Source organism: Heloderma suspectum, chromosome 5 (assembly GCF_057233095.1).
Source record: "Heloderma suspectum isolate Gila_16-S chromosome 5, 16-S_ref, whole genome shotgun sequence".
In the NCBI taxonomy this organism is placed as follows: domain Eukaryota; kingdom Metazoa; phylum Chordata; class Lepidosauria; order Squamata; family Helodermatidae; genus Heloderma; species Heloderma suspectum.
The window spans coordinates 184,614,950-184,681,183 of record NC_139462.1 but is presented as its reverse complement, the minus strand read 5'-3'; the positions used below and the strand labels follow the sequence as shown (position 1 = coordinate 184,681,183).

Below are 66,234 nucleotides of genomic sequence, written 5' to 3'. Positions count from 1 at the left end.
GTGCTGCTACCTGGCCTGAATTTCGCCGGCGAGGGATGGGGCGCCTCCCCCCCGGCCTGAATTTCGGCCGGGCGAGGCGGGGCGCCTCCCCCTCCTCGTCTGAACTTCGGGGGGAGAACCGAAGCACCTCCCCCCCACCGTGAAGCAAGCTTCGAGAACAGGTAAGGGACTTTCGTCCATCCCTAGTTGCGATGACAGAAGCTTTAAAAATGGCCTCCGGTAAGCAGGTGAACATTTACACCCACTCCAAGTATGTATTTACAACAGTGCACGCACACGGCAAGCTATGGAGAGAGCGAGGTTTCATAACTGCCTCCGGACACAAGGTGGCCCATGGACGTCTGATCACAGCCCTCCTTGAAGCCCTGATTCTGCCCAAGGAACTAGCAGTTGTGCATGTATATGCACATGGACGGGCCGAGGATCCCGCTCAAAAGCGGGGGAATCACCAGGCTGACATCGCAGCCAAAGAAGCTGCCGAGGATGGGATGACCTGGATATGCCTGGCCAAGGCCGCGCTAGTAACAAAGCCCCAATATACTGAGGAGGAAGAGACACAGGCCAAGATCTGCGGAGGTCAAAAGGGGCCAGACGGGTGGTGGGTCCTGCCCCATGGAATCGTGTACACCCCTTTAGTAATTTTAAGGCAGATCCTGGAAGACCTGCACAATAAAAAGGTAACAGGTAAAGGTGTCCCCAAACAGTCGTGTCCGACTCTAGGGTGCGGTGCTCATCCCCGTTTCTAAGCCGAAGAGCCAGCGCTGTCCGAAGATGCTTCCGTGGTCATGTGGCCAGCATGACTGAACACCGAGGTGCACAGAATGCTGTTACCTTTCCCGCCAAGGCTGTACCTATTTATCTACTTGCAATTTCTTGCTTTCGAACTGCTAGGTTGGCAGGAGCTGGGACTGAAGACGGGAGCTCACTACGTCACGCAGCACTTGGGTCTCGAACTGCTGACCTGCCAACCTTCCAGTCTGCAGTTCAGTGTCTTAACCACAGCTGAGTAAAAAAACAACAAAAAACCCGCACGTACGCAAATGGCGGCTACATAGCCTATCACGGCTGAGTAAAAAAAACAAAAAACCCCCGCGTGTATGCATATGGCGGTGCCCATGGGCGCCGCCATTTGTGTTCCTTATTTTGGCATGTCTAGTCTACGTAAACATTTATGTAGGCCACGGCGAAAATAAGGGGAACGCAAATAGCGTAGCGTCTATGCTATTTGCGTTCCCCTTATTTTCGCTGTAGTCTACGTAAATGTTTACGTAGACTAGACATGCCAAAATAAGGAATGTAAATGGCGGCGCCCATGGGCACCGCCATATGCATTCGCGCGGGTTTTTTTTGTTTTTTTTACTCAGCCGTGATAGGCTATGTAAACATTTACGTAGCCTATCACGGCTGACTGCAGGGATGCAAATGTTCGGCAGGTCTTCGACAGGGGCAGAGGCGGCAGCCGGTCTTTTGACCGGCTGCCGCCACTGCCATTCCAAGAAAAGTAAAAAAAAAAAAACGCCCCCGTGATAGGCTACGTAATGATTAACGTAGCCTATCACGGCTAGATTTGCAAATTCAGCCGTGATAGGCTACGTAAATCGTCACGTAGCCTATCACGGGGGCGTTTTTTTTTTCTTTTATTGCAATGGCGGCGGCGGCAGCCGGTCGAAAGATCGGCTGCCGCCCCCGCCCCTGACGAAGACCCAACGAACCGCCGGCCGGACCCACCGCCGGGAGGGACATTCGGCAAAGGTAAGTCCCGTCCCGGGGGGGGGGGTGCGGGGGCGGGGTGTGTGTGGAGAATTTCTCCCCGAAACTTGTTCAGGGGGCCGAACACGTTGGCGCTCGGCCCCCCGAAGTTTCGGGGAGAAATTCTCCGCCATCCCTATGCGTGGGGCGACAACAGTTGCCAAGACCTCAATAAACTCTACCCCCCCCTCATGTGTGGGGCGACGAGAGTTGCCAAGACCTCAATAAACTCTACCCCCCCCCTCAAAATAGAAGGTCGCATCTACTGGTCCCTAGAACAAGATAGTACCCCTCCGGGCAATCTCTCAACCTGCCTCAACACCACAACATTCCATAATAACTCTCTGCCTGTTCCCCGAGCCAACCTCTGGTGGTATTGCGGAGGCCTGGAGCTCTTTGAAACCCTTCCCTCAAATTGGTCTGGGACCTGCGGGCTGGTTCAGCTTGCGGTCCCCTTTTCCATTGCTTTCCACCCACCCCAGCAGCCTGCCCGTTCCCGCTGAAGGCGAAGTGTGACCCCTTTTGACAATCGAATATATATAGATTCAATTGGAGTGCCAAGAGGAGTCCCTGATGAGTTTAAAGGACAAAACCAGATAGCCGCGGGAGTCGAATCTACTCTGTTTTGGTGGACAACAATTAACAAAAATGTAGATTGGATTAATTACATCTATTATAATCAGCAAAGGTTTATAAACTATACCCGAGATCCTATAAACGGATTGGCCGAACAATTAGACGCCATTAGCCAAATGGCCTGGGAAAATCAGCGTGTTCTTGACATGATGTTAGCAGAAAAAGGAGGAGTATGCGTTATGTTAGGTGGGAGATGGTGCACCTTCATGCCCAATAACACCGCCCCTGACGGCATGGTAACGAAGGCATTGCAAGGTCTCACCACCCTATCTGAAGAACTAGCCAAGAATTCAGGAGTTAACAACCCCTTAACCGTCTGGCTGAAGAAATGGTTCGGTAAATGGAAACATTTCACAGCCTCTATCCTTATCTCGCTTGCAGTGGTAGTCGGAGTTTTGGTACTGTTTGGCTGTTGCATCATCCCCTGCGCTAGGGGTCTGTCCCAAAGATTAATTGAAGCTGCCTTGTCAAAACAAATGCTTTTGCTTTATGACAAAGTCGAGATGGCTGACTAACGTGTTTAATGCTCGATGAAAGGCTTTTAAGGGGGGATTGATAGAACCCAAGAGGCATCATCTTAAAGTATTGGCAGCCATCCGAGGCAGCCTCCTACAGTGGAAAGTCCCAGAGGAAGATAGTCTTATCAACTGCCTTGTTGAAACCAACAGTAACGGTCTGTTTCATATTAGGTACAGCCAGAGGAGCCGCCCCCACCCCAAGTAGCCGCCACTCCTGCAGCTGGTTAGAACCAGTTCCAGCTAGATCGCTTTCTGCCCAGCTTGCAAGGGCAAGTCAGCCGTAGAGACATGTCAACTACGCATGCTTAATGAAGTTCATGAATATTATGTGGCCCACCCCACATAGCTAATGAGGTCATTATACTGAATGTATATAAGCTGTACCAAAAACATCTAGGGTGTGGTTCTCCTTTGTGGCGTTAGCCGCGAGAATCCACCCGAACAGCGCTGTTTGTCTCCTACCAAATAAAACTGCATTGGACTGAATCTCAGAGTTCTGTGTGTCTCTAAGGGGATATTGGCATACCACTCCTAGAGGGAACGAACTTAAGCATAATTTGTGCAACATATGTGTGTGCCATGCAGCCTGCCCTGTACCTTTTAAGATAGCCTGCGGCAATCTGGCTTGGTCGTAGATGCTGCCCTGTTTCCGGTGTTGAAGTAAAATTCAGCTGTCAGTCCGGTGAGCGTCTGTACGTGCAACGTGGAGAGATGCCATCTTGCCCTGTTCCACAGGCAGCAAAATGTCTTTGGCTAGCTCTGCTGCTCTTCCTCTTCTGAGAGTAGTGGCTGTGGAAGCAGCAGGAAAAGCAGGTCTGGCTTCCTTTCTCTCTTGCCCTTTCCCTCTCATCTAACCTTGCTTTTAATATTTTGTTTTCTAAACCACCTTGAGGCCTCTTGTTAGGGCCAAAAGGCAGTATAGAAATGTCTTTATAGATAAAATGGATAAACAATCCTCCTTCTCCTTCCCGGCCTTGTAGCCCCCTTCCAACAATCCTCCTCCTTCGATGGCCTTGTAGGCCCCTTCCAACCCTACTATTCTATGATTCCTAGGGCCTGGAGAAAATACTGCTGCAGTAGTATCCTAGCAACAGGGGCCTTGAGACATGTAGGTTTTTTTCAGGGCACTTGACATCCATACTAACATCAGGTGCCCTGGGAAAACTACTAGTCCCAGGACTCCTAGTACATGGAATGCTGCTGTGGCTGCATTCCAGATGCCAGATAAGAAGGGAAAGAGAAGACAAGAGGGAGAGAGACTTCTCTCCTTCCCTGCTGCTGGTATAACAGCTACCACAGCAGAAGATAGGTAAGTGGATAGGTGAGAATGGAATGGAGGACTTCTTCTCTGGTTTGGATTAAAATCCAGCCATAGAATAACAGGGGCGGCACAGTGCTTGCCTAGTATTGAAGACAAGCATTATAAGTCACTGAGGTTTATATTCTGAACCAAAGAGTAACAGATTTAGGTGTTATTCTAGTCAAAGCTACTTTAGCTACTGAAATTAAAAGATATTCTACCTGGCTTTATCATTAAGAAATCTAAGCACATTAGCTACACAAGTGAATGGATTTAACTTCCCTCTATAGTGCATTATTAAGCCTGGTTTATTCAGCAGTTTATATTTATACCCTTTCATGTGAGGTATATTGCAGTTTGTCTCTAAAGATGAGTGCTAATGAGTGAACTGAATCTATCCACTGGCTTCCATGGAGCTGAAACATGATCTCTTAATCCATGTCCCATAGCCTATTCCAAGGTTAGCCAAGTTCCCAAATTTTGTTTTTCCTTAACAGGGATAATTCTTATACTGGCTACAATCCACAATTCATGTTACTCTAGATTAGGCCTATGAAAGTCCACAGAATATTTCAGCCTAATTTTTGTTGATAATACATTATAGTATCTATTGATTTTTTTTGTTTTTGTAGATCTGCAAAACAGCGAAGGAAAATGTTAAGATCCCTTCTTAAGATGCATGCATGCATGGCATCACTTTTGAACCATGACACATGTCTCTGTTTTATTGCAAAGATACACATTAGGCAAGACAACATGTGGAGTCTTGCCGAACATATGTTTGCAGAGTAGTAGACTTGCATATTCCATCTTAAGTGATGTCAGAACTTTATATTCTCCAGCAAAGATTATGAAGGCAAAAAATATATAGAAAAGGCAGGAAAAGAATTTAAAATAGTTGGAAATGCAACCCAAATGCAAATTTGCAAATGCAAATTTATTTAATTATAAATGTTATAATACAACATATTCAAGGACTGAAAACTAGCTTTGAAAAATAAAAATGGAAAAATACAAAAATGGTTGAAAGGCATAATAATGTCACAGCACGAAAAGACATGAATTTTTAATACACCTCAACAAAAGGTAGAGAGCCAAGTTTTTCAGTCTACAAAAAATTGAACAAATGCTGTGATTTGTTGCAAACAAATTAAGCCTGAAATCATCAGCTATCTAATTCATGATGGAATGAGCAGAGGGTAGAAAGAACAAGACAGGGTAGGGTAGAAAGAACAGGGCCCCACCTATCTGGCACCACTTTGTTCCCCACCCCGTCTGCACAGCAATGCGGCTTCGAATCAGCATGCCCTGTGATACACTCATGATGTACTGCGCACTTCCCTAACAGACTCACCGTGCACTTTTTTTTGCTATTATACTGAAATGTGCAGCTGTGCAGTCCCATGAGTGTGGGGGTGTGACACTTCAGTGGCTGTTTTGTATTTGAGGGGCTCTGCTGTGTCTTTCCGTCCCTTTTTAGGTAAAAAGTGAATGTTTTGTGCTCCTTCATTTCCACACCATCAGTTTGTCAGTTCCACAGCCCGAGACTCGCGCAATGGTTTGCACTCACAAGCGTGAATGGTGTACGCCCACCCATCACTCTGAAATGGTGGCTGGAGCGATGTTGGTCCTCCCCCAAGACCTTCCCCCCAGCCCTTGGTTACTGAGTCCAAAAGGAACCTCTGCAAAGATAAGAACCTACAAAAATGTGCGAAAGTGTGATTAAATAGACGAAAACGCCCCTCTGTGCCTCTGTAACTGTGCAGCTGCAAAGGGATGGGGGGAGTAGAGGGTCATCACAGAGTGGTGCAGGCACTACACATGCCTATAACACGCCCACTGCAAAATGTGTAGTCAGTCTGGGAAAGAGACAGATGGCCCACAAGCGCAGGGGAACCTGTAGAAAAACATTGCAGCAAAACGATTCCTTGGAACTCCGCATTTTCTAGGCAAAAACCACGGATGGCTGCAAAGTCACGGCTGCATCATCTGTCACGAGGGACCTCAACTCACAGCCACTCTGGAGTAAAAGATGGGTGTAGATGGGCCCCAGGAGTGGCAACGTCTACAGCAAAATTAACCTTTATTAGTTACAAAGTAGCCATAAATCTGGCATACAGAAAGTGACAACTACGTTTTGCTTCACAAGCTTCATCATGCTTGATCAATCCAGACAGAAAAAAGGAAATACTTCTTCACACAGCACATAGTTAAATTATGCAATTTACTGCTACAAGATGTGGTACTAAAGCTTAGATGGCTTTGGGTTGACAATTCATGAAGGATAAGTCTTTCGATGGCTACAGGTCGTGATGGCTATAGGCTGTATGGCGTCTGTATCTGATGTGTTTATGGATCTTCAGTTATGTCTTATTCAGCAAAAACTCTTGTTTCGAGTCTATTGGACACCACAATATATCTTTAATATACGTTTGTCTAACTCGGCTAATTGTTGGCGGTGTAATACAGTTAATGCTTCTTTTAATCATATGTTTTGGAAATGCTCAATAGTTGCCTCCTTTTGGGAGGAAGTTACCATAAGGTTAAACTTTGTATTGGAACATTCTTTAATATTTACTGATGTACATGTTCTCTTAAATTATTTACCTGCTTCTTGGAATTTAACACATGATCAGCATAAATGGATTTTTCACACCCTCTTGACTGCTAAAAGACTGATACTGCAATACTGGAAGGATAAATGCTCACCTCCCATAATGCAATGGATTAAAGACCTAACAATGCTAGCAATATTCCAAGGACTGGTATATAGGCACCACATGCGAATGGACTCATATCTGGATATTTGGTCTGCTTTTATTGAAATGTATTTATAATCTTTTTTTTTCTTTTTAGAGTGTTGTAGTATTTGAAACTGAGGTCTTTAAAGCATGTAGTTATACTTGTTATTTTTAAATTTTATGTTCCTGTTCTGTTTTATTGAAATTTACAATACAATTTGATGTAAACAAATGATGGTTATAGGCTCACCAGGCCCACACCTTCAGCATCCAGCAGGGTGGGGCAAATGCTGGGGCCCATGGGACCTGAAGGGGCCACCCTGGCTAATGTGTGGTCACATGGGCATTTTAGGAAGGGCCCATTTGTAAAGACCCCATGCTGTTGCAAGCATGAAGGAAGCTTTATGTTTGCATTCCAGGAACGGCTGCAGGCCTGTGTGAAAAGATCCCCACACAGCTGTGAGGTTTAAAAGTAAAAAAAAAAAAAAAAGAGAGAGAGAGAGAGAGAGAGTTAAAAGACCACATGGCCACCTGCTACACTTAATAGCTACACTCCAGTCCCTCCACTGACCCCATTGAAAAATATTTTTGAAGTTCTTCCCCTCCCTGACCTCTTTCACAGGCACCATTTTATCTCTCCGCCTGAATTGCTGAAAAAAAAAGGGAGAAATATTTGGCACAGCTTTAGTTCTAACCCTGCTTCTCCAATTGGCTCCAACTAATCTCAACAAGAAAAAGATAGTGGGCCAGTTCGTAGTTGTGTGTGCTGGCCACCATTGTGAATATTCAAGCCATGGTGGGTGGGCGCCATGGCTTATCATGATGTGTTAACAAGCCACCTCAGAACCCTACTGCACCCCATGTGGTCTGGGTGGCTTGTTACCCATGGCAACAAGCCTCCCTGCCAGGTTCACACATCATGATAAGCCATGGTAACCACCCAGCATGGCTTGAATATTCACAATGGCAGCTGGCACACACCACAACCCGCCATGGCTTAAATAAGCTGACAGTCATGTGAACTGGGGCAGTAGGTACATAGATACAGGGTAATAACTTTCCATAAATATCCATAAGCATGACCTACAATTTAGCTTAATTTCGCCCCTCATAGTGATGTGGTTGCAGCCAGTGCCAGGTCTGTCTGGATCCCTGGGCCCCAATAAAGTATACCACCCTGCTTCTCATGCTTGGGTCCTGGTTAAATCTTTCCACCACTGGAGCTGTATGGACATTTGATCCAGTTACATGTAGAAAGAATGATTGGGGGCGGGGGGGAGAGAAGCTAAGGACAAGGAACTAAACCTGATCCCAGCTTCTTCTTGGGATGCAGGTGATATGATAATGAAGAATTATTACATTACTCAGAGAAACACTGCAATCAAGTGTTGAAGTAGTATATGGTAATATAAAGACAATGCATGCCCATTAATGTATTACAGGTGGGACATGTAACAAAATGTTTTGATGTAGCGTTCTGCTGTCCAGATTCCAGTCCCTCCATTCCCACTCCTTTTCTGTTCCCTCCTCCCACAATCAGTCAGTATTCTGTGGTCGCTGAGCATGCTCAGACCTCATTAGGCACATTAGGGTTTTTTTGTCATAAAGATTGTTTGCACTGTCACAAAATATGAATGTAACGTGTATTGTTGATAAGAATTCATTGTATTTCATAGGAGTGCTATTCATAATAATCTGTGTATGCCAACTGTAACTGATTAATAATAGAGCAATTAGCTATGTATGCTATAAGCTAGCTTTAAGCACAAAAATGTGTTCTTGGAACTGGGACAAAAAAGCTTGCCAAAAGTGGGTTGGTTAATTCTTAAAAGTAAAAAGCTCATTACCTCATGAGGTGATGGACCTTTGCAAGGCTGCTTCTGGAGTAAGCTGTAAGCTTGGCGGTATTAGGGAGAGGCCGTCCTGAGGTCTGGAGTAGAAGCTATGAGTAAATCCAAAAAGTCAAGATGCACAGATGTGTGTTTAAGATAAAAGAACTAGAACTATTGTTAGGGTTAGATGGTAGAACTAAGAGTAGTGGTATGACCAGGTCCAAAACTTAGGATGAGGTCATCAACATAGGGGTTGCAAAAAGCAACAGTTTGATCTGATTGCCGAGAGCGATCCTGGGAGAACGAGAAACATGCTAAACATGATTACCTAATCTCTGCCAACCGTGCTTGCCAGGTAGGTAACTATAAGATCTTAATGGTGACTGCTTTGTTGGTTGAAAGGAACAGAACTTTAATTTTACTAAAAAATATGCTAGCCACTCTTTCTATTGTACTTCTAATCATCCTAATAGCATTGTATGTAGTAATGCAGTTAGGGTTTTTTTTTTAATCATTTCAAAGTTTTGTTATTCTTTAATACTGTTGAGTAATACATATATATTTTGTGGTACCACTTTGTGTTATTTGGCTTGAGGAGTGTTTAAGGGACCACAACCCATTGAAACCCAGAGCACTCAGTTGGGATTCATACATCTGTTGCTGAGTGGGGTGTATCCATACAGCCACTGTTTTCTCTCTTGGGGGGTGTTTCCACGGTCAATTTGCTGCAAGCTGGCTCTGTTTCAAGGTTGTTTGGGGCACATGACATTGTGGCCATCCCACATTCACCCTGGAGCTTTTTGCGGAAAAACGGGATTTCCTGAGAATTCTTTAAGTCCAATTCTTTTCCTTATGTCGGGTTCTCCACAGTATAGTTGTTATGTGTCTCAGCCCCCACACTTACCTCAGGTATGCTAGCCCTGTCCATGGGTGTGCCTTTCACCATGACCCCAGTCAAGGGGTGTTTCCTCTCCCTGTGTTTCCCAGCACAAACCAATTAGTGTCTACTGAGAAGTAACTTCCATTGTGGTCAGTGAGGCCTATCCCCTGAATGCACACTTCGTGACTTCAGAATTTACAGAGATCCCCCTCAATCGAAATAGAACATTTTAAAGCACTAATTCCCTAAAGGCTGTAAAGCGCTATCTCCAAGCTGCAATTCTCCATTGTTTGGTTTATTGCCATTCAGAAGTAACTAATTCGCACCTTTGAACCTGCGCTGCATCAGGTTAGAAAGGGGGCTGGTTTCCCGTCCCACTGTTTCCCATCCCTGTCTTTCCCAGCACAAACATATGTGTGTCTACTCAGAAGTAACCCCCATTGTGGTCAATGAGGCTTGTTCCCGAAATGTGTACTCCAGAAGTTACTGAGATTCCCATGCATCGAAATAACGCATTTGGGAGCCTTAATGTCAAAGGCTGCATGTCTTTGATGTTTGCTTCCTTGCTTTTTGGAAGTAATTAATTTGCAACTGTTATCCTTTGCAGCACCAGGAGCTTCAGCGGAAAAGAGAAAGGGGATTAGAAAGGGGGCTGGTTGGAGCCATGGTGCTTCACGTATTCAGAGGGTTAATTCTCCTAAAGGCTGTGAAGCGCTATGTCGAAGCTGCTTTCTCAGCTGTAAGGGAGTAATTAATGTGAAGCTTCAAAGCTTCGATTGTTCGCAGTACTGGGGGCTTCAGGGGACAGAGAAGGCTGCACCCATGTTTCTTTAATGTTTGCTTGGAGTAATTAATGTGAAGCTTTGAAGCTTCAATTGTTCACAGTTTTGACAGCTGTAAGGAAGGACGGGAAGCCTCTCGAATTGGTTGATCAGCCCCTGCCAGTCTGATGACGTTCACTCCAATCCCCCTACCTCACCTGGAAGTATGTGCCTGTGAAGGGACTTAGAATGGTGCGATGCACTTGTTTGTGGAGCCCTGTGCAGACCAAAGCCGGCTCCTTGAAAAATCCAGGTAAGCCACCATTGGCTTCTCCTTCCATTGTTGTGGAGACACTGCCCTGGTCAGATGAGTCACAGAGACACCTGTTTAGAGAAGAGAAACAAGCTAGTTGGATGGAGTGGGAATGGGTCGCTTGCCTCAGTACTTTTGTACTTTTGCAGCCCCAGCCTCTTATGTGTGCATTGTGCCATTTGGGCTACATAAATAGTGGTACTCATGCCTAAAATTTGTAACTAGCGGGAATAATGTTACACTGCTATCATTAAGATGATACACACATACACATTAATGAAAATTTTTGTAAAGTAATACTGTACTACATTTCTCTCAGTCACAGGGGTTACAATGTCAGACTTGATATTTGCAAAACGAGCCTTTTTGTATAAAGTCACCTTACAGTAGAGTTCAGAAGCTTTACAGCACTAAATGCAGGAAATCAAAAAAAAAAAGTGTCCCATGACTTGTCTGAACAAAATTCTAAAATGACGTGGCCTTTTCTTAAGAAGGAACAGGAATGGAATAAATCTTATCAGAAGAAAAAAATAACAGAATCAGATTGAAACCAGAGTAACTACTGGAGCTGAAGCCAATACAAATAGCAAAGGGCAATTAAAAGAGAAACCAGTGTTTAAAAAAAAATCACATGGTTGCAATTTGACTATACTTTTTCAAACAGTAATTGCTTGACAAAAAGAGAAAATAGCAAGAAAGATGACTTTCCAAATTTATATGGTAAAAACTACATGTGAATGCAATTAATGTGCATTTCTTTGGTTATGTAAATATCAGCTAGGAAGCCAAAGCCCTGGGACTATGGAGAATGGAGTGGGAAAGTTTAACTCTTTCTCTCCCTACTGTGATCCCAACAACAACAAAAAGGCCTCTCTGGAGCTGCTATTTCAAGGAAAGCTCCCAGTGGCACAACTTCAAAGAGGCCATTTTTCTCAGGACTATGGCAGGGAGAGAAAGCATTTTAAACTGTCTTTTCCCAGTGGTCCCAGCTGCCCAGGCTTCCCCACAGCTGATTTTTATATAACAAAAATGTGCACATTAATTGTATTAATTGAAGGCTGGCCCAAGACATTTTGCTGCCTGAGGTGAAGGGCAAGATGGTGCCCCCTTCCATTCCATGGACAGAAGCTGAATAGACTGGCAGCTGAATGCTGAAGAAACAGCATCCTCCAGCATAGCTGTGTTTCAGAGTTGGTGTACCACACCCCACAGACTCACACAGACTCTGCCTTTCAAACAAACCTAAGTTTTATTTAAGCAACGCTTTCCACTGAGCTCTCTCGGGCAGTGGCTTCTCTCTCCTCAGGCCAGAAGCAGTGGGTATTGCCCTCAACCACTTCCTGTTCCTCCCAGAAAGCACAACCCACTCAGGCTGAATCCAGTACTTCTTTCATATTGTTACAACCTGAAGGCAACAGGCTACCTTAGGGGGTGCAATGAAATTTCTCGAAGAACTATTTCTGGACATTATTTCTCATTTACATTTCTAGGATATTATTTCTCATGCTAAATTGACTTTATGAGGAAACCCAGATTTAAAAATTGGTAAGAAAATGTTTTTGTGCCGGACTTGGACAGATAAGGTGATTTTTACCTTGGATCAACTAGTGGTTGCTGATGATGAGTTTTTGTCATTTTCAGCTTTGCGTGCCAAATACGACTTGCCTCCGATGGCTGAATGGCCCTACTTGCAATTACAACATTTCTTAGAATCTGGGTTTAGCCCTGCCACTTTTACAGCTTCAGAGTCTCCTTTGCTTTTGGAAATTCTTATTGAGGCTGACCGGTCATATCAACCCACAATTTATGTTAATAAATATTTATTATTGATGAATAAATATGATACACAGTCTTAACTAGGAATGGAATAGGGAACTGGATTGTCCTATTTTGCCTAATCAATGGATTGGCACATTAGCATTTGTAACTGAAACATCTATGGATCTCAGGTTACACCTTATTCAGCAAAAACTCTTGTTCCCTGTGTACTGGATACCACCATGTCTCTTTTATAAGGGTTTGTCTAAGTCAGCTAATTGCTGGAGGTGTAACACAGCTAATGCTTCTTTTAACCATATGGTTTGGCATGACCAATAGTTGCCTCTTTGGGGAAGGAGGTTATTATACAGATAAACCCTGTATTGGAGCACTCTTTAATATTTGCTGATGTACATCTCCTCTTAAATTATCTACTGCTTCCACAAACATTAACACAATGTCAGTGCAAATGGATGTTCCACACCCTTTTGACAGTGGAGGGAGCAATCCTATGGCCACTAGATACTGTCTAGAGGGCCATAGGATATGCTCTTTTCTGGGAACCAACCTCAGCGCTCCAAGGTTGGTTCCCAGAAAACCGACTTCCCCCCTCATCCACTCTGCCTCGGAAGCAGTGTGGAGAAGCCCTGTCCTCCACGTTTGTAAGAGGAGCACGGAGCAACTGAAAAGGGGCATTCTGGGGGGCGTTCTGGGGTGGGGAGACCGGAGCTGCACGTATGACACATCCAATGTGTCATACGGCAGCTTCCTCTCCTGGTCGGGTCCCCCGCCGCTAGACAGCCAAAAACGGCTATCTAGCAAAAAACAGAAAAGCAGGAGAGGCGTGGAGGGAACAATCCTCCCCGTGCCTCTCCTGCCTTGCTTTGGATAGGCCTCAGAGTTCAGAGGCCACCACCTATATAGTTAGGATTGTGCCCTAAAAGACTGATATTACAACATGGGAAGGATAAACCTTCACCTCCTATAATGCAATGGATTGGGGACCTAAAAATGCTTTCAACATTTGAAAGGGTGGTATACAGTGGTATACAGACGCCACTTGTGAATGGATACTGATATGGATATTTGGGTTCTTTTGTTGAAGTTAATGTATAATTCTTAGAAAGCCGTATTTTCATTCCTATACTGTGTATATATATACTGTGTGTGTATATATATATATATATATATATATATAGACACACACACACACACACACTCACGCATACATATAGAAATACGTTTAATTTATGCATTGAAATGGTTATATTCAAATTTATGTAGGTACATTTTTTCTTTTCCTCTTTTCTGTTTTGTTTTGTTGAAATTTTACAATAAAAAATTGAAAAATATCTTAGAACTAAGGCCACGTTCAGATATGCAGTTTTTTTCTTCTTCTTTTCTTTTCTAGCCAAAGGATGATAATTCAGGACAAATAGTCAGAATTTGGCATAAAAGAGGTGATTTAACAAAATCAGCTGGCAAGTGATAGTTAACACTTTGTAGCCCCTGGTATTTATAAAAATAAACTTGTTCACTCTTTTTACAGGACTATTTTCCCCCTTTGTTCTTGAAACAAGGTGTCAAAAGTTATTTATTACCTGGAAAACCTTTGTGATTGGTTTTGTATAATAGGTGTAAGATTTGTGTATATGGCCTGAGGTTGCAATCCTAAACACATTGAACTGAGGTCCCATCCCATTTAACTCAGCAGTAATTACTTCTGAGTAGACATGCGTGGGATTGCACTTTTAAGACTACAGTCCTCTCCATAGTTTCAGAGCCATCCTAAGTGGAGAAGAAAAGGAGAGTCAGCAGATATGGGGGCATTAGGATTGTGCTTCTAGGTAGGAGGAAGTCCCATTGAAATCAATGGCAATTACATCTCTGGATAAACATGGAGAGAATTGGGCTGCAGTTATTACAAGATGATGCTCAATCCATTTAATGTAAGTGTCCAACTTCTCCAGAGCTAATTAACAAACTATATAAAAAGTCAAAATAATGTAGCTGCATTCAGTAAGACAAGCTTTATTTAAAAAATAATGTTGAACTTTTACAAACAAGATGAGGGAAAGTGTTTTTAGAATTTGTAGGAATTAAAATTATGTATTTATCTTTAAAAGGCAGAGAAGTTTGTTTCAAGCCAGAACCTGAACCAGAACCTGGTTTTTGTTTGACATATATTCTTCTGTATTTTATAGATTGGCAGTATTCAATGCTACAAGTATGTGCCAGGACTTTACTCCATCAGTAGAGATATCAGCTGTAGCTCATCAAAATAGTAAAGATCCATCTGTTATCTGGTCACTAGGCTAGCATAGTGTCTTGTGAGCTGGGCACTTTGGAAAGAGAGATCATCAAAGCAAAAAGAGTAATCGATATCACTCTGGTCCAATTCACTGAGCTCCTATAGACATGTCTCCTTGGTCAGAATTTTCATTTTGTTCCAAGGAATAAGAGTTAAGAACACAGGAACATAAGAAGAGCCATGCTGGATCAGACCAAGGGTCCATCTAGTCCTGCATTCTGTTCCAACCAGCTGTTGATGGGAAATCCACAAGCAGGACATGAGTGCAACAGCACCCACCTGCCTATGGTCCCCAGCAACTGGTGCATAAGGCATACTGCCTGTGATACTGGAGGTGGCACATAGCCATCAGGACTAGTAGTCATTGATAGCCTTCTCCTCCAGGAATTTGTCTAACCCCTTTTTAAAGCCATCCAAATTGGTGGCCTTCACCACCAATTATTGGTGGCCTTCACCACCAATTATATAGGGGATCGACTAACAGAAAGCTTTTTATTCCTATACCAGCTTATACCTCCTTACAGAAACTCACCCCCGCCCCACCGTCCTGGCTCCTCCCAAGCACACACACTCAAGATCAAGCTTTAACCATTTTTAGAAAGAGCCCCATAGGCATGCCAGCTTCTGCTTTGATCTCAAGCTGCTAAATGCACTAAATCTACTCCTTCTAAATATATAGGAGTATGCAATTCTGAGCTCTTGGAGGAAAGGCAGGATATAAATATAATAAACAAATGAATAAATAAAATCTCTAAAGGTATTGCATCTTTAGGTCATGTCTTCCTTGTTTTAACATATGCTCCTAATTGTTTTAACAAAAAACCTTGTTTTAACAAAAGGCTCCTATAAGCCTTTTTATACAGTCTTTTTTATTCTTTCTGTTAAAATTGCAAATAAAAAATAGGGGGGAAATACAGTCAATTTAGCTTTGGATGATCTATCGTGGAGAGCCATCCCAGGGCTGTGTGTATTAAAGAAACACCTGGCAAGGTACTAGGCAGGAGGTGAGTGGGTGGATGGTGAAATTTGCCTCGCAAACATCCTGAGCAAATACAACTTGCCTTACCCACATCTTGCCTGATGTTTCTAAGTGTTTACTGAACACAGATGGGGTGAGTCAGTGGGGCAGAGCAGAGCCTACCATGACAAAGAGCAGATAAATGGCAGCGTCAGACATTTCTCTTGTTTCTTGAGCCATGGTTACCTGAGCAAACTGGGACCAGGATTTAAGCTTAGCTGTTCAAACAACAGAGTGGTGGCATAACAATGCAGTCTTTGCCCTCATATGAACTACTCTGTCCTGAATGAAATGTTTGCCTTCTGGAAACCAATGAAAGCCTGCCACTGTAAATAGGGGGTGGGGTGGGAGGAGGAGAGAACCCAGCCACTAGCAGATTACTGGACATCTGACAGCTGATTTGATGTTATCTTTGCACATTCACCTTAGGATGTTTCCAAATCTCTATGAAGAGGCGTGGTGGTATGAGCACCTCTGTCTGGTCAGGGCCAGCCCAATATATTTTGTTGCCTGAGGCAAAGGACAAAACAGTGCCTCTTCCCATTTCCATGTACAAAAGCTGACTGGGATGGTTGGTAGCTGAATCTTACTTCAATACTTGTGATGGGACAGCGTCCTCTGCCACACATGAGGGCAGCAGGCTAGCTTAGGTGGAGCAGGGCAGGGCCATGTGGCACACACAGATTGTCCTTCAGCACTTTTCGACGGCTCTCCACCCCTTAGCATTGCCTCCTGAGGCAGCTGCCTCACTTTGCCTAACGGTAGGACCAGCCCTGCCTCTGGGTCTGCAGCAGGGCCCAGCCTGATGAACTTACTTACTTACTTATTTATTTTTTATTTAAATTATTTCTTGGCCGCCTTTCAGGGCAGAAGCCCTCCTAAGGCCGCATACAGCAATAAAACACATAAAACCAGTATGATATTAAAAACAGTAAGAATACAATAAAAGCAGTAAAAATACAATAAAAACAGCAATAAACAACAACAGCAAAACCAGCAATATCCTGAGGTGTGGATGAAAAAGTACTTTTCAGAATAGTTACAGGCTAGTCCTGTGTATGTTTACTTAGAAATAGGTCTCACTGTGTTTTGTGTGTCTTACTCCCAGATAAGTACACATCAGACTGCATCCATGATCATATTTTCTGTTACCATACTTTATCTACAGCAGCAAAATAAATTACTGCTCTAGATAACAATAAAACCATAAAATCCAGCATTACATTATAGACTTTATAATTAAAACATTAGTCAGGCCCATTATTTCTAAAAACTAGATATAAAAATGACAGGAAAAAAATGTAGAGAAAAAACCTTGGAAAGTCTATTTGAAAAGAAGCCACATTCTCTAAAAGTCAGCTGTGTCAGGCACTTTGGGCACTAGATATCCACAATACTGGGCTTTGCAATTTGCATAACAGAAAGACAGAAGATTAATCTGGGATATTGGGACTGGTTGCCATCAATATGCATGTGATATCTAGGCGCTGTCTCTGTCTTTCTGTGTTTCACCAGACTGACGTGTATCCATAGATGTGCTTGGAGTCGAATAATGGGCTGGATGAAGGCGAACAAACTGAAGCTCAGTCCATTCAAGAGGTGCTCTTGCTTACTGGCTTATCAAACCAAGGAAGTAGTATTCAACCTACTCTGAATGGGGTTACTCTTTAGGACACGGGGACAGAATCTCTTTCAATTTCCATTTCCGAGAAGCTCTTGGAGGCTGCATTCCGCTGGTGGGTGGGGCCCAAATACCAGTATATTTTCGCTTAAAGCTCTGACTGCCAGGAACTAAGCTTTACGAGAGGCATTTCAACATTTTACAATGGAGAAAAAAACTACACAAAAGCAGGGAAGCCACCAAACAACCTGTGGTTGGGGGAGAGAGGGCAGGGTATGGGGCTGGTAGTGTGGCTTTCTGGGAAACCCCAAAAGGCTGAATTGGGACACCTGGAGGGCTGGATATGGCCCCTGGGTCTGAGGTTCTGCACCCCTACTTTAGGAGAAAATATGCAGCTTGGCAGTCGAACAACACATGTTGGACTGCAGCTCCCATAAACCCTAGCCAGCATAGCCACCCTAGTGGTGAGAGATGAAGGGAGTTGCTGTCTAGTGACATCTGGAGGGCCACACGTTCCCTATCCCTGTTTTAGAGCCATCACTGCTACTGGATTGCAGAGGTGGCGTCTTGTAGTGTCTTTCACCAACTTGGGTGGTGTGTCAGCTGCATCCCTTCCTCGAGAACAGTGGTCTGTTAACGAAACATCCAGGCTGGAAAACTGCAAAGCATTGCACATGAGGTTACCTGTGGAAAGCATCTGGAAGTTTCAACTGGAGCAGAGTAGAGTGGCCAGATTATGACATGGAGCTGATCACCACACTGCACCATATTAAAAGATTTTCACCAGTTACCAGTTTGCTTCTGGGCTCAAGTTCAAAGCACTGGTTTTGACTAAATGGTCTGGGTATCTAAAGGAATGCCTTCTCCCACATTTTCCTGTCTGCCAATTCAAATCTGATTTCCCCAAAGACTTTTCTTCAGGAAGCCCCCACCTGAAGTTTGGACATTAGGCAGACAAGTATGGGAAAGAGGGCCTTTAGTGCCATTACCCAATGGAATTCACTTCCTGGAATGTTATCTGGTTAGGCAAAAGGCAAAGTCCATCCTGGTTTCACTGCCTTTAGTGGCTTTTAATGGGATTGTTGACTATTTTCCTTTCATCTCTTGTTTTACTTGATATCGAGTGCTGGATCTATTGGATTTTTATCTGATTTTTAAATTGTTGATTACTATCATATTCATTATGTTTTTGTTTTTACTGTAACCTGCATTGGAGCTATTTTGTGAAAATTGGGCTAAAATACTATTACTAGTACTACTAGTAGTAATTAATCAATTCTAAAATCACTAGGCAGCACATAAAATTAAAAATTGACTCTCATTTTAGACAGCATCAAGAAGGAAAGGGAAAATGGTGCAGAGAGATTCCCCTAGATAAATTTGATGTCACTTTAAATTCAGCCATTCTAATACTTTCTCATACCTGTAAAGAAGAAATAGAATATATACTCTTTCTAGTGCCATGAAACTGCTTCACAGTATTCTCTGTGTGTCTTTATTTGTACAAATGTATTTAAGATAATGTAAACCTCCCTTTTCATCCAAAACATTATCAAAGATGTCTAATAATCAGTTACTAGATATCTACAACTGAATGATGAAAAGCTTAAAAAGAAAAAAAAAATGCTATGGGCTCGATCCAGATTTAGCCATACTTACAGTAGACCCCTTGAAATCAATGGGACTTAAGTTAGACATGATTTAAATTGTTCCATTTATTTCATGGTCTACTTGAAACATGGACTAACATGTTCCATTGCCTGAATAATGAAGCCATTCAGACTAATTAAATACAGGAAACAAATTAAACATATTTTAAGTAAATATTTTACATCTTACAACAGGAACAAAGAGGGAACTTGTTCTTAGAAAACATATTAGAATTCAGATCATGTTTTCTTTTCTAGGTTGTTAGGAATTGTTTCCTGCAGCATGTATTCTAATTCTAGTTTTTAAATGATTAAAATAATGAGACTACAATAACATGCCCTGAAAGGACATTTTGCAGTCGTAAGTATTTTCTCTGAAATTCACCTAAATTATTCCCTGCTTCCCTTAACATTTAATTATACTTCTTTGTATCATCCTGGACAAGCCCTCTCCTGTTTCTGTGAGTTATTATATATATAGCCAACTGTTATCATCATAATATTTTGCTAGTATTTATTATTGTCTGTCATACATTTTGCATGCATCGGTCATTGGCTTTTGGGGCACATCTGTGGTGACCACAAAGTAAATACTTTGTGGCAACTTGTCACCATGACACATCCAGATTACATCAATAGAGACAAGAAAGTTTCAATAGTAAGAGATTTTATGGGCATTTATCCATGCTCTGGATACTTATCTGATGGTGATTTCTCATATTAAAATACACAGAAGGTAGGGAAAAGCGTGAAGCCAGTGTGGAAATAGTAATGTGTAGAGAAGGGGGGGAACCCTCTTTCTCTACATGACAACGGCTGCAAGGTTATTGTATGCACAAAAGTGGAAGAATGAAACAATACCAACTGTGAGCGAGTAGATCATGAAAATGATGGAGCTGGCAGAGATGGCAAAACTTAGTATTATAATTACAGAAGGATCAACCACTAAATTTATGTTAGATTGGAAACCTTTTATAGAATTTGTACAAGAAATAGAGAAAAATGATATCTGTGTATGTGGATTTTGAACTTTGAGGTGGTTAATTCTCTTTTTGTTGTTGTTAAAATTAGGAGAGAAATTAGATAAGGTCTGTGAACCCAATGTATGATATACAACTAAGATAAGAGCTAGAGAATAATAATGAGCATTTGTTGTGTAAGGGGAGCCAAAGCTAGATATCTTACAGTCTTAAGATATATTTTAGTGTATGTGTATTGTGTGTTTATGTTGTTGTTGTGTTGTTGTTTTTTAATAACAATAAAAAATATTATATATATAAAAAAGAAATAGTAATGTGTGAGGACTGCAGACATGCGCTTCACAGTATATATGCATGCTGGAGTTCAAAATACGTTCCTAGCGATTCAAATATCTTTGTCTTAATGAGACATCATGGGTAATAATGCCTCACAGCAAGTGTAATGGATACCAGTCACCAGAAGAAATACCAGAAACCATGCCTTGAAATTGTCCCTTCTATCCCTCTCCTCAGCTAACAGTTTGGGTAAGGAGAGAGAACTGCTGTTGCTCACTCACCTCACAGTAGTGGTGTACCTTGTCACTTTATGCTCGAAGGAACAAGTAAATCCCCAACACAGCTTGATTTCCTTGTTACCTTCTGGTAAAAAGCAGTGAGGCATCATTCTTCCATTAGGGTCAGTGATGGTAGCAACTCTCAGTGGCCTGGTTCACATGTAACGAGAAGCCACCATGGGTGAATTTCTCTTTGGGGATTCTTGTCATGGCAGCAGCTGCCATTCTCAATATTTGGGGCATGGGGGGGAGGGGGGTTTGCTGTAGTTTCTCATTATGTGTGAATCTGGCAAGGGTGGGTTTTTGGAGTGGTTGACAAGCCACACATAACCCTTGAACAGCCCATGGATTCTAGGTTGCTTGTCAGCCACCCCAGAACCTCCCCCTTTACCGGGTTCGCATGTAACAAGAAGCTTCAGCAGTGGCTTAGATTGGCAACCTGACACTCACAGGTCCCACAACCCACCATGGCTAATATGGACCTGTGAGTGTCATGTTGCCAATCTAAGCTAATAAGCCATGGTGGGCTGCAGTGTGGGGCCTGTGAGTGTCAGGTTGCCAATCTAAGCTAATAAGCCATGGTGGGCTGCGGTGATCATACAAGCTAGGTTTCTGTGTCTAAAATGGAGGAAAGGAGAAGATGTGAAGGGAGAGGCAGTGGCTGGTTGTGGCTGCTTGAGACACTGGAAGGCTTCATCCCTCATGATGCCTTCTTAAGAGGCAAATGCTTTAGTTTTCCCTAACAGAAATTACTTCCATCCATGTGATAAAATGGAATATAAAACAAAAACAATAAAATTTAATGCGTGGATCGACCTTGAACTGAAATGTATGTGTTTTATCTGTCAGTTGCTCATAAGCCATTTCTCTTTACATGTTTCACATGGAGTGGTATGTTCCATCTTTCCAAAATAGAACATGATCCACTGGGAGTTGTGAAACAGGGAGACGTTCTTGGAGAATTTTGTTCATGGCGTCCAACCTGACATATCTAATGTTAGCCTAAATGTTTTGTCAAGAGTATGTTCCAAAGATGTAAGTGTTTCAGCTGTTCAAGACATAAATTTGTGTTCTCCAAGCTCCAGTAACATGGGAAGAATAGATAAATTGGAGATAACGCCATAAAGAAGCAATTAAACAATTCAGAAGTTTTCAAAGTTTATAGACTTTGGCTCAGACCCCAATGGACCAAACATTAAAGGGTAAAACCCTTTGAAGTGTGTTTTACTATCCCAGTATGGAATTTTCCTAATGAACCAGCACAGCTATTGTGCTTTTAATTTTCTTTGAACAATACTGTATTTAGGCATCCAGGAAGGGAATCACAGAACTGGAGAATGAAGATAGTCAAGGATCTGCCATTTAGATCTTCTGCCACGGCCTTCTTCAAGCTAGCGTCCCCTAGGTGTGTTGGACTGCAACTCCCACAATTAACTGCAGCTCCCAACGTCTATAGCATGGCAGGTGCAGGAAGACTGATGTCCAATCAGTGGAGGCTAGTGGCTTCTGCACCTTGGACAGCTCCTTTAGAGTTCTGACTGGTTCTGACTAAAACCCGGAGCAGATTCACCGCCCTACTGACACTGGAGCCACCAGCCTCTGCTGTGTTCAATAAAGGGGCTTTGGCCTAGTTTTTACTCAGGTAGAAAGCCTGTGTCTGCATTCATCAGTTAAGACTGCCGGGGGGGGGGGGGGCTCATATGACCAAACGCTTCCCCATACAAAACGTTCCCGCACATAGGTAACAAGTTGTCAGGAAGAAGGCCAGGCTTTTCCCGGTATGCTAATTTTCTATTTACAGAGTTTTCTATATGACTGACATGTGCCACTGATCTCTAAGCATGACTAAGCCTGGATCCAACCCAGAGACTTTTGTGTATGGGGGAACATTCAGTTATTTTATTTATTTATTTGTTTATTTCAGTACCACCCAATAGCTGACGCTCTCTGGGCGGTTCACAAAAATTAAAACCAAAGAGCACACAATAAAACAATACTAAACATTCAAACCACAGTAAACAATACAACCAGAATACAACCAGAATAAAACCTAGCAGCAGCGCAGGGATTTAAAATACAGATTTAAAACAGCAAAGCTAAAAGTCTAAAGAGCTAAAATGCTAAAATGCCTGGGAAAATAAAAAGGTCTTTACCTGGCGCTGGAAAGAATACAATGTAGGTGCCAGGCAAACCTCAGTAGGGAGCTTATTCCACAGCCGGGGTGCCACAGCAGAAAAAGCCCTCCTCCTGGTACCCACCAGTCCTTTGGCAGGGACTCACAGAGAAGGGCCTCTGAAGATGATCTTAAGGTCCGGGCAGGCACATATGGGAGGAGGCGATCCTTCAGATAACCTGGCCCCAAGCCGTTAAGGGCTTTGAATGTTAATACCAGCACTTTGAATTGGGTCCGGAAATGGACTGGCAGCCAGTGTAGCTAGAAAAGTACTGGTGTAATATGAGCTCGTTGGCCAGTCCCTGTTAGCCTTGCTGCCCTATTTTGGACCAGCTGAAGTTTCCGGACCGTTTTCAAAGGCAGCCCCACATATAATGCACTGCAGTAATCCAGACGAGAAGTTATCAGAGCATTGATAACTGTAGCTAGGCTTTCTCTGTCCAGATAAGGGCGTAGTTGGTATACCAGCCTAAGCTGATAAAAAGTGCTCCGTGCCACTGAGTTCACCTGCGCCTCAAGTGACAGTTCTGGGTCCAAGAGCACCCCCAAACTACGAACTTGATCCTTTAGGGGGAGTTGCAACCCCCTCCAGAACAGGGTGAATATCACCTAGCTGGGCAGACAAACCACACACTAACAGTACCTCCATCTTGTCTGGATTGAGTTTCAGTTTATTGGCCCTCATCCAGTCCATTACCATGCCCAGGCACTGATTCCAGGCCAGTGCCTCACCTGGGTTTGATGAGAAAGTGGTAGAGCTGGGTGTCATCCGCATATTGATGGCACCTCAGCCCACACCTCTGGATAACCTCCCCCAGCGGTTTCATGTAGATGTTAAACAGCATGTAGATGTTAAACAGTTATGCAAGCTCCCATCGACTGACTGAAGTGGTACAACCCAGTCTGCCACCTCAGCCAATGTCTGGGGGGAGAGAACTGTGCCTTCTAACCAGTAGGTAATGTTACCTAAGTTGGCATCTATTGATACTATACCTTGTGCATCATCCACCATCAACATCCAGAGATGCTAATATAATTACTACCACATTTTTCCTAACGTCTTCTCTCTGCCCTACATATGATCCACCAGTTCCAATTTAATAATTACTGAATATATATATATATATATTCATTCATTCATTCATTCATTCAAAGGGGGAGAGTGACCATTGCTTTTAAAAATCCCAACATGCCTTTCTGCAGCCAGATTGTAAAGATGTGATGTGGTTCTTCTGCAGAGCATTCTATGGACTATAGGATAATGAACTGTTGTATCCCAGCTGATTTTATCTGATGTTGTGTTGTTTGGCAGCTCTTTGTGTTTTGATTTGTTATAGTGTTTTTTCTGAGATTTGTTAGCTGCGTTGGGGGTCTTTTTAAAACAGAAATGTGGAATATAAACGTTGCTTTAAATAATAATTTTTAAAACCCCGAGATCCTTTTGCGCTAGACACATTCTAACTTAATTAAGGCTACAAACCTATGCACACTTCTGTGGTTACAAACCCTACAGAATAAAGGGAGGCGTACTTCCAAGTAAACATGCATAGCATTAGCCTGCAATCCTATGTACGCTTACTTGGAGCATGTCCCATTGAACTAGGTGAGGCTTACTTCTGAGTAAAAATGCATAGAATTGGGCTGCATGTCTCCAGAACACCACCCTCATTCCATCTTGAAATTATTACAAACTGTATCTGAGACTTCCACTATGCCCATTTCTCTTTCCCCTCCATTTTTTAAAAACATCCAGATGAAGAAGAGTTCTGGTGAAACTTAAAAGCTTGCACACTATTTTTTTATTGTTGTCTACTCCTAATAGACTTCAGCAACTGAACTTCAACAATACCCTAAATACACCAAACAATCTATAACTGTATTGTATGCTGACACTGATCTGTTGATTTGGCGCAGGCTCGTGAATATTTCAGGTGCCTAATGAGCAGTACTGTCAGATCCTTTGCAAAGGAGACGGGAAAGTGAGGTAAGAAGGGATTCTTAAGAAACCTCACCGTGCTCAAGGTCAGTAAGGGCTGTATGCTATGGGAGGGTGACAGAAGAGAGTTCTATGGAGCCTGGCCAAGAGACAGATTGGCTAAAAGAAGAATTGAATGACATCAACAGTGGGTTGAAAAACAGGGACCATGAGGAAAGCATGGGTGGTGGAGAAGAGTCGGATAAAGTAGGACTGAGGCAAAACCTCCTAGGAGGCCTATGAATTGCACAGGCTGTGAAATACTGGCAGGAAGGAAATAGACAGGCAAGGGAGAATGGAAGGTTGGGAACTGTGAAACAGGAGGCAAAGGGGCTGCTGGTGTGGCTAGGTTTATAGTCTCTATTAGGGATGGGTGAGAATTTCATCTGTTTTGTTTTTGACAAGAACATATCAAAATCTGAAGATTTCTTCATAAATGGGTTGCCACCTCTTTTTTTCTGACAGGCTCCTCGTCTTTAACAGTGGTATGCAGGCAGGTGCAAACGCGGTCCTCTCCATGCTGGGAATACCTGTACCTATTGATTTTGGCTGGTGCAGATGGGCAAGAATTTAGTTTCAGTTTGTTTCTGATAAGAATTTACCAAAATTTGCAAAGTTCTCCACATTTGGGACTAAAAGAACTTGAATTTTTTTTAAAAAATGGAACATGGGAGAAAGCAAAACTGACAGATTCACCCAACCCTAAGTAGCCAGTAGATCACTATCACCCAGACACCAGAGGTGTGGAGGACAGGGAATGAGGTGAGGTCTGAGAAGGTGAACAATAAGTGGTTGATACTCCAGAGAACTCTAGGGAACAACAAGATGCCAAATGCTATTGCAGGATGAAAGTACTCTTAGGAAATAGATGTGTGAGCAGATAGCGCAAAGCAACATATATAAAAGAATGGATCAAAGAAAGCTATAGTCAGATATACCACAGGAACCATACAGGAACTATGAGGAGGAGGAGGGAGAGCTATAATTTCTATAAAACTTGTTTACGTGGCTTGGAACTTAGAATCTCTCAGGTCTTTCTTTTAAAAGGACCAAAGCAGTAGCCCTATTCAGGCGTTCATAAATTGTACACATGGAGGGGACGTGGCTACCTTTGTGCCACCCACTCCACTCCTGAATTTAGTGTTTTGAGCAGGAAGGTCTGAAGGGAGACTGTAAGTGCAATCATCTGAAGATGGTTACAGTCGTCTGTGTGTCTGAGAACCCTTCACGATCACAGGAAGGACTGCAAACATGTTCAGCCGAATGCACCCCCTCCAGACTTTCTCACTCATAGTTTTTCTTCATGGGGCATTTATTGTATGCCTGTCATTCCCTATGCATGGTTATTTATGGGTTCTTTAGATGATATTGAGACCCTCCAGTTTTGCTTCTATTTGTAAACAGCACTTTCCAGGAGGTTTTTTTTAGAGTAGAGGAAATGGGGTATTATTTCTGATGGCAAAAGGAAGTGTGATTTCCTCTTGTGTATTTGTGCTGTTCTGCTGTACCACAGTGCCACCTATAGGCTATGTAGTGGAAAAGCAGGAAAGGGAACACTCATGAAGTGCTCAGATCTCAATTCTGCAACAAAACCAAAACCAGATACAGTGGATTAACAGCCTAGTGTAGAACTGCCCAGAGAGCTTTGCTATTGGGCAGTATAGAAATGTAATAAATAAATAAATAAATAAATAAATAAATAAATACAGCTCTCAGTGAGGAAAGGTCAGGTGTAGAGGGGGAGGGGCAGCAGACATGTCCCCTCATCCCTTCCACACGGCCTCAGCCCCTAATACATGGTGCAGAAGGGTGGTGATACCTGCACAGTGAATCCCAGACTCCTCCTTTCTTCCCCTCTTCTTTCCATGTCTGCCTGTCCATCCTCCACCACCATTCACCATCTGTCAGGATTCTTCTAGATCTAAAAGGTAGCTAATGGGTTCTTTGGGCCATTTTCTCTTTTCTTTTTTTGTCCATCTTACAGTGCAAGCCTGTACATATCTACTCAGAAGTAAGCCCCATTGTATTCCATGTGACTTACTCTCATGTAAGTTTTTATAGGGTTGCAGCCTTGATTTCCTTTCTGGCTTTCCTACCATTTGTTAGCTGTGGTTGTTCAGGCTTAAATCTTTACGTAGCCTGTCACAGTAAGGGGAAGGGACGCAAATGGCATCCGCTAGGCAGGACGCGATTCGCATCCGAAGACCGGCCGCGGATGGACCAGGCCGGACCCGGCAGTGCCAGGTAGGATCCGGCTGGGTCGGACTTCGTGGGGTGGCAGGGTGGGGTGGTCTGTTCCACCACAGACCTGGGGGGGGGGGCGGATTCTAAGAATCCGCCCCCCCTGGAGTCCGTGGTGGAATTCTCCGCCATCCCTACCAAAGACTGTTTTTCTGCGTAGCTCTGAGGATATCATCATCATCACTTTGTGTGGCTGTGTAGATTCTCAGCCAAGGTTTTGCAGCCACTGGTTTAAAGTGACATGATTCTTTCTGCAATGGGAATTGTTCCTGGAACAGGAGAATGTGGGTCCAAAGGAGTGTGGCTGTGTGAATCCTCCTGACCCTTTGCACACATGACCTTAAAGTTCATGTGCCTCAATTTTCCCTTTCTGTGGTATGGGTTGCTGGCTGTTGGAGATGCCAAAGACCGCTCCACCTCTGCTGACCCCTTGGCTCCTCCTTCTGCCCCACCAGTCAGATTGGCCACCATCCAAGACTGCTTCCACAGATCCAATCTATGAATGTCTGGATAGGTTTAGATCAAGTGAACCATTCCCAATACAATTTGGCAGGAGGTCTAAGGAGAAGGATGTGTATATAGTGTACCCCATGCATTTTGATCCACTGTGCTGTAATCCATATCTGGTTACTCGAGAGCAAAACGCACATTTTAGAAAAACATTAATTAGCAAACTCCAAAAAGTGGAAAGTGTCGAGTGGAAAAAGAAACAGGACGAGATGACAGTCAAGCACAACACTGATGTTAATTTTGAATGGAATGGTTCAAATGCGTAGAGATTTCTTTGCATTATGCAGGCTGATGCTGGTGACCTGAGTTTACATTGGTGCTTTTAGATGATTTACTTGGTCATCCATGAGCAGTGCTGCATATGATTTTCCCACAGAGCTCATGTCTCCAAGTCTGTGTGTAACACTCGATATAGTGAACAGCTCATTAGCTCTTAGTAGCTTCAAGGTCTGGATCTGAAAGAGAGTTAAATGTAATTGCTTGGTTTTTCTGGTACATCCCTTAATTCTTATAAAAGCTTTTCCATCATTGCTGAGAAAATGCTGTTTGTGATCTTTTGTTTTCAACATGGAAGTGTCATGAGTGGAAATAATTGTTTCAAAAAGTGTCATCTTTACTGTTTTAATGGTCTTTCATAAACCTGACAACCAGTAGCTTTTGAGATGTGCTAGCTGAGTATCGTAGGTGGCTCAGTCACATCAACATAGATTCCAATGCTTGTAGTCCTCTGGAAAATATGCATCCCTTTTTTATCTTTAATTTTCTCACCGTATTTTTAAGAGGCAGTTCAAACACTTTTCTCATACAAGTAGCACATGTTATATTGACTCCTGGATGTTTTCAGTGTGAATCAGCTATGCTTAAAAAGGCACGTACATACATAAGGTATTTATAATATTATCCCTCTTAATGAGAAAGGGACTGGACTGCCGATAAAAATCTTCCTGGCTGAAAGTCACATCTTAGCTGCCAGCACATACTGGTTTCTAGTGTGCCTGCAATCCTCCTCCAGCTGTGTTAGAAATCTCTGTATTAAACATAATTAAAATATTATAAATCACCATGGAAAATGGTTTACAGCAGTGACAGTCCTCTGAGTCAACTGCTACTGAAGTTGGCCAGTTCGCTGAAAACCACAGGAGCCTAAATAAATATGAGAAAAGGCAAAGAATTGTTTTTCAAAAGTGTCCATTTCACTAGAATTAGTTCTAAAGTCTCAGCAGTATGACCATCCTCTGTCTACACAGAGAAAACCGCATGGGCAAGGGCTGTAGCTCAGTGGCAGAGCACCTGCTTAGTGTGCAGAAGGTCCTGGGTTCAACCCCAAGTGGAGCTGGGAAATGCCCCTGCCTGAAACCCTGGAGAGCTACTGCATGTCAGTGTAGACCAAGGTAGGCAACCTGGTACCCCTCAGATATTTTGGACTACAACTCCCACAATTCCTGAGCATTGCACATACTGGCTGGGGATGATGGGAGTTGCAGCCTAAAACATCTGAAGGGTGCCAGGTCACCTACCGCTGGTGTAGACAATGCTAACTCAGTATAAGGCAGCTTCCTATTTTCCTAATTAAGGAACATAAACTCCATGGGATGGCACACTGGCAGCCATGTTTGTTTATACATGTGTTCATCCTATTCAGATATAAAGTGGGCTGGGGAATCTGATGTTTACATTAAAAGGGGCACAAGGGTGTGGGAAGTTGAACCTACTTTCCTTTCCCCCGCCCCCCACATGCTGTTGCCCCAACCTATGGGTGCCACTGAACTGCCAAAGAAATGGAAATGCATCACCAAAAAAGAGAACAAAAGAGGGCTTGCATTTGCAGGAAATATTCTATATGCATAGGTGCAAATTTAGAAATATTTATTATAATTTAAATAGAAATACAGTGCATCTCACCGTAGGGCAAAAGGCTGTGACCAGGTGACCTGTGTGCCTGCCTGTTCCGTCTGCTGTCCAGGTGCTAACTGGTGATGAGCAACAGTTTGATGGTTCTTTATCTTTCAACTTGTATTGGACAGGACAGTGCATCAAACAGAGAAGTCCTCTGGCAGCCCTTCAAAAAGAGGTACATATGGCCACCCTACTCCAACCACTTCTCCCTGTTCACTAAATGGAACCAGGCTGAGTGACAAGTGTCTGGGGCAACCAGTTATGAGAAGATAAGACAGGGGACAGTTCAGCTCCCTGCAGCCACACATCTTGTTTGACGTTAAAATCCTGGATAGGACAGACCAGGAGCAACACACATGTTGTTAATCTGTCTAGTTTGGCTCTGAGCTTGATGGAAAATATAACATTTAGATGAGCCTACACAGCTTTCTTACAAAGCTTAAAGATTTCTAGGGGCTTCTCAATTGATAATTTTATGACCCATCTTATGACCAAACTAGGGCTGGATTACTTTTTCCCTGTTTGGGGCATTCACTCAATTTGTGGAGAATACTGTTCCCCTCCAAATAGGGTACAATTTTGGGGGAGTAAGGGGTAGAAATGTTTCAAACTGTTCAGAGGGGGTGGCATTTTCAGAGGAGTGGTGGTTGCAGCTTCCTCTCCCCCCCCCTTTCTTTTTTACTGTTTGAAACTGTGAGGTCCTCCCACCTTATTGTGCTTTTAATTGTATAAAATGTACAGTGGATCTTTTAATCTTTTTATTATTTTAATATTCTTGTTTTATTGTTGCAAAGTGTTAATATTTTAAATTGTTGTACATCACCTTGATGGCTTTTTAGCATACAAGGAGGTATATAAATGTTAATAATTAATAAATACATATACACATATATACATACCACCACCAGTGCCAGCAGAAGTGGCAGCTGCTATGTTTCCATCCCCAAATGCTCCACAAATGATGCTAGCTTTACAACATTATTATCAATGCATCAAAAAGGTCTGGATGCACCTGATCTCGTCTGATCCCGGAAACTAAGCAGGGTCAGCCCTGGTTAGTATTTGGATGGGAGACCACCTGGGAATCAGGCTTCCTGCACTGAGCAGGGAGTTGGACTCGATGGTCTTGTAGGCCCCTTCCAACCATATGATTCTCTTCTATTCTATGAGATCCTTCAAGGGGCTTTTGGGGAAGGAAGGCCAGGAGGAAGTTTTTATACAGTTAAAAGCAAGAAAAGGATGGGGGGAGAGCTGCATTTTTAAACAATAAAAGAGGGGGGAAATCAAGAGGAAGCCACCATTGCCCATCAAGATAGCACCCCTTCCACCTAAAACAGTTCAAAACATTTCACCTCCCATTCCGAAAACCACCAAAATGGCCACTCCAAGTCATCACCTGTAACTGGGTGGAGTGAACGGGAGATGCCATTTCAGTTGAGCTCTACCACACACACCTTTCATATATTTCAGATAAACAAAACAAGTTTATTTTTTAATGTAGATTTCTGGCCCACTCCATCCCCAAAACTCATACAATGCCCCCCTCCCAAATTGCACACCAAATATAAAATACGGTATCAAATTAATATCATCTCATGGTAGATTACCCCCAGCAACCCAACGCAAGCTTGAACAAGGAGGTCTTATGGTGTTTTTAGACAAGGGTTGGGCTGAGGCCCACTTCATATATATATCATTTTCCAGAGATGGATGCAGGAAAAAAAAAGTCTAGCTATCACACAATGTATGAAGATCATGCAAGAGCCTATTTTGCTTGCTTTTGTACTTATTTATTTATTTATTACATTTCTATTCTGCTTTTCCTCCAAGGCACCCAAGGCAGTGTACATCATTATGTATGTATGTATGTATTTGTGGTATTTATATACCACTGAATATAATAAAATATCTCAGCAGTTCACAATATTAAAATGCAATATTAAAAACACAACACTAAAACACAGAGACCTTGTTGTTAGACTTTCCATTCCAAAGTCTATTTTTGCAACCCGAATGGTTTGACTCTGGGATCCCTAACAAATGGGTTCACCAGCCAGTTGATCTCCATGTCGTTGCTGGTAGTGCCTTTGTCTGCATGGGAACTAAAAACACTATGTGCAGGGTGGGCTTTGAGACTGAGACAGCCAACTCATTTTGAATTCATGGCCAAAAATCTGTAAACCAGAGGGTAGCCTGTGCCCTCTGCATGTTTCCAAGTATCTGTAATCACAAAGGAAGTGATGTCCTTTGAAAAAAGGTAAATATGCCCACAGTGACTTTCTCCTTCTCCTCATATTTCCTTCGATCTATCCATTCTGCCCCTTGTGTGGTCCACCCTGGGCTATTGCTGTTCTAAGCCCCTGTGGTGTAACGCCTCCCAAGCCCTTTCTCACCATTTCTCTAGCATCTTCCACACTCCTTGGCAACTGCTAATTCCTCACAGTTTCTTTGTCTTTATCTCTGTTATTGCTATTAGGAATAGTGTGCCAGCACAAGTGCTAGGGGATTGGTATAGTAATTGAAGTTTCAAAATACTTATTGATCATTGTTCTCCGTTCCTCCCCATGGAATCCTCTTCGGCCGGCTCTGCTCTACAGCGATTCTGTGGAGCCACCGGCTGGCTCCAAAGAGCCACTGATATGGCCGCCATGCTGTATTGTTCCCTGAAGGGGACTTGACTGACTGACGCAACTGGTATCCAGGTAGGGATGTACGAAACCCAGCTTACCTGGCTCTGCCAGGTTCCGCTGGGGGAGGAGGCACTCCGTCCCTCCCCCCGGAATCCTTGCTGGGGGGGAGGCGCTCCGTGCCTCCCCCTGGAATCCTGGCCGTCTGGCTCCGCTCCGCGGGGATTCTGCAGAGCCACTGGCCGGCTCCGCCAGCAGCCGGACATCCAGCCACTAGCTAGCAGGGACGCAAATGACGGCGCCCATAGCCGCCGCTGTTTGCGTCCCTGAATTCAGCTGTGATAGGCTACGTAAAGACTTACGTAGCCTATCACATCTGGGTTAAAAAAAAACACAAACAAAAGTGTACGCAAATGGCGGCGGCTACAGCCGCCACCATTTGCGTTCCTTATTTTTGGCCGTTTTAGTCGACGTAAATATTTACGTAGACTAAGATGGCCAAAAATAAGGAACGCAAATGGCGGTGGCTGTAGCCGCCGCCATTTGCGTATGCGTTTTTTTTTTAAAAACCCAGACGTGATAGGCTACGTAAGTCTTTACGTAGCCTATCACGAATGGGGGGGGGGAAACAGACTGCAAATGGCGGCGGCGGTGGCAGCCGGTCGGAAGACCAGCCGCCGCCGCCGAGCCGCCGTCGTCCAGAACATCCGCCCCAGGTAAGTCATGTCCCAGGGGGGGATCCGTGGGGGGGTGGCAGGCCGTTCTGCCATGGAGTTCAGGGGGCCGAATGCACTGGCATTTGGCCTCACCGAGATTCATGGCAGAATTCTCTGACATCCCTATATCCAGGTGCAAATGGTATCCAGGACGCCATTTGCAGCCGTAAAGGTCTTAGTTTAAGGTAAGTGCCTTAACTGGCTGCATTTAGCTTAAACTAAGACCTTTACGGCCACCACAAATGGCGTCCTGGGCACCATTTGCGTCCCTGCTTTTCATTCATGCAATAGGCTACGCAAATATTTGCGTAGCCTATCACTTAAAACAGGGACGCAAATGGCGTCCTGGGTGCCATTTCCATCCCTGGTTTTCATTCACGTGATAGGCTACGCAAATATTTGCATACCCTATTGCGTGAATGAAAAGCAGGGACACAAATGGTGTCCAGGATGCCATTGGCAGCTGTAGAGGTCTTAGTTTAAGCTAAATGCAGCTATTTACTGCTGCATTTACCTTAAACTAAGACCTTTACGGCCTCAAATGGCATCCTGGATGCCATTTGCGTCCACAATCAGTCCCCTTCAGCCAGCAATATGGCATGGCAGCTGTATCGCTGGCAATCCACAGCCGGAGGATCCAGCCGAAGAGGGTTCCGTGGGGAGGCGGAGGTAAGTGCTCCATTCCACCACGGACTCTGGGGGGGGGGGGGATTCTTTAGAATCCGGCCTCATTGGAATCCATAGTGGAATTCTCCGCCATCCCTATTCTCAAGTAATTTCCCCATTTGAAGTAGCCTAATTTCTACCCTATGGCTTATGTACAGTGTATGATCTGCTGTGTGCACACCACACCTCTGGGAAGATCCCTATTTTTCCAAGTTCATCAGACACATGTTTACCCATGAGGGTTTATGTGGACATGTGAATGAGGACATGCAGTAACAGTGGTTTGTACACATTTTACTCTACACCCATGTCTGAAAATACTCTTGGCTCTGAGCACTACACTCGTACATACATACCATTGCCGGAAACAAGATTATTTTCTTGCAAACAGCTCCCAAAAGACATTTGATATGAAATTTCACAGCCCAACAAATGGGAATCAGACAGAAACAATCAGTTTGATAACATGGGAAGCCTCTGAATTGGCGGCGCTTTGACAGTGCTTTTCCCTTGAGCCATAACTTTGTCAGCTTTCATGGGACATGCAACATATTTAACCATAAACACAAGGCAGATCTCAAAACAATCATTGTCAGCATGACAGATAATTTCTACTTATGTAATTGGCAACAAGGGTAAATCATGCTAAGTTTGAAATGACACCTTGCAAGTCTTTATCCTTTTAGTCTCCAAGGAATAAATCTAGAGATTGCTATTGGTGGGCGGGGGGGAAGGGGGGAACGCTATATGGTATAAAACCGTGCATCTCCCTGTAAAAGCTACTGAGGGCTGATCAGCAAGGCATGTAGCTTCTAAGAATAATGGAAGATGTATGTCTTCATTTTGTTAGGTTCTGCACTCCAATAATTTAGGATGGAGTTTTAAAATCTTGGTAACATGTACAAATTATGAAAAATGATTACTATGGGGGTATTCAAATAAACCCTTTCACATACATACCCAATGCATGGAAGGCGTAATGCGACAGCTGGACCCACAGCACCCACATTTCTTCCAGCCCAGCCCCTAATGTCTGTACATTTAGTACAACATGAATATGGTACTCTGCGTGCCTGTGTAGGATTCCACCCACCTGGAATGTCTGCACTATTGGGATTCCCAGTCGGGTGGAGAATCTATCCACATGCAGATGTACCCCTGTAGACAACCGTTTTCAGATGTTGCATTGAAACACATGAACACTGGGGGTGCGGGTGGCAGTTTGGGGCGGAGCCAGCAGGTGTGGTCCTGCTTCCCTCACTCCCCCCCCCCAAAAAAAGAACCAGGGTTGTTTGAATAGGGCTATAATCGCTGAATGACTCTAAAAGTTCTTTCACACATGCATATACATTGATCAATCACTCAGCACTTGATAACAAACAATTTAAAACTAGGTAAGGACAAATCTGTCAATTTTGGTTTCTCTCAATTTCTCATTTTTCCAGTCTTCACTTTGTCCTGAACTTTGAGGACAAACTTTGAGAAAAAAGTTTGTAAGAAAATCTGTATACATTGTTGTGTGCATTTCTCTTAATACATGCATTTTACATGCAATCTTACCTGATATACAGAGTTTTTCAAGCTATTTTCCTAATATAATGTATTTTAACATTATTTTCAGTAATATACATATTTTTGTGTGCACCCTAATATAGACATTTTTCTATGCATTTTAACTGGAAAATTCCATTGCCAAATTCAGAGAAGTGCAAATTTCAAAGTATAACCAAATTTTAGTTCATGTATTGGCTTGAATGTGCAAGGTAAGTTCGCATTAAATGTGAATCAAATTAATTAATTTGACTTGGATTCCTGCATTGAGCAGGGGGTTGGACTCGATGGCCTTGTAGGCCCCTTCCAACCCTACTATTCTATGATTCTATGATTCTATAATTTTTTCCCCTATCCCTACTTGAAATGCACCAGCCAATGTGAATTTTGTGATATTTGCAGGATTGTAGCTCAAACTTCAATGTTGGGAGCAGATTGTACTGAGATCATGTATGCAGCTGGGGCAAGACAAGTATTATCCAGGAATTGTTAGAGGGAACCATCAGACTCTCTCTACTCAGAGGAAGAGGAACTGGCCTGTCTTGGCCAGGATTTGGGTTCATATCCTCTCAGAACCACTCTCTCAACAGGAGGTTTATTTTATGCCTCAGCTGAAGTGAATGGTTTGGACATAGGAGGCCAAGACTCAAATCCCTTATTGGCCATGAAGTACATTTGGTAGCCCATGAGTCACTGTCTCTCAATCTACCATGGCTCAGAGGGTTCTTGTAAGAATAAAATGAGGCAGGGATATACTTTAAATCTGCATCTTACTATACAGCAAGTAAGACATCTAAATAGGTTTTTAAATGGGTCTTTATCTGTGAGCAACTGGTTAACAAGAGGACTTACATGGTGGTTTCCTGCCACAGTATCTTGTGGTCTTCAAGAAGCCTGCTACTGCTCTTCGTCTTTCCTATCAGATTTGGAAACTCCTTGCAGTGTAAAGGAAGCAAAGGAGGAGCTTACCTTCAGTCTCTTCCTCTTCCTGTGCTACTTTAGCCATAGAAATATGTTCCTCCTGTTGTGGTAATCTGGCCATATTTTGCAAAGCAAAATAGAAATAGACTGGCCTGCAAACAGGCACTTCACTAAAACTTTTTAAAAATACTCTGTTTTGAAGCTTCACCGTCTCTGCAGACAAAAACATGTGTCCCTATAGGGTAGCCAAAGAAGCCTATTAAGACAGAGTGGAGTATGAATGTGTATTTGTTGGACAAATCTTAATACCATATGAAGGGCTTCTTATCAGTAGCACAGTGGCAAATTCAGAAGCGCAGGGTCCCTTGGTGACAGTCACAGCCAGGCCCCCTCACACACACGCCCCTTCTAAGATTGTACAACCTCATAAGATATACAGCCTTCAACTGGGATCCAAAAACAGTGCAGCTGAGACTAAGGCAGTGGTATTTCAATTGGACATCTGAGAAAAAAATGCAGGGGTGTTAATCTTTTTCACTCACTCACTCACTCACTCACACACAAACATTTTAGGTTTTCAAAATATGATACTCTATGGACGCTCCAACCTCTCAACTCAGCCCTCATGGACAGATCCCTTCTCATTTAATCAGCCCCCTTGCACACTCCCTTGGCGCCCCAACATTACCCATTAGCCTTCCCTAAGCTCCTTCATTGTATCTCTCCCATCCCGCAACAGAAACGTCCACACACCCAGCTGGATTGAAACACACACACACACACACACATGCACACCCCCCCTTACCTTCTTTCTCCTCTCCCTCCAACTGATTTTTTTTCTGTTTCCCTTCCCTCCACCAGGGTTTGTTTGCCCAGATACATGCCAACCTTGTACCAAAAAAGTTTTGCTGACAGAGCAGGTTGCATTTGGCAATTCTGCTTACTGTAGAAATCAATGTTCAAGAATTAACAGTGCAATTCAATGGGACTTTATTCTGAATTAAATTTGCAGAGACCTTGGGAAGGCAGCTAAGGCTGCAGTCCTACGCACACTTACCTGAGAGAAAGCCCAATTGGCCACTGAACATAGTGAGACCGACTTCTGAGTAAACATTGTGTGATAAATCCTAAAAACTGGCACAAACCAGCCACCTGCCCTGCCCCATAAGTAAATAATGGTGGCAACACCACCGCCCCTCTCCTGCTGCTGCCGTGGCCAGCAGCAGCAGCTCTGAACGGGTGGCCAGTGTTGCAGGAGCCGGGCGTGCAGGCAGGGAGCAGGGACGGGCAGAGAAGCCAAGAGCTGAGGAGGAGAAGGGGGGTGAGAAAAGGCTGCAGAGCTCCCTCAGGCTCCCTCTCTTGCTCACTCACTCCCGTTGTCTGGCCAGCAGCCAAGAGGCAGCTGGCCGCACTCCCTCTGCTCCCTCCTCCTTCCCTAGCAGACTGCGACCCGGCTGAGGGCTGGCTTCAAAAAAAGTGCCGGAGCAACACCCCGGTGTGACCCGCCACCACTACACCGCTGCTTCTTATGCATTCTTTGGAATGGTTTGGACACTTATCACTTACTATCATCTGATTTGTCTGACATGCTGTCACAACCGTGTTTATTATTTTGAAAGAGACCTATCATGGGGGTGGGGGTGTTCCCAGTAAAGCTGTATATGAGGGTTAGTATTTGCGGGCCTGTCTATGGTCAGCATTGTAATGCTTATGTTGGGTACATCAGGTTCAGTAGCACGTTCCTGGGCACAAATATGCCTCATACCTAGGGATGGCTGAATTTTATTTATTTATTATTATTAAATTTATTAATCGTCCATCTGGCTGGTCACCCAGCCACTCTGGGCGATGTACAACATACCATAAAACAATTTAAAACAAATTCTACCATAATTTTTTTTTTTAAATACCCTAACCCACCCCAAATGCCTGCCTGAACAACCACGTTTTTAATGCACGACAGAAGCTCATTAAAGAGGGGGCATGACGGAGTTCCCTAGGGAGGGAGTTCCACACAGTGGGGGCCACCACAGAAAAGGCCCTCTCCCTCGTCCCCACCAGTCTAGCTGTCCTGGCTGATGGGACAGAGAGAAGGCCATCCGAGGCTGATCTTGTTAAGCGGCCTGTCTGGTGTTGCTGGAGGCACTCCTTAAGATAGGCTGGGCTGGAACCATATAGGGTTTTAAAGGTCAAAACCAACACCTTGAATTTGGCCCGGAAAACAACTGGTAACCAGTGCAACTCCTTCAGCACTGGAGTGATGTGATCTCGCCGGCGGCTGCCTTTAATCAGGCGAGCCGCCGCATTCTGTACCAGCTACAGCTTCCAAACCGTCTTCAAGGGTAACCCCACGTAGAGCGCATTACAGTAGTCTAAACGAGAGGAGACCAGGGCATGTACTACCGATGGGAGCAGATGATCGGGAAGGAAGGGGCGCAGCCGCCGTATCAGATGGAGTTGATACAGCACTGTCCGGCTCACAGCTGACACCTGAGCCTCCATGGACAGCTGGGAGTCCAAAATGACCCCCAGGCTGCGGACCTGGTCTTTCAAGGGTAGCCATACCCCATTCAACACCAGGTCAACATCCCCCAGCCTCCTCTTGTCTCCCACCAAAAGTACCTTGGTCTTGTCAGGGTTCAGCTTCAGCTTATTCCTCCCCATCCAGCCACTCACCGTCTCCAGACATTTGGACAGGGATTCTACGGCCAACCTTGGTGAAGATTTGAATGAGAGGTAGAGCTGCGTGTCATCCGCATATTGATGACACTGCACCCCAAACCTCCTGATGATAGCCCCCAGCGGCTTCACATAGATGTTAAATAGCATCGGGGAGAGGATGGAACCCTGTGGCACCCCACAAGTAAGGGGCCACGGGTCCGAAACCTCCTCTCCCAGTGCTACCCTCTGGTACCTGCTGGAGAGGAAGGACCAGAACCACCGCAATACAGTGTCTCCAATGCCCAACCCCTCCAGGCGGTCCAGGAGGATACCGTGGTCAACGGTATCAGAAGCCGCTGAGAGGTCGAGGAGAACAAGGAAGGAGCATTCACCCCTATCCAGAGCCCTCCTCATATCATCCACCAAGGCGACCAAGGCCGTTTCTGTCCCATGCCCAGGCCTGAAGCCCGACTGAAATGGGTCTAGATAATCAGTTTCTTCCAAGTGTGCCTTCAACTGCACCGCCACCACCCGCTCAATCACCTTGCCCAAAAATGGCAGATTTGAGACTGGGCGAAAGTTGTTCAGAACTTGAGGATCCAAGGAGGGCTCCTTTAAGAGCGGTCTTATCACTGCCTCCTTGAGGGCTGATGGCATCACTCCCTCCTCAAGGGAGGCGTTCACCACCGCCTTGATCCCCTCACCCAGTCTCTCTCTGCAGCTCATAATGAGCCAAGATGGGCAAGGATCAAGTAAGCAGGTTGTCGGCCTTACAGATGAAAGCACCTTGTCCACTTCATCAGGAGGAAGAAGCTGGAACCGATCCCACAAAACCGGTTTGCCACAGGCCGCCTCTTGCTCACTAACTGTATCCACAGTGTGCAGAGTAACACACCTAATCTGATCAATTTTATCTGCAAAGTGCCTTGCCAAAGCCTCACAGGAGGCCTTAGAATGCTCCAGTGGTTCCGGAGCCACAGGACCGACCAGGCTCCGGACCACTTGGAACAGCCTCCTGGGACAGCACTCTGCAGACGCGATGGAGGCAGCATAATATTCCTTTTTTGCTGCCCTCACCGCCACGTGATAGGCTGAAGATACAGCTCTAGCCCGTGTCTGATCGTCTTTGGAGCGAGACTTCTGCCACCGGCACTCTAGCCGTCTCACCTCCTGTTTCAGAGCTCGTAACCGCGGATTGAACCATGGTGCAGTCCGAGCCCTGTTCAGGGGGGGAGGGCGTTTCGGAGCCACCCGATCTAATGCTCCAGTGATTGCGGCATTCCAGCCACCCATCAGGGTCTCGACCAAGCGGCCGTTGGTGTGCCCCAGAGAATCCCCAAGCGCGTTCAGGAATCCATTTGGATCCATAAGACGCCTGGGGCGGACCATTTTAATGGGTCCTCCACCGCTGCGGAGGGGTTGTGGAACCGAGAAGTCCAACGTCACCAGATAGTGATCTGACCATGACAAGGGGGTGGTGGATATGCCCCCGACTTCCAGATCACTCCCCGCTTCTCCAGAAATAAACACAAGGTCTAGTGCATGACCGGCTACATGGGTGGGCCCAGTTAGAATATGGTGCAGCTCTCAGGAGGCCATGGTCTCCATGAAGTCCCGAGGTACTCCTGTGAGGATGGCCTCCGAATGTACGTTGAAGTCCCCCAACACCAGTAAGTTAGGGCACTGTACATGCACATCAGAGACCACCTCAAGCACCTCGGCCAGGGAGTCAGTCGTGCAGCAGGGTGGATGGTACACGAGCAGAATCCCCAGACTGCCCTTCGGGCCCAACCTCCAGTACATGCACTCAGCAACCTTGGTCTCCCGGAGAGGGGGTCTGGTGAAGACCAAGGACTCTCAGTAGATAACAGCCACTCCCCCTCCCCGATCCCCAGCCCTCGGCTGCTGTGCATACGAAAATCCGGCTGGACACATGGCTGCAAGGGTTGGAGCAGCAGCCTCGGCCAGCCAGGTCTCCGTAACACATGCCAGGTCTGCACCCTCATCCAGGATCATGTCATGGATGAGGGAGGTTTTCTGGGTAACAGACCTGGCATTGCAGAGCAGCAGACGAAGGCCAGAAGATGGGGTCACGCCTCCCACAGCCATCCTTTGTCTCTGGACAGGCCCGGAGCAGGGGACAGATACTACACATCTCTCCCTTGTTCCCCTTACCTGGCATGGCCTGCCCCTAGCGCTCCGCCAGCGCCTGCCGCCCAGCCTCGGTATGTTCTGGCCCCCAACACTCCCCGCACTGCCTCCATCAGGTGGACACATGCACCCTCGCTCCTGCCTATCAGGCAGCCTACCCACCCCTAAAAACACAACAAAATCCCTCCCAACAAAATAAAACAAACAAACAAAACAATTAAAATCCCCTTAAAAATGTCAGGCAGGAGTCCACAGGGAAGGCCTGCTGGTGGTGGTGGTGGTGGTGGTGTCTTCTCCTGCAGGCCCTGGCTCTCCCAGGCCACCTCAGCCAGCCAGCTTATGTAGCCCCTCCAGGGAGGGCCAGGTGGAGCAGCACAGCTGGCTCAGTACCTGGGGGCCTGGTCCTGCAGGGACTGGCGGTCTGCCAGGCAGAAGTCCACAGGGAAGGCCTGGTGGTGGTGGCAGCAGCGGCAGCAGCAGGCCCAGCGGCGGCAGCAGCAGGCCTCTTCCCCAGTGGTGGTGGTGGTGGCTTCTCCTGCAGGCCCTGGCCTGAATCTGTCCATTTCACTTTTTTCTGCATTCGAATTTTTTAAATCTCAAATTCTTTCTGTCCCAAATATGAAGAACTTTCAGAACTTTAGTAAATGCCCAGCAAAAATGAACTGATACAAAATTCTCACCCATCTGCACCAGCCAAAATCGATAGGCACAGCTATTCCCAGCATGGGGAGGCCCATGATGGGCCTACCTGCCATGTAGCTGTTAAAGATGGGGTTCTGTCAGAAAAAGAGGGGCTAACCCTAAATTAAGCACTAAAATGGCTTGAATACACAGTGTTTCAAGCCCATACTTTTAAGTACTAAGTGCTCAAAGCCCTGGGCCTAGATGGATGAATCTGTCAGTTTTGATTTCTCCTACATTCTTTTTTTTAAAAAACATAATAATCTCAAGTTCTCTTTGTCCAAAATAAGGAGAACTTAGTGAATTTTGGTAATTTTTTATCTCAACCAAACTGAAATAAAATTCTCATCTGTCCCTTTTCATATCTCATAGTCTTGTTGCTGTAAGATACACTAACAAATTCAGTGATAAGAAATTCCCTCGATGCAAAATTCCAGTAGAATTGTTCCTTTCTACATGGAAACACTGCAAAACTGGTAAAGATAAAGTTCAGCCATGAACTGTCAGTGCTTTTCATACTGAAAATCAAAGGGTGGGATCAAGAAGCCAATGTTCTCTTTAAGACAGTTTTATTTTACCTTGTACATTTTAAATGCAGTCCTACTCTTACATAAGCTTGCCTGACTTTGATTCTGTTCTTTACTTTAAAATGTTGCCTTTCTTACTGGTTCCTTATCTTTGCTAACATCACCATCTACTTGAACAGTTTTGCAGGCTTCCTGTTTTGACCACATCAAGCTCCTTGCCTGTATACCATAGGCTTAGTTCTTTTCTTCTTTTATAATACTTCCAGAACTAGCCAGTGCAAATAAAGATAAGTCAGAAATCCAGTGACCTTGGAATCATGGCTCAAGCTCTCTCCCCACTACCTTCCCTGTGCCTGCAATTTACTTTTTAAAAGCTATTAATGCATTTGCTAATTGTGTGAATGGCACTGCATCTAACTGACGCTGAGCCTAAGCTCAAAAAAATTATTATTTTTTAAAACAAATCAGAAGAGCAACAACAACAATAAAAGAAGAACAACAACAAAAAGAGGGGCAGAAGACAAGCAGGAACGCAAACTGCTGCTGCAGTTCAGCGATTGAAACAAGTCTCATTGAAATGATAGAACCTGTTGATTTGTGAATGCAGACAAGATTGGTGGGGACTAATTTGGCAGGCAAATAATTTCTTGGAAAGAAATGTTGCCTCAGAAGAACCTGGAGTAGAAAGCAATCAAGGAGAAGAGCTGAAAGGAAATAATGCTCCACACATGCCATAGAGACAATGTCCTTGTTGGAAAAAGATGTGCATGGCAAAGAGGACAAGATTTTTCTTTCTGCTTGTACACCGAAGAAGAAACTAATGCATATTTTGGCTTCTGACCCTGTATATGCTATTTGTAGCATAATGTACTATTAACCCAAGTTAGTATGCAGTACAAAAGTAAATAAATATTTCCCTCCACCCTGCTACTTTGAGATTATCAGCGTGTGACACCATGAAACAATCCAGACACTGCTAATCCAAAACCAGTGTGGTTCGCTGCTTAGAGTGTCGGACTAGGGCTGGGGAGACCCGGTTCAAATCCCCTCAGCTGTGAAGCTCACTGGGCGACCTTGCACCAGTCACCATCTCTCAGTCTAAGTACCTCACAGGGTTTCTGTGAAGAGCTGTAGACAGAGTGGCCTTTCTGATTCACATGCTGGAATTCTATCCATTTCCCTTGTTAGAAACATGAGATGTCATTTGTAAAGAAATTATATGATACCGGGGTGGGAGATGGAATTGAATGCAAACCTCTGCAGAAGCTGGCATATTGTGGGGAAAATCAATGTCAAGTGCAGGACTGCTGTGATCTGTGCTCAGTGATGAAAATGGAGTTTTCCTTGCTAACAGCAGACCTAAATTTGGTACACTTTGCCTTAAATGTGATCTATATCTTACAGTTACAGCTGGCATTTCAGTAGCAGCTGTAATCTCTTATGTAATTACTTACTAATAGCATTTATACACTCAAAATTAGTTATGGGGGATCTTTACATCTCCTTGCCTCATACCAAGGTGACCATAAATCACATGGGAGAACAGATGGTGTAAAAAGCTGTTAATCAGCCCACTTGACAAGCCTGGGTGTCTGGGGATCATGAGACTTGAATTCAAGAAGTGGTCTGCTCCTTCCTGTTTATGGAGTGTGGACTATAGATACACACATATCAGCTTTGATCATTGTCACATGTGTGATTATAACTCTCATCAGCTTTCTTGCAAGGAATAACGGCTGTCGGAATGCTGTGTAATGTGATCCGGGAGTTTAATTTCTCTGGGAGAATGAACATTGTGGGGATAGAAGCAAGGAGTAGAAATTGACTTCAAGGTCTTGGATATGAAGATCATGGCAATTGCAGTAGTAAAAATGTCTCACATCAGTCCAAGGATAGTGAGTGGGATAAATGGGGTGCTGGACTCCTCTCACGCAGCTTTCTTATCTTCTCTCCTCCATCACTAGGCGGGAAGATGGCTATCTTTCTGCAATGGGCCCAAGCCTCCAGGACTTTGTAGCTAGGGTTGCCACTCATGCATCACCAAAGGAGAGGCCAAAAGGAGACACCGATTTACATCACATCTCCATGTGCTAATTCCTATGCACTGATGCAAACTTGGAAATAATGGCTATAATTTAATTAGAAATACAATTTCACAGTGGGGAAGACTATGACCAAATAATCTGTGTGTAACGATGGGTGAACCAGTGAAGCTTGAGCTCAACAAGGTTTTCCAAGCTGTTGCTGTTGTTTTAATTTCTATACTGCCCAATAGCAGAAGCTCTATGGGTAGTTCACAAAAATTACAAACCACAAATGCAATGTAATAAAATATAGGATAAAATTTTTAACATACAAAATTTAGAACAATGTAAACAGCTAAAACATTTCTAATAAGATACTAGACCTAATAAAGATAGCTGACATAAATGCCCCATCATATGCCATTATGTCCTCGGGAATAGACGAGAGTCTTAACCTGGCACTGATAAGATGACAGTGTTGGTGCCAGGCAGGTGTCAGTGGAGAGATCATTTCATAATCAGGGGGCCACCACTTAGAAGGCCTTCTCCCTTGGTGCCACCTTCCAAGCCTTCCTTAGAAGAGGCACTTGGGGGAAGGTTTCCGAAGTTGATTGTAGTGTCTGGGTAGGTTCATGTCAGAACACCCTGTCAGGTATTGCAGTCCTGAACCATGTAAGCTGTGTATTGCATGTAAGCTGCGTTGTTGTTTGAATGGGAAAAGTGTGCATTTGAGTGTTTTTTTGAAGCATGCACCCAAATGCCTATTACCCCCTGTCCCATTGACTAAAGTGCAAAAATGCTTTTTATTTCAAAATGCACATTTTTAAAGTGTGCATTTTTCTATCAGACGTATTTTGCAAATGCAATGACAAGCTTGGGAATATGGAAGCCTTGCCCAAAAAATGCACTCATATTTGGGATGGGGTGGGATGAGGTGAATAGAGCAATTTCTGGTTTAAAAAAAAAAAAGAATCAAAACAAAATTCGCATACATCCTCACTCACGTGCCTGCCTGTTCAGTCAGTCTGCCATCCAGTTGCTAACTGTTGGCCCCTGCTGCTCTCCCTTCTTGTGCTTCTTTCTCTTTGAACTGGACCTGGACCATAGAGCCCTTCAAAGAGAGCATGCCTTCAAACAGAGGACTGTCCTCTGACAGCCTTCATAGAAGAAGACACATGGCAACTCTGTGACATCCTGCATCCATTTAGGGAAGGAAATCTGAGCAAATTAGAATGGAGAAGGAGGGTTCAATTAGGTGGCTAAAGAGACTGATTGAATTCCTCCTTCCCTGGAGTGTTTCACTTCCCCTAAAAAGCAAATGGGGAAGGGAGAAAGGCGAAAGAAGCCTGCATGTAAGAAAAAAAGAACCCTAGGCAGTCTGTGAGAAGAAAAGTTCAATGTATGCTGATGACATCAACTAGGACTAAGATGCGACCCTAAGGCAACCTCCCTCAACCTGGCAACCTCTGGCTCTTGAGCAGGCAAAAAACCAAACAAACCCTCAATGTTCTTCCCATCACAAGCCAAGCCAAACTGTTCAGCAGGAGCCAGGGGTGGTTTTCAAGGGATTGAGGGGGAAATATCGATGTGGGTAAAGCAGGAGAGTGTTGCAGTTAGATGCTATGCAGCAAAAGACAGATACCGTTTGGTCATTTGTGCGTTTGATTCTACTGGTGGGAGGAGGTGTTGGTTGTTCCAAAGTCCCAAACATGACATTTTAGGGCAGCCTTCTCCACCCTAGGCAGGGAGTTCCATCGCTATAACTAGACTGTGTGAGAACAAAAGTTCAGTGTAAGCTGGTAACTGCAACAGGGCCTGAGATGTGACCTAAGGCAGCCTCCCCAAACCTGGCAACTTCCAGATGGATTGGACTACAACTCCCACCATCCCCAGCCAGCATGACATTGACAAATTAAATCTTTTTTTGTTATTCCTTTTTGTATAACTGACATTTTCTACACTACTTGTGAACTTGTATCCAAATATATGGGGTTGGATCCAAATTTAGTCCTATTTAGAATAGATCCATTGAAATCAATGGAACTTAAGTTAGTCATGACATTTACCCCATGAGTTTGCTGGGTCTGCTCTGAGAGTGACTACATCTCTGTCCAACCCATGTAGTCCAAATATTTGCAGATATTTCCAAAACTATATGATAATTGAATTAGCTGTAATTCAAGCTAAGTTTGCCTGGCTAACAATTATTTTTTTTCATTTTTGCCAATGCAGTGGAATAAAGCACAACTATAAAAGCCAAAAGGAAAAAGTCAATGGTTAATGCAAGTTGCTCAGCCAAATTCCGGGTAGCCTAGATATATGAACCACAAAGGCAATTCATGTTAAGGTCAAATATTATTCCTAAGCAATATGAATGCCAACTAACTTTTATGACCTTTTCTACATGAGGCTGTTAATCCACTATTACTTCTATCGGTTTCCTTGCAGAATTGAGTTCCAAGCACTACACAAAGATATTTTCCTTTCCTGCTTTTTTGCTACATAACTGGGTGGCACTGTGCTATAGCAGAATAACACAATTAGGAAAATACATTTTATTTCATGTTCAGAAGTAATGCTCCATTTTCCCTGCTCTAAAAAAAACAACAACCCCAGGAAAGTGCTCTTAAAAAACAGACGCGAAACTGGAGGGTCGCGGCATCATCTAAAGAATCTCTAAAGAACATGGGTAAAGAATGATGAGTGCACAATAAATACCTCTCATAGAAAAGCTCACATTCAATGTATTGTCTCCTTTATGCAATCCTATGCGTGTCTGCTCTGAAATAAATCTCACTGAGTTCAATGGGACTTACACTCAATTAAGTTAGTAAAGGATTGCAGCCTTAGGGCAGTACCCAACTGTGTCATTCATTCCACTAACACAATGATGTTGCACTAGCAGAAACTAGGTTCTGAACTCTGTGCAAGAGGACAATCTCACTAATTTGTGCAAATTTGTACAAGTGCAGTCATACAACCATTTGTCCAACCAGTTGCACAATGGAAAGAATCAATGGAGCTCTGCTAGCGCTATTTGAGTTTTTGGAATGACACCGTTGGATACTGCTTTGTTTATGTCATTGCTATTGCCAGGCCTAAATATATGTTATCCAATTTCCTAGGAGCCCAAACCAAACTTAAGTGTTCACATTAATTTAAGATGTTGGATAGCCCAACTTTGTATGCCAGTATGGAGCTGAACCCAAATACCAGGCATACCTGATGACATTTGGAAGAATGTTGTCCAATGTTCATTTTGGAACTATTTTAGGTGTGGCATTATTTTTCCATCCCTGATCCACATTATCTGCATTTCTTCTTTCTTTTGGCACTTGTCCAGACTCCCTTACACATTTTATGAATGATGCACAAGTACTTTGTAGTTGATTTCTTCCCCATTTGGGCTGTGCCATTTATGAAGCAATTGACTCTTCCTAAAATGGACATTCAGAGGGAAAAATTAGGGGAGACCTAAAGGAGAGCAGGTCATTTGGTAGTAAAGGTCCTTCTCCACACCACCAGGAATGTGTTATATCAAATTCACTTATTTCAGTAACAGAGTAGGATAGCTGTACAGATGGAATGATAATGTCTTATGCCAGATAGGGCTAATGGTTTTGTGTTTCAGATTTGATATGGAGAATATTGAATTAGCTGGATTTCAAACACCTGGCTAAATTGTCTTCTAATTCTTGTGGCACTGAAATGAAAGTACTTGTCTTGCCTCCTGCTGAAATATCTTTCAGAGAGTCAGGACATGGAGTGGAGCTTATTTACTGCTCTATGTTGTCATCCTTAAAGTGTAATCTTTTTTCTTCTTCTTGTTTTTAAATCAAGAATGTCTTGAGAGCCAATATTTTAGAGATAGTTAACTCAATACAAACATTCCATGCACACTTGATTAAATGAAAGACAGCGCTAAATAACACTCTATCTATAGTACATATTTCATTCATTGTGCAGACCTGGCCCGAGGCTTGTTTAAAAAAGCACCAGATGTTTCTTTGAGAAATGTATTTGTCTTTGTGCGATGACAGATGCTTTTTGAAATCACAAAGTATGTAATAGCAGAGTTTGCCATTTGCAATCAGGAAATTCAATTTGTTTCCTCAAAGGCACAACTGAAGGGCAAAACATGGGTGTTTTGTTTTTTTAAAAAAGCTATATCAATGAATGCTTTTCAAATGTTACATACATGCTCTGCTGCGGCAAACTTAATTTCTGTCCTTGTTACCAGAAAAAAAAGGGAAAATCATTTTCCAAGCCACTGCTGCTGTGAAGCATTCTCTTTATCTGAAAATGACAACAACCTTAAGTTGTAAGTTTCATGTGCTCCACCTCACACGGCCTTCTTAAGATGCATTTTTCATAAGCCGATAATGTTAGTATTGTGATCAAAAGTCAGAAGAGTGTTATACTTATTTTCAGAGAAACACTGTAATGAGCAGTGGTTTCAAGTGAATGGTGGTTAATGATAGAACCTGATGTCATAACGTTTTCTAAAATGAGTGTCAGATGGTGCTCATTTCTGTACAACCAATTGCACAAGCATAATGTGCAAGTGCTTGCACAACGGAAAGCATCCATGGAGCTCTGCTGGTGCTATTTGACTTGTGGATGACGCCATTCTTTCTATGCAGATTGTCCTGACACTTCCATGGCAATGCCGTGATCATGGAGGCCCCACATGGTGGGAGGCATGGGCACATGGATGTGCTGCCCCTCTCTGAGCATAGGGCACTGCCTTATACAATTTGTCCATCTAGCTCAATATTGTCTACACCAACTGGTAATGGATCTCCAGGGTCTCGGGCAGAGATCTTTCAGATCCCCTGCTATTTAATCCTTCTAAAAGGAGCTGCCAGGGATTGAACCTGGGATCTTCTACAAAAAAAGCACGTACTTTGTCCCAGAGCTATGGTCCCTCCTCAGGATTTCTGGATGATGATTTTGTGAACCAAACCTAAGAAAGAAGAAGATGAAAGAATTCACTACTACAAGGTGTAGTAGTGATGGTCACCAATTTGGATGGCTTTAAAGGGGGACTGGACAAATTCCTGGAGGAAGAGAAGGCTGTCAATGGCTACTCCTCCTCAGTCATGGCTATATGTTATGTCTGGTATCAAACACAGTATGGCTATGTCTGGTTGCTGGAACATGGGTGGGAGGGTGCTGTTGCAGTCATGTCCTGCTTATGAGTCTCCCATGGGCAGCTGCTTGGCCACTGTGGAAACAGAATGCTGGGCTAGATGGACCTTGGTCTGATCCAGCAGAGTTCTTCTTATGTTCTTAAGGATCATTCTTGACGCAGAAATAGTAATTTAGCATGTACAAATAACATTTTGGAGAGCAGATGACATAATGGGAGAGTTGGATCAATTCACTATTTCAGTTTCAGAAATGGAAATGGACAGTCCAGAGTGGGCAAAAATATTTGGAAGGCTATCTCTTTAGCCTTCAACCAGCTCCATTTCTAGGGATGTATGAATTGTGTACCTTCCATGCCGCTTGATTTCCGCATTTTGCGGCCAGTGCTCCGTACCGTCGTTCACAAGCTCCCGGAATTCTCCTCTTTTTTTTTCCACTCCGGAAATTACGAAGATATAAATCTGTACCAACAGCCGTAATTCTGGTGCCCAGCCATCTCCATGAGTCTGCATAACTTCCATAAGGAAGGCTATTTTTCGTAGATATTTACGTATTTTTTCCCCTGCTCTGAGATGTGCAGTAATTACTTTCAGCCAAAACACTTCCTCCTCCTAGGGGCTTCCCAAAACAAGGCTGTCCTAGGTGTGCCCCGAGCAATGCACTCTTTGTTTAAAGCAATGCTGTTTTAAAGAAAGAAAAAACCTTTTAAAATGACCATGCCGGTCTGGAGCCCTGCACGAGTTATTATTCTCCCTGCTAAGCTTTATATTTCCACATCCAGCATTGTTGTTGACGTTGTGAGGCTAAAATAGAGAGTAGAACCAACTCTGTGCATGTCTACTCAGAAGTAAGTCTTACTAAGTTCAATGCAACTTACTCCTACACATGTCACATCCCACTTGCTCCCAGCTCAGCTTTGTATTTCCACATCCAGCTCATTATCAAACCTCCTGAGGATTAGAGGATTCCATGCCACGGACTGAAGAGAATTCGATTCCATTTCAGTCTGTGGCGGAATTCTCTGACATCCCTATCCAGTTCTCTTCCATCAGTTTGCTAGGGATATTAGAGAATTCCGCCACGGATCCCAGGCAGGCTGAATTCCAGTGAATTCGGCCCCCAGAATCCGTGGCGGAACGGAGCAACCCACCCCACCACCCCACGAAAGCCCCGCGAAACAGAGCCTACCTGGCTGTGGCTCTGGCGGCGGCAGCAGCAGCTCCAGCGGCTCCAGCCGCTGCCGGGCTGCGGCCACAAATGGCGGCCACTACGCCGGCTGCCATTTGCATACCTGGCAAGCCATGATAGCCTATGTATGTATCTATGTAGCCTATCACGGCTCAGGGCAGGGACGCAAATGGCATAGCTGCCATTTGCATCCGTGTCTTTAGCCATGAGAGGCTACGTATATATTTACGTAGCCTATCACGGCTAAAGACACGAACGCAAATGGTGGCAGCTACGGCGGCCACCATTTGCGTCCCTGTGCAGCCCAGCGGCCAGATGTCTGGCTGCGGGCAGCCCTGGCCGGAGGCTCTGCAGAGTTGCTGTGGAGCAGAGCCAGCTGGGGAGGATTCCAGGGGGAGGGACGGAGTTCCTCCCACCCATCACGGATGCCCCGGCACGGAGCCAGGTAAGGGATTTGTACATCCCTACAGTTTGCATGTTTCATGTTATTGTTGAGAGACACTGGTCACCAAGGCATTAGTGCTAGGGAAGTTGGAGGAATCCCTCCAGGGGTGAAGCTCACAGAGCTTTCATCAGCTCAGCCTCCCCGGACTTTGGCTCACTTTCCTGCGAGCTGGCCCAATTCAATCTGCATCAAGTCAGGCCAGCTCGGGGATTTCCAGGTTTTTAAAATTTGCGTCAACTAATTTGTGCAAATTATGGCAGCAATTCATGCAAATTATAGCCACAATTTGTGCAAATTATGCAAATTTTGGCTGTAATTTGCACAAATTGCAGAGGTAATTTGCACAAATTACAGCCAAAATTCATGTAATTTTGGACAAATTTTGGCCATAATTTGCCCCCAAAATGCCGGGAACAAACCCCCAGCTCAGTTCACAAATGCAAGCTGAGCCAAGGGCACCATGGGAATCTGTTGTGCCCCCAAAGGGCTGGATTTCCTGGCAATGGACATCCCTGACTAGTGCAGCTATCTCCGACTTGGTGTGCTCCAGATGTTTTGGACTACAACTCCCACCAGCCATAGTCAGCATGGCCAGTGGTCAGGAAGGATGGGAGTTGTACTCCAACAACATCTGGAAGGCACCAGGTTGGGGAAGGCTGCCACAATGTGTGTGTGTGTGTGAGAGAGAGAGAGAGAGAGAGAGAGGTGTGTGTAGGAATGTGTGTGTGTTTGAGTGTGTGAGTGTAAGGGAGGCAAGGGGGATGCCAGCCCATATACTATCAGCACTGGCCCCACCCACTGGCCTGTGCGCCCCCCCCCCCACACACACACTGCCACTGCATGTGGCCTTGGAGGCAAAAAGGTAGCCTACTCCTGCCGTATGGCATAAGACCCTCCATTGTTCTCCTGGTGCCTGCTATTCTGTCCAGGGCCTAGCACCCCTGAATGAGGTGAATGGCCAGAAATCCCTTACCTCTGTGCATGATCAGTGGGGAAACAGGGCATCAAACTCCACCAGACCATCTAGCTCACAGCTTCGGAGTGTCAACAAGGAAGAGCGCAGCTGCCTGGTTGCCTTGACAATGGGGACGTGATGCTCTTTTGTTGTGGGTGATGCAGGCACCCCAGGGAACACTTCTGGCTTGCTGCACCAGATTGAAAGTAGGGAGGAAGCCAGTCAGTGAGATTATCAGGGCCAGATATGCATCTTCTCTTGGAGCAGAGGGGACATGGGCTGGACAGAGATATTAGGAAACAAAGATGGAGACTACCCTGCTCCCCTGCAATATGAGGCCGGAGGGAAAACACTCCACTCCGCTCTTCAGAGCTTCCTACAGTCGCATATTGTTCAAGCAGGACCTGAATTTATGCTGGGGTGATAAACCTTAGGTCAAATCTGGACTGCCTGGCATATCAATTCAACCTTCCAGCGTTCCCCAGAGGGCCATGTCCCCTTCCCTTTCCCCTTGACCGTTAATCATTTGTTGCTTTCTTGGGTTTTAAGAGGTTCCCCCTCGCTCCTATTCTAAAAGGTCGAAATGCCTCTGTTAAGGCTGAGTTACTTGGCAAGAAGAGCTTCAAGTTAAAATATGTGAGTGTTTTGGCCCCACCTTTTTTGCCTTTGGTCTGCCTCCTTTTGCCTTCAGCCCCGTCCACCACTGAAATGTGACTCCCCACAGCTTCTCTGAAACAGAATTTGGCCCTTGGACTGAGAGAAGTTCAACAACACCCCTGATTTATGCACTCAAATGTCCTGTCTCTGAAGATTTATGTATGTATTTATTTACATTTATATCCCACCTTTCTTCCATTGTGGAACTTAAGGTGGCCACACATGGTTCCCAGGTGGTCTCCCCTCCAAGCACTGACCAGACCCAGACCTGCTTAGCTTCAGCAAGGTGGCTGCCTCATGTGCCTGCAGACCATGTCTTGGGACACAGATTCGTATCTGATGTTTTCTTCCCATGTTGTGCTTGATGTTGTTTTCCTCTCTGTAACATTATCCTATGACGAGAAAATTCCACTAATTTATTCCACTAGCCAATGAGGATAGAGTTCGGTATCAAAATTAAACAGACACACATGAAATTGTACCCAGATGTCTTTGGGAATGTGTGTGTGTGTGTGTGTGTGTGTGTGTGTGTAGTATACAAGATAAAAGCCACACATAGTATGGTTTCACAGCACGACTGTTTCAATTACTTTTTAAAACAAACTTCAAATGCAGCACGAATGGATTCAGCTAAGATTTGAATTGTGTTCAATGCCAGGTATGCAACAGAGAGATTCTGAGGCTGTGTGTGGTCTGAAGTAATTGTCATTTGTTCTGCTGAATTTTCTAGAAAAGCAACTAGACCTTAGCTTACTAATTGAGTCATTACTACCCTAGTTACTTACCCAGTTATCTTGAAGACAAAGCTGAGAACAGTAGAATAGAAAAGAACCACTTCAGTATTGTACAAAAAGCCCAGCAGCTGCTGCTAACATGCATGAGAAATGCTGACTTCACAGCCTAAGCACAACAGGAAGTGTTGCATTTAGTTGTCTGGAAACATTTCCTTACAAAAGCAGGTTTTGCCCTTATTGACAGTGTCTCTGATGGGATAGAAGTAAATGAATTTGTACCGTATCTCAAGTGCAGGCATCTCCTAAGTGTACAAGTTATCCCAGGTCTGAGTATACCATCTCTCTGGCACCATGGGTTGGATGTAGGAACATAAGAAACCCACCACCAGGACATGAGTGCAACTGCACTCGTATGAGTGATTTGGCAGGAGTAATTTGGCATGAATAATTTGTCACTGCACACCAGTGCCTAGGTCATCCGGCCATATTCCCCAGCAACTGGTGTACACAGACATACTGCCACTGATACTGGAGGTAGCACATGGCCAACAGGACTAGCCATCGATAGCCTTCTCCTCCAAGAATTTGTCTGATCATCTTTTGTTGTTGTTCAGTCGTTAAGTCGTCTCCGACTCTTCGTGACCCCATGGACCATAGCACACCAGGCCTTCCTGTCCTCCGCTCTCTCCTGGAGTGTGCTCAAGTTCATATTCATTGCATCGGTGATGCTATCTAGCCATCTCATCCCTGCCGTCCCTTTCTCCTTTTGCCCTCAATCTTTCCCAGCATCAGGGTCTTTTCCAGGGAGTTTCCTCTTCGCATTTGGTGGCCAAAATATTTGAGCTTCAGCTTCAGGATCTGTCCTTCCAATGGGCACTCAGGGTTGATTCCCTTTGACCTCCTTGCAGTCCAGGGGACTCGTAAGAGTCTTCTCCAGCACCACAGTTCGAAAGCATCAATTCTTCGGCGCTCAACCATCCTTATAGTCCAGCTCTCACAGCCATACGTTACTACTGGGAAAACCATAGCTTAGATGATACAGACCTTTGTTGGCAAGGTGATGTCTCTGCTTCTTACTATGCTGTCGAGGTTTGCCATAGCTTTCCTCCCAAGGAGCAAGCGTCTTTTAATTTCATGGCTACAGTCACCGTCTGCAGTGATCTTGGAGCCCAAGAAAATAAAATCTGTCACTGCTTCCATTTCTTCCCCTTCTATATGCCAGGAAGTGATGGGGCCAGATGCCATGATCTTAGTTTTTTTAATGTTGAGTTTCAAACCAGCTTTTGCACTCTTCACTTTCACCCTCAACAAGAGGCTCTTTAGATCCTCTTCACTTTCTGCCATTAGGGTGGTATTGTCTGCATATCTGAGGTTGTTGATAATTCTCCCGGCAATCTTATTCATGCAACCCGGAGTTTCTCATGATGTACTCTGCATATAAATTATAAGCAGGGTGACAGTATACAGCCTTGTCGTAATCCTTTCCCAATTTTGAACCAATCGGTTGTTCCATGTCCGGTTCTTACTGTTGCTTCTTGACTCTCGTACAGGTTTCTCAGGAGACAGGTAAGGTGGTCTGGTACTCCCATCACTTTAAGAATTTGCCACAGTTTGTTGTGATCCATACAATCAAAGGCTTTAGCGTAGTCAATGAAGCAGAAATAGACATTTTTCTGGAATTCTCTTGCTTTCTCCATGATCCAGCAAATGTGGGCGATTTGATCTCTAGTTCCTCTGCCTCTTCGAAACCCAGCTTGTACTTCTGGTAGTTCTCGGTTCACATACTGCTGAAGCCAAGCATGTAGGATTTTGACCATAACCTTGCTGGCATGTGAAATGTGTGGAATTGTACAGTAGTTTGAGCACTCTTTGGCATTGCCCTTTTTTGGAACTGGAATGTAAACTGACCTTTTCCAGTCTTGTGGCCACTGCTGAGTGTTCCAAATTTGTTGGCATATTGAGTGCAGCACTTCAACAGCATCATCTTTTAGGATTTTAAATAGCTCAGCTGGAATACTGTCATCTCCGCTAGCTTTGTTGTTAGTAATGCTTCCTAAGGTCCACTTGACTTCACTCTCTAGGATGTCCGGCTCAAGTTCAGTGACCGCACTATCATGGCTATCAGGGACATTCAGATCTTTCCTGTATAGTTCTTCTGTGTATTCTTTCCACCTCTTCTTAATCTCAGCTGCTTCTAGGTCCCTGCCTTCCTTGTCCTTTATCATGCCCGTCTTTGCACAAAACGTTCCCTTGAGATCTCCGATTTCCTTGAAAAGATCTCTAGTCTTTACCATTCTATTCTTTTCCTCAATTTCTTTGCATTGTTCATTTAAGAAGGCCTTCTTGTCTCTCCTTGCTATTCTCTGGAACGCTGCATTCAGTTGGATATATCTTCCCCTGTCTCCCTTGCTTTTCGCTTCCCTTCTTTCCTCAGCTACTTGTAAAGCCTCATCAGACAGCCACTTGGCTTTCTTGCATTTCTTTTTCTTTGGGATGGATTGAGTTGCTGCCTCCTGAACAATGTTACGGACCTCTGTCCATAGTTCCTCAAGCACTCTGTCTATCAAGTCTAATCCCTTAAATCTATTCCTCACCTCCACTGTATATTCATAAGGGATATGATTTAGGTCATACCTGAATGGTTTAGTGGTTTTCCCTACGTTCTTCAATTTAAGCTGAAATTTTGCAAGAAGCAGCTCATGATCTGAGCCACAGTCAGCTCCAGATCTTGTTTTTACTGACTGTATAGAGCTTCTCCATCTTTGGCTGCAAAATACATAATCAATCTGATTTCGATATTGACCATCTGGTGATGTCCATGTGTAGAGTTGCCGTTGGAAAAGAGTGTTTGTATGATCAGCGTGTTCTCTTGGCAAAACTCTATCAGCCTTTGTCCTGCTTCATTTTGTACACCAAGGCCATGCTTGCCTGTTATCCCGGTGATTTCTTGACTTCCTACTTTAGCATTCCAATCCCCTATGATGAAGAGGACATCTTTTTTTGGTGTTAGTTCTAGAAGGTGTTGTGGGTTTTCATAGAACCTCAGCTTCTTCGGCCTCAGTGGCTGGGGCATAGACTTGAATTACTGTGATGTTGAATGGTTTGCCTTGGATTCGTACTGAGATCATTCTCTCGTTTTTGAGATTGTACCCCAGTACTGCTTTTCCCACCCTTTTATTGACTATGAGTGCTACTCCATTTCTTCTAAGGGATTCTTGCCCACAGTAGTAGATGTAATGGTCACCTGAATTAAATTTGGCCGTGCTTGTCCATTTTAGTTCACTGATTCCCAAGATGTCGATGTTCAGTCTTGCCACCTCATGTTTGACCACCTCCAGCTTACCTTGATTCATTGATCTTACATTCCAGGTTCCTAAACAATATTGTTCTTTACAGCATCGGACTTTCTTTTCACCACCAGACACATCCACAGCTGAGTGTCCTTTCGGCTTTAGCCCAGCCACTTCACTCTTTCTGGCGCTACTTGGAAATACCCTCTGCTCTTCCCCAGTAGTATATTGGACACCTTCTGACCTGAGGGGCGTCTTCCGGCGTCATATCTTTTAGCCTTGTGATACGTTCCATGGGGTTTTCTTGGCAAGAATCCTGGAGTGGGTTGCCATTTCCTTCTCTGGTGGACCACATTTTGTCAGAACTCTCTGCCATGACCTGTCCGTTTTGGGTGGCCCTCCACGGCATAGCCTATGACTCATTTTACCGACCTCGGAATGATGGAAGGCTGAGTCAACCTGAGCCGGCTACCCGAAACCCAGCTTCCTCTAATCGAACTCAGGTTATGGGGAAGGTTTCGGTTGCAATACTGCCACCTACCACTCTGCGCCATACGAGGCTCTGATAATCTTTTAAAGCCATCGAAATTGGTGGCTTTAGGTGCAAGAATTTGGGCTGGAAGAAGCAGACTCCCTCCTCACATCAGCCCTTCCTGCCTCGTAAAAATGCTACACCGAGGGTCGGGAGACTCTGCTGAATATTGTAGGCTTTGGTGCAGGGGGAAGAGGTGAGATCCCCCAGAAGAAGGCAGAGGCACCTTCCAGGAGTGGAGTTCTGCTTATCGAAGGTGCCTCTGCTCAATCTGTGTGTAAGGTGGATCTACTTCCCCTTCAACCCCCTCCCCAACCACACCACACCCTACCCCATTTGGCAGGTTCCCTTGACCCTTGGTGTACCATTTGGAGGGGGGGAGCTGGATCAGCTGCCATGGAGAGAAGAAGTCAAGGAAGCCTGCTTCTGCCAACCCAGTTCCATGCACATCAGTCTGGATTCAACCCAGTGCCTCCTGTCAAAAAGACTGCAGAAAAGGGGTTCAGAGCCCTTCACTCATTGAAGAAGACTTCTCTTTCTCTCTCTCTCTCTCTCTCTCTCTCTCTCTCTCTCTTCTGTACAGAGGATTGTCTTGCTTCTACTCCCCAGCTATTCTCTCAGTGTTCATGGGTTCATTACTTCTGGCCATGGTAAACCTCATCAGAATGATAATCACTTCATTTGAAAATGTGCCCTATATGGTGACAGCTGGCATTTACCAGCCTGTTAGCTTATCACTCCAAAAAGCAATTTTTGAATCAAGCTTCCTTTAGGATCAGTTGAGAAGGAATAGGTTTATGGGTATACAGTGATACTGCACAGCTGGCTAGTATGTCCTCTGCCACATTTCCTCCCATGGTGTTGGATCTAGACAGTTATACATCAGGTGGTTGTTGTTTATTCGTTCAGTCGCTTCCGACTCTTCGTGACTTTATGGACCAGCCCATGCCAGAGCTTCCTGTCAGCCGTCGCCACCCCCAGTTCCCCCAAGGTCGAGTCCGTCACCTCCAGAATATCATCCATCCATCTTGCCCTTGGTTGGCCCCTCTTCCTTTTGCCTTCCACTTTCCCTAGCATCAGCATCTTCTCCAGGGTATCCTATCTTCTCATTATGTGGCCAAAGTACTTCAGTTTTGCCTTTAATATCATTCCCTCAAGTGAGCAGTCTGGCTTTATTTCCTGGAGTATGCACTGGTTTGATCTTCTTGCAGTCCAAGGCACTCTCAGAATTTTCCTCCAACACCACAGTTCAAAAGCATCTCTCTTCCTTCGCTCAGCCTTCCTTGTGGTCCAGTTCTCGCAGCCATAGGTTACGATGGGGAATACCATTGCTTTCACTATGCAGACCTTTGTTGTCAGTGTGATGTCTCTGCTCTTCACTATTTTATCAAGATTTGTCATTGCTGTCCTCCCAAGAAGTAAACGTCTTCTGATTTCCTGGCTGCAGTCAACGTCTGCAGTAATCTTTGCACCTAGAATGACAACGTCTGTCACTGCCTCCACGTTTTCTCCCTCTATTTGCTAGTTATCAGTCATGCTGGTTGCCATAATCTTGGTTTTTTTGAAGTTTAACTGCAACCCAGCTTTTGCACTTTCTTCTTTCACCTTCATCATTGGGTTCCTCAGCTCCTCCTCGCTTTCAGCCATCAAAATGGTATCATCTGCATATCGGAGATTGTTAATGTTTCTTCCTGCGATTTTAACTCCAGCCTTGGATTCATCAAGCCCAGCACATTGCATGATGTGTTCTGCATACAGGTTGAATAGGTAGGGTGAGAGTATACAACCCTGCCATACTCCTTTCCCAATCTTAAACCAGTCCGTTGCTCCGTGGTCTGTTCTTACCGTTGCTACTTGGTCGTTATACAGATTCCTCAGGAGGCAGACAAGATGACTTGGTATCCCCATACCACCAAGAACTTGCCACAATTTGTTATGATCCACACAGTCAAAGGCTTTAGAATAGTCAATAAAACAGAAAGGGATGTTTTTCTGAAACTCCCTGGCTTTCTCCATTATCCAGCGGATATTGGCAATTTGGTCTCTAGTTCCTCTGCCTTTTCGAAACCCAGCTTGTACATCTGGCAATTCTCGTTCCATGAATTGCTGGAGTCTACCTTGCAATATCTTGAGCATTACCTTACTGGCATGTGAAATAAGTGCCACTGTTCGATAGTTTGAACAATCTTTAGTGTTCCCCTTTTTTGGTATGGGGATATAAGTTGATCTTTTCCAATCTGGTGGCCATTCTTTTGTTTTCCAAATTTGCTGGCATATGGCATGCATCACCTTGACAGCATCATCTTGCAAGATTTTAAACAGTTCAGCTGGGATACCGTCGTCTCCTGCTGCCTTGTTATTAGCAATGCTTCTTAAGGCCTATTCAACCTCACTCTTCAGGATGTCTGGCTCTAACTCACTGACCACACCGTCAAATCTATCCTCGATATTATTATCCTTCCTATACAGATCTTCTGTATATTCTTGCCACCTTTTCTTGATCTCTTCTGCTTCTGTTAGGTCCTTGCCACCTTTGTTTTTGATCATACCCATTTTTGCCTGGAATTTACCTCCGATGTTTCTAATTTTTTGGAAGAGGTCTCTTGTCCTTCCTATTCTATTATCTTCTTCCACTTCCGTGCATTGCTTGTTTAAAAATAATTCCTTATCTCTTCTGGCTAACCTCTGGAATTTTGCATTTAATTGGGCATATCTCCCCCTTTCCCTGTTGCCTTTTGCTTTCCTTCTTTCTTGGGCTATTTCCAGTGTCTCAGCAGACAGCCATCTTGCCTTCTTGGTTTTCTTTTTCTTTGGGATGTTTTTTGTTGCCGCCTCCTGAACAATGTTGTGAACTTCTGTCCATAGTTCTTCTGGGTAGATTTATCTACTAAATCTAGTCCCTTAAATCTATTCTTCACCTCCACTGCATATTCATTAGGAATATTAGTGAGCTCATATCTAACTGATCTGTGGGTCTTCCCTATTCTCTTTAGTCTGATTCTAAATGGTGCAATAAGAAGTTCGTGATCTGAACTACAGTCAGCTCCAGGTCTTGTTTTTACCAACTGTATATATGTCCTCTACCTTTGGCTACAAAGGATGTAGTCAATCTGATTTTGGTGTCGACCATCTGGTAAAGTCCATGTATTAAGTCATCTTTTAGGTTGTTGGAAGAGAGTGTTTGTTATGCACAGTGAGTTGTCTTTACAAAATTCTATCAGCCTATGTCCAGCTTCATTTTGTTCTCCCAGACCATGCTTGCCTGTAATTCCAGGTGTCGTTTGACTACCACCTTAGCATTCCAGTCTCCTGTAATGAAAATAACATCTCTCTTTTTGGTGTATTATCCAGTAGGTGCTGCAGATCCTCATAGAACTGATCTACTTCTGCTTCTTCAACATCTGTGGTTGGGGCGTATATTTGGATCACTGTGACGTTAAATGGCTTACCCTGAATTTGAATTGAGATCATTCTATTGTTTTTTGGATTGTATCCAAGCACTGCTTTAGCCACTTTATTATTAATTATGAAGGCTACTCCATTTCTTCTGTGGTCCTCTTGTCCACAGTAGTAGATCTGGTGGTCATCTGATGTGAAGCGGCCCATTCCAGTCCGTTTCAGTTCACTGACACCCAAAATGTCTATATTTAATCTTGACATCTCCCCAATAACCACATCCAATTTGCCCTGGCTCATAGATCTTGCATTCCAGGTTCCTATGGTGTGTTGATTTTTAGAACATTGGATTCGTCGTTCACCACCAGCACCGTCAGCCTCTAGCCGTCCTTTCGGCTTTGAGCTAGCTGCGTCATCACATCTGGGGCTAGTTGAACTTATCCTCTGTTCCTCCCCGATAGCATTTTGACCATCTTCCAACCTGGGAGTCCCATCTTCCGATGGTATACCGACATATCTCTGGTTGTACTGATCCATTTAGTTTTCACGGCAAGAATACTGGGGTGGGTTGCTGTTACCTTCCCCAGGGATCCTATCTCCCCATGACATGAGTTTGATCCCAGCGGAAGCGGGGTCTCAGGTAGCCGGCTCAGGTCAACTCAGCCTTCCATCCTTCCGAGGTCAGTAAAATGAGTACCCAGCTTGCTGGGGGAAAGGTAGTCACAACTGGGGAAGGCAATGGCAAACCACCCCGCTACAGTCTGCCAGGAAAACGCCAGCACAAGAGGCGTCCCTCTAGGGGTCAGTAATGACCCGGTGCTTGCACAGGAGGAAACTTTCCTTTCCTTTCCTCTACCATGACCTTCCTATCTTGGGGTGTCCCTTCATGGTTTAGCTCTTGGCATCATTGAGGTGCTCAAGCTCCAGCACCACGACAAGGTAACGATCTTCTTTGCTGAGGATATATCAGGCAGACCCATTGAAATCAAACTTTTAAAATCTCACGTTACTTTGTCCATTTGGGTAAATGAAGTTTTTACCCATCTGCCACGGTTAAATTCAATAGGTAAGGCTATTTCTAACATGGAGCAGACCATGCTGTACCAGCCTGCCATATAGCAGTTAAAGATGAAGAGCCTATCAGAAAAAAAGTGGTGGCAATCCCAATTCAACAACACAGACATGCTTTGAAATACACGAGGATTCAAAATCAGACTTTTAAGAGCTAAGCACTCAAAGCCCCCTGCCTGGATGGATGAATCTGTTTCGCTTTCTCCCACATTCAGTTTTTTTTAACATCAATCTTTCCTGCCCACTTATGAAGAAATTTGCAAATTTTGATAAGAACATTTCAGAAACTGAATCCAACAAAATTTTCAGTTATGACTACTAAGTCTTGATCCAACTCAACAGATTTTTTGTAATGGAGATGAAGATGCCATTTTCATTGTTATTCTTATTTTGTTTCTTCAGAACGAAGGTAGGCATAGTATATCCCTTCACCAGCAAGAACCATTTCCTAGTGCTGCTGTCAGGGCCCAAGACTCTCTGTATTTCTTAGAGTAAGCATGTATGGTCCTGATCCAGATTGGGATAACCATTTATACTAGTGCTGTGCTGAAACCACACCGGCCCTTTCGTGACCTCTTTGTTTCCCTGCGAAAGATGCAGTCGTTTTTCTGCCACTTTCACGGGGATTTTGAGAATTCCTCCGAAATTTCTCAGGGTGCAAGGGTTGAGAGTTCACCTTACTGGAAGGAGGTGGCAGAGGGGCTCCTGTATGCACTTTCTCCCCCCTCCCGGTTCTGCCCTTGCAGCCCCTCTGGTGGCTTGGGTTTCTCGGAAAGCCCCCCAGAGGACTTAGCCAGGACTTCCTCCCTTGGGGCTTTCCAGTGCAGCTACCTGTTGAGTGTCTGAAAGCCAAGAGGGGCATTTTTTAAAATTTGCTTTATTGTAGGGATGTCAGAGAATTTCGCCACAAATCTCGGGGAGGCCAAATGCCAGTGCATTCGGCCCCCTGAAATTGGTGGCGAAATGGTTCCCCCCCCCCGTCTCCCCCAGGACGGGACTTACTTTGGGCGAATCCTCCTGGCGGCAGCGGCTCCAGCGGCGGCTCCAGCGGCGGTGTGGCAGCAGCTGCAGCAGCCGGTCTCCAACCGGCTGCCACCGCCGCCATTTCCAGTAAAAAAAAAAAAAATGTGATAGGCTACGTAAAGATTTACGTAGCCTATCACAGCTAGATTTTAAAAAGTACTGTGATAGGCTACGTAAATGTTTACGTAGCCTATCACGGCTGATTTAAAGGGGAAAAAAAACGTGGGTACGCAAATGGCGGCGCCCGTGGCCGCCGCCATTTGCGTTCCTTATTTTGACTTGTCTTAGTCTACGTAAACATTTACGTAGACTAAGACGGCGAAAGTAAGGGGAACGCAAATAGCGTAGACGCTACGCTATTTGCGTTCCCCTTATTTTTGCCGTAGTCTACGTAAATGTTTACGTAGACTAAGACGTGTCAAAATAAGGAATGCAAATGGCGGCGGCCACGGGCGCCGCCATTTGCGTACCCGCGTTTTTTTTCCCTTTTAAATCAGCCGTGATAGGTTACATAAACATTTATGTAGCCTATCACGGCTGACTGCAGGGACGCAAACAGCCGTCCAGGATTCGGGGGGGGGGAGGGATGGAGCACCTCCCCCCCCAGCCAGAATTTCGGGGGGGAGGGACGGAGTGCCTCCCCCCCCGCCAGAATTTCGGGGGGGCGGGACGGAGCGCCTCCCCCCCACCTCGAATCAAATTTCGTTAAAGGTAAGTCACTTTCGTACATCCCTACTTTATTGTTATTAAAAGTCCTTTTAACAAAAGCATGAATAAGAATAATGACAACAAATCCTCTCTCAGCTTTCAGGCACTCAGCAAGCAGCCACACTGAAAAGCCTCAAGGGAGGAAGTCCTGGCTAAGTCCTCCAGGGGGCTTTCTGAGAAACTCAAGCCACCAGAGAGGCTGCAAGGGCAGAAATGGGGGTAAAGATGGGGCAGATGGTAAAAGAAGAGCACACACACACACCCCTCGGCCACCTCCTTACAGTAAGGTAAGCACTGAACCCTTGCACCCTGAGAAATTTCTCTGAAATTCTCACCCCTTCCCACAATTTCTGGGTGCAGTTTCTTTTTGCCCCTCCCTGCAACAAATGGTAGAAAACCTCCTGGCACAGTGCTAGTTTATAACTTTGTCCCTTAGCCACTTGGTTCCTGAAATCCCCCCCTCCCCATGTTAAAAAGGGAGGAAAGCATCTACTGACAACAATGGGCATAGTTTTACCTTTTTGAACATTGTATTAGTCTGATGGGAAAACTTATGTACCACCGTTTAGCGGAAATTAATAGAGTGGTATACAATAAAAAATAATCCAGAATCATGAAAAGAACAGGAAAACAAGATCAGTTAAAACAGCAGGAGAAAGCAGCATAAAAATAGAATACCAAAGGTCTTTGTCTGGTGCTTAGAAAACAACAGGTGTCTGTTCTATAGATGGGGTGACAACACAGAGAAGGACTTATGTTTTGTTACAACCCACCTTAACTCATTTGAAGGGGACACCCTAAAGAAAACTTTCAACGCATTTTTCCCAGCCCCGCGTTAGCAACCTAGCAGCTATATTCTTGGTCCTTGGGAGGAAAGCTATAGCAAACCTAGAAAGCATAGTAAGAAGCAGAGACATTACCTTGCCAACAAAGGTTCGTATAATCAAAGCTATGATTTTCCCAGTAGCAACGTATGTGAGAGCCAGACTATATGGAAGGCTGAGCGCTGAAGAATTGATGCTTTCGAACTGTGGTGCTGGAGAAGAATCTTACGAGTCCCCTGGACTGCAAGGAGGTCAAATCAGTCCATCCTAAAGGAAATCAACCCTGAGTGCTCATTGGAAGGACAGATCCTAAAGCTGAAGCTGAAATATTTTGGCCACCTAATGCGAAGAGAAAACTCTCTGGAAAAGACCCCGATGCTGGGAAAGACTGAGGGCAAAAGGAGAAGGGGACGGCAGAGGATGAGATGGCTAGATAGCATCACTGATGCAATGAATATGGACTTGAGCATGCTCCGGGAGAGAGCGCAGGACAGGAAGGCCTGGCGTGCTATGGTCCATGGGGTCATGAAGAGTCGGACACAACTGAACAACAACAACTCCTGAACAGTATTCAAAGGCAGCCCCATTTATAATGCACTGTAGTAATCTAACTCTGAGGTTTCCAGAGCAAGGATAACCGTGGCCAGGCTCTCTCTGTTTTAGATGACTCAAATGAGAATAACATGTGGTAAATGTGTACCCAACTCTCTGCTAATAATACCACAACTAACATGCACTTTTCCATCAGCTCATTTTTGATTACTTTTTTATCTACAGACATTACATGAATAACCACAAAAAGAAGCATAAGACACATAGCTGATGAATTAAAATCATTGAAGAAATAGGACTGCCTGTGTTCAAGAAATTGAGGTTGCTAACCTCTGTATCTCAAGTTTTCTGGTAAGATATGGCTGCATTAAAAGAACTTTTTTTTATATCTTTCACACACTTGTACTTCTGTTTTGTTTCATGGCATTGATTCAGTCATTTCTAAAGTTCAGTTCAGTCCCAGACTCCTTGGGGGCATGACCTCTCAGTTCCTTCATTGTGCTGAGGTTGTCATATTGACAAGCAAATGTTAGATGTCATCTTTATGCACTAAAAGTTGGCAAGCTAGCTTGAAACAGCAATGCTAGCATCAAACAGACATCTTTCAAGAGACATCACTTTCCTCTTCAGGGAAAAAACATTAACAGCATAACCCCAAGTAATTTAACTTTGGCAAATGCTCCAGCCCTACTCAGGAGATCCTGAAATGATTCTCCAAAGGTCAGTGAGGCTTAGATGGAACATTGATGCAAACATGTGCATTTGTATGACATTCCCTTGGAAAATGATTTTATGTTTCCTCTCTACATGCGTGTTTAATTTTGTTATTGTTTTTGGCACTTCCCTTTGGCATGAGATGACAGTTTATATCAAGAAGATCAATGACAGCTTTTCTTTTTCTTCTTTAAAAAAGAGTCAGTGACTCTGAATACCTTATCCCTTACGTTACTTGTTTGCATCCTTTTTTTCCCTTCTTCTATATCTGGCTCACCCTAAAGATGCTCTCTGTTCTCTGTTTAGATCTAGATGTCTGGATCTCTAGAAGGCTGGATATTTGACATCTTGAAATGCTACATACATCCCTGTAGCTCATCTTCAGAATGCAAGCAAAAAAGGATGAACATTCAATAATAATTGATTGGATCCAGGCTAAGTTAGTTGCACTTCGTTCCCACTGAAATCAGTGGGACAAATCATGACTAATTTTTCACACTGATTTCAAGGAGAGCTAAAGTGCAACTAGGTATCATGTCCCACCATCCTCTTGTCAAGACTTCTCCAGAACTGGATGAGATGTCAGAGGAAGAGGTGGAGGTGGTGGTGTAGGATCCTATAACTGGCCCTAGTGTTTGCAGGGGTCAAGGAGAGTCAGAGGATGCTGATATCCCTCCCAAGACCATCCCACAGGGAGATGTTCCACTTGAGGAAGCTGTAATGTTGGAAGAACCAAGGGGCCCTGACTGGCACTATCCCCCCACTCCAGACCCACCGGGATAACCCACAGGAACAGAGGCAGCAGTGTATCCAGATGAAGAGCCAGAACCAGAGGCACAGTGCCTGCCTGGCAGCACGTCAAATATCCCTGAGCCCTGCTCATGAGGAGAAAGCATGTTCTGAATCAGGGCCTTAATGACAAGCCATGAAGGGATGGAGCAGCAGCATCACCTATAAAGCTGCTCATTTGGAGCCTGCCTAGCCATTGCTGAAAAAACGTCTCTCTTGCTGTACTCCATGCTGGACAGCTTCCCCCCTATCTGAACTTCCTTA

The 66,234-nt window shown here is 44.4% G+C and overlaps 1 protein-coding gene across 1 annotated transcript; it reads right to left on the bottom strand.

Annotated features, from left to right (window-relative positions):
* Positions 1-6,270: 6,270 nt before the first annotated feature.
* Positions 6,271-35,915, bottom strand: LOC146344936 (uncharacterized). Its single transcript, XM_084858641.1, has 4 exons — positions 35,829-35,915; positions 10,636-10,801; positions 8,792-8,886; positions 6,271-7,401 (listed from the first exon to the last, which is right to left on the bottom strand). Coding segments are annotated over exons 1-4 (318 nt in total). The 5' UTR covers positions 35,831-35,915; the 3' UTR covers positions 6,271-7,346.
* Positions 35,916-66,234: the final 30,319 nt, after the last annotated feature.

Excerpts from the sequence above, each read along its gene's own strand:
- LOC146344936 (XM_084858641.1), bottom strand. Across the intron at positions 8,887-10,635 it reads TCACAGGCACATACTTCCAG|CTTCTACTCCAGACCTCAGG; the intron begins GTGAGGTAGGGG and ends ATTTACTCATAG. Across the intron at positions 7,402-8,791 it reads AAGGTCCATCACCTCATGAG|CTGTGTGGGGATCTTTTCAC; the intron begins GTAATGAGCTTT and ends TAAACCTCACAG.